The following is a 62,750-nucleotide window of genomic DNA, read 5'->3' on the forward strand; positions in this document are numbered from 1 at the left end:
TTGTATTCTATTTATTTAAGATTGAAGGAAATGGATTTAATAGTTGACATCTTCTGCAAGACTTCCGGCCTCGTTCGCAAGCACGGGATTTCTGCACTAGATTAAAGTAGGTATCAAGTAAAGGGTATCAAGGACCCAGCGGCCACATTTTCGCGTTAAGTGGCCTACTTGCTTCCACGTCGACGTACTAGAGCGCTGGAGTATGCTTGTTCTTTTAGTTCGTCTACGGATCCACCCATTTCTGATTTGATCTCGAATCGAAATCCCGAGCATAGCCTTTTCCACTGCACGTAGAGGGAATGTATTTTTGCCAATGAGTCCTGAAGTAAGAGACCACGTTTCACTACCTTTAATAACTGATAGCACACACTGGTCATACACCTTCGTCTTAAAGCACTGAGGAATATTGGACTAAAAAAATATCTACATAATACACATTTCATGATTAAATGTACAAAATAATTTATATCGCAACGAATGCTATAATTCTATAAGCGTATACACGGACCTTCAAAAATACGAAACGCGTTTTTTTTAACTGTCACAGTACTGTAACAATAAACATCGTTAAACACGGTGTTTTAACCGACACTCTAATCGCATTACAATTATTTCTGTGACTGCAAGTGATCAGCACATATGGTAGCGTATGTAATATAAAATCCAGTATGAAATTAAAAAAAATATATCAAAAATTCAGATAAGGAATTTTATGAATTCGTGGTACATAACCTTAAAAATAGGTTAATTTTTTTCATTGCTTTGTATACTGCCGTAGAAACTAAACTACTCAAGCAAAGAATATCATCATCAAGCTTGTTAAGGCCGATAAATTTTGATGCACAAGTTATTGACCTTATGCAGTTCAATAGAAAAACAATTAATAAAACGTATTTCAAAGCGATCTCTTTATGTTTTGATGTTTTGGTGTAATTTTTAATGAAAAAGGATTACTGAATCAATTTTACAATTTATAATGTTAGTTTTATATTTTATATCTTATGTATATATAACGAACTATTACTAAATTTAAAAACTGTGTCGATAGCTACAAGTTATTCGCGTACCGCAACATAATGAAGTGCCCAACCGATCGGTCACAGCCGTCAGTCACGTGCCTAGTCCAACGGAGAATGGACATGTTTTTACGTTAACATACGAGCCCACAGAAGCTACGGAAAAATTCCCAGTCGAACTATAGAAATTAAAGTTTTATAGTTGACTATAGGGACACATGCAAGGAATAGTTTAGTATCAGGTACACATTGTTCAACATCCAAGACAAGCTCTCCAACAATATATCAACTATGTATATTTATAACATAAGCCACCAGCTATACCAATCGTATATTAACGGAACTTTGTATGTAGTCGAAACAACAGCTCGGGTTCGTCTATATATCAGGGCGCCAGTTGTACACTATCTCTTTTCTATTAGTTTTTTATTTCCAGTAATGTTGTTCAACAGCGGTATAGCCAATAAATATAAATAAATTTTGGTCGCAGAAAATCGATATAGCTATCCAACCATGAGCCTATATTTATTTGTATTATCGGATGAACATAAATTACTATTATCCGTAGTTCCATTAGTATATATCAAATGTAATTAAAACTAATTTTAGTTAGTTAAATTTAAATAGTTAAAAATATTTCTTTAGATTTTCAATAAGACCTGTTCAAGTTATGGAGGTCCTGTGCTGCACATGTCGGTCTGTTATCTTAACTCCAGAACCTTAAAACCTTAGAGGTCGTCTGTTCTACGCGGTTTGTGGCCTACCGACCGCAACATGAACTTGCTAATTCCGTAGGTTAAATCGGTTACTTTCTTTCGTCTATCAATATGCAAACGCATAATTCGACGAGCTAGAGAAATTTCGAGCATAGTCTTCTCCGCAACTCGCTAAGCGATTGTAAGCCTACCAATGAGGCCCGATATAAGAGGCAATGTTTTTATAACAAACGATGAAAAACGTGAATGTTTGAGTCGAAAATATCTCGGTGTTAATATGACCACGGCGAAAAAGAAATGAGGAGAAAGGAGGTAAATTAATATGATATCAAAAGTAGAGCAAGAATTGACAAGAGAGAATTGAGGAAGAATGAAATTCAGCTTATATATTGAAATTGATATATTTCGGTTATTATTTAAAAAAAATCACTAAAACAGGCGTTTGCGTTAAAATAAACTAATCTATTGTGTAAAGAAATGAGAAACCCTGTTAGTTTATAAGTCGTATATTACTCCATTCTAAAATTGAACTTGAAATATAAAACGTAGAAAGGAATTAAAGCAAACAGTTGAAGGGCATCGTGTAATATCGTTATTACGTCTGTGAAGACGTTTTCTGATTTAAGATTTTCTTTCAAAGCAAGATATCTCCTGTGAAGCGGACTAAGCGCTCGCCTTCGGAGCGTAATGTACCGTCTCGTGGAAGCCCATCGAACGAGTATAATGCGGTACATTGAGGCAATCTTTACGTACACTGGTCACAAATAAAATGTTAAAGTTTTAGTTTGACGTATGCTTTCAGGCGTTTCACACTAGCATATTTAATCTCACCTTGGTTAATTGAATGTATTACCATTATGATAATAATTGAATGAAACCGACTTTACATTTATACTAATACTTTGAAGCAGGAATTAACACCATCATTTTAGCTATAGGACTTTTACAGGTGGATATTTCCAAAAGTGCGGATTAGAAGTCAGCTGCATCCACTACAGAACCTTAAATTCCCTTAACTTTCTAACCTGCAGGGCTATATAGTTAAATGTATATAAGGGATTAATTACATATATGTACTAATTAAAACCGAAACTACTCTATCTCTGAAACATTAAGGCTTAAAGATTAGAAATTTAAGAGAAAAATTTCTTTCGCTGAGTAGAAGACAACTGAGAACGGATTTTATGAAATTCCACCCGCAAGGGAGATTGTTACGAGTTCATTAAGTTCGCAAAACGGGTAGGAGATAGCTAGCTATTTATTTACATTTGTATATAATTTTTTTCATGGTTTCCAAAAATCTTTTAGAATAATTAAGGAGATATGGGAAGTATTCAAAGATAATATATAGTTGGATAACATCTATATTATTTATTAAAAAATATGTATATTTAATACGGGACATTTTAAGATAGCAACTAAAACGATCGGCTCGCTGAAAGGCTCGTAGAAGTTATATATTCATCTTCAAAAATTGTTCATTTCTTGGACAGTTTTCTCTCGGTATTAATCCTATATCAATCATCGTAAGCGAACGATTTACCACCAGGGGACTAAAACTGAAAATAAAAACAAAATTTTATTTATGGAGAAAAATTTTTAAAAAAGCGACAAGTTAATTACAGTATACAATGGATTTATTTTTCTGTAAGGAAACATGATTTTATTTTTTCATTCTATGCAAATATAAGTAAACAATATTTAATAATTTTAGTTATTAATTCATATATATTTTATTATTTTTAAAACGTTTACATGAAACAAGCGTTTTAAAAATCGTAACATAATAGTAAACGTGTTACTTACTCATTTCACAGAAAATCCGACAACTGGCTGGATTGTAAATTTATTATGCAGATGTACTGTCAGTCCGTAGACTAAATGTAATCCTTTTTTTTCTGATAGTTAATTCGATTTTGCTGTGACACTGATTCTTTCTTTCTCATTCTTCAATGGTGACATTTATTTTTTACAATCTTATTTCAGAATCCTGGTATAAGCCTCCATACAATAGTAGATAAACGTAAGTAACCGACGTAGTCTGCCAATTTAAGTAGAGAAGACAAAGGACAGGCCACATATTGCGAACAGCCGTTGAAGCTTTACAATTCTGGAGTGGTGAACAAAGATCGGCAATCGCAAAGCAGGATATGGACACAATAGGTGGATATACGACTATATATTCGTATGTAAACATCTGTAGAACACAATACAAAAATATCATAATCAGTAAACTAGACTACTGTTTCCTTCATAGAGCATATATTAGTAATGTATGGCACATTACTAATTAAAAACATACACAATCGCCAATATGGGATAGTATATAAAACGCACCTTACTCATAGATGAATAACCGGTGTCATATTCCTTAAAGAAGTTTCACAACAACGACGTCACAGACACTTCCTACACAGTTCGTACAAAAGGCATCTAGCGGTCAGGTAATGCGATGTACGGTGCGTTTAGTGGTTAACAATAAACATCTAGTTAAAAGCTTCCAGATACTATACACAGTGTCTACAGGGTTTTACTTAAAAGAGATAAAATGATAATGCTACATTTCTCTTTTATACAATGTGATAATCTTTACTTATTTTTTGTAAGAATAAATTCTTTTTATGTACGATGTTTGAAGGTTATGTGTTAATCCTATGGCGAGGGACGACAAAGAAGGTTTACGAACTGTTTTTTGGCGGTGCCCTTTCTCTATTTGTAAAGCAGGATAGAAATATTGTTATGAATCTAGGTTTAAAAAAGTAATTGTCATTTTACTTTATTTATAAGGAAATACGTAGATAAATTTACGTATAACTTCTTACTGTTCACGTTTTACAAAATGATTCTTTTAATCTAGATTTCTGTTTTGTATTCGTCGGCTTTTTTAAATGACATATCGTTTCCTACGCTGTGTTTTTAAACACTTATTCGCGTTTAAACACCGACTGGTCAACTGGCACCTGAAAAAAGCTCTTCGCAATAGAAACTGAAGTTGAAACTGAAAACAGGAAAACTATATTAAAAATGTAAGCCAAGTTCATTAAGCACGTAACTCCTGTTGCTACAAAGGTATACAGATCAAAAAAATATATGGTTGTCGTTAGTTTAATTATATTGTTTATTTTAGAGCAATTATAAAATTATATTATTTATCAATAAAGATATATTGTAAAAAGAAGTGTTTTTCTTTCCGTTTTTATTTGACTACGCTAAGACAGTAAACAAAATTGTTAATATTGTAAATTTGTTTTCGTAATGAGTTAAAGCCATAAAACTTTTTTATTGTTTAAACAATATCGAATAGACCAAAAGTAATATCTCATTTATTGTGATATATGAACAATAATAAAAACATCGTGATTAGTCGAATTTATTTACTATTTTATATGATTTAATTGATATGATTAATTTTAACGTTGTAGTCTGTAAGAATAGGCGTTTGCAATAGAAGAAATATATTAATTTTTCTAATGAAACCAATCTATGTTGACTGATACAAAATACCATTACAATTGCGTAAAAATATTGAATAAATAATGTGGTGGTAGTACAAACAAACACGATAAGACCAAACAAAATAAGCTCACCAGGAGCTTTGCGATATTAAGTTACAATAAAATGTATTTTTTCATATACACGATACGAAATTATTTATGAAGGAGTATAATATTTCATTTCTATAGCGATGAAGTCAGACGGTGTCACGGGCTCGGTAAGTGGAACTAAGCGACGAGCATTTTCTAATAAAAGCTAACGTATTAATGAAATGTCACTTGTTTTGTGTCGGGCCAGGCGCGCTTGTACGTCAAGTGTCAGAAGTGTCGCGACGAGTGCACTCCGCGTGGGCGCCCCCTCTACGGTAGAAAATTATCGAAAAAATACCGTACAAAGTACTCTGTCTTATGAACTTCAATATCAAGGAGATGAGGTTCATCCGAGCGAATATTTGTAGATATTTATAATTTTAGAATTGACGCATGATGATCTCAACTTGCATACAAAGCAAAATGTCTTTCATATAATTAATATCTAAAATTAATTTTATTAAGGTGAATCAATGAATAATTAGTAAACATTTTACTTGCAAATTTCACGTATCAAATGGTATATGGATATAACATCAAGTATTTACGACGCAATATAATGAAATATATTTATCCAATACAATATTACGTCAATTTTGATTAGAAAAATGTGAAAAGCGGGAAACATTCTTAACTTATGTCAAAATCAGAAATACCCGCTTTGGATGTAAAATACATTGAGTACTCTTCATCGTTCGATGTCAACAAACAATTTTACATGCGTCGGTAGCCTGAAAAAAATGTGCCTAAATCGCGCTATTAAAGTTCTGAAACTCACTATGCTATAAGCATTCGGTACAAAGTAGTCGGCGGAGAGTAATTACCCGCAGAAGTTACAATCGCGTAAATGGTGGTGGGTTAATAAGCCACGATTGAAAAAATAAAAAATAAAACAATGAAAAATCAACCATATTAACCAACTACCATAATATTAATTATAGCAGATCGGAGAAGGACGCGACTGTGACTACGGTGCTGAGGCAATCTACAGATTACTTCAGCACTAGAAAAAACTGTGTACAATTACTCTCTTTTTACAACAATCTGATTACCTAATACGGCCGTACCATTTCACCGACGTTGAGATGCACAGCGTGTTTTCGTCCAGTTATTGTGGACATTCCTAAGAAACAAAGCTTTTTTTACGAGCTAGTAACTTCCGGCGACCACAACTGACCTAGGCTGAGGTTTTATTGTCGTTAAATCGAAACTTTAACGTATTTTTAAATTTCTTTATGTTTATTTACGCCCACAGCAAACACCCTGACCATTTTTTAGAAAACGCTTTGATAATTCGACACAATATCCTTTCGAAAAACGTAAAAATTGAGTAAAATATGTTAATAATAATAATAATAGTATTGTGTATTTATTTTAATTTTGATTATATTCATTTTAGTTTTACATAAGTATCTACGTGATGATTTTTATACATTACTTAATTATCTTTTTTTGCATCAGTCAATATTGTTTTCAATATAAACTTAACTGAAATAGTCCAGCGGATTGGTAACATGAAGTGGAAGTGGACAGGCCGCATAGCACGCAGAACAGATAGCCGCTGAGGCCTTATCGTACTGGAGTGGAAATTTCGGAAGACGCCATCCTGAAGAAGATTTGGAATATTCTAGATGCAAGTCCTTTAAAAAATTTATGGGGGGGGGGTCTAACTACGCCATTCTTCGAGTGCAATTATGACGATAATAACGTTAAATATTTAGAAAAACATTTTTATCGCTTAATATAATACCAACAAGCAGTCGCATTACACGTGTAATTTGTATATTTTTTATTTATCTAAAGGTATTTTATCACTACAGGACAGGCGGTCGCTCTTGCAAAGCAATTGGATTTAATAATTATTTCCAACTATTTGCACTATACAAGCTTAAGTGGAATCACACCTAACGGTTGTATAATTTAACATTTTACATTACATTGTTTTGTCCAACTTTATCATGGCCACGTTCATTGTGTAAAAGTTTGTTTGATCAAGGCCGACATACACGGTGTCTTGCCGCATCCTTGTATAAGAGAACCTACGCAATTATTTTGGGCGAAATGGGATCCTTTTGTATATCACGATATCTCTAGCCCCGGCTTCGTCCGCACCATATTACTTTCATTGCCGAATTGGAGAGATAACGTTATATTTAATAATTTATTGTTAATGCGGAAAAATACAAATATTTATATTAAAAATAGAGACAGACACATGGCAATTACATGAAATAAAAAAGGTTCGGAACTCCTAAACTTCGTCTTTAAAAAATCAACAAATCTTTAATGGGTATGAGTGTACGCTTTTGTAATAAAGTTCCACAAGATATCATAGACGATTCTTTTCTTAGTTTTGCAAGAGTGAAGCGGAAGTTGTTGTTGTTGCGCATGTGTTTTTAAACTCTTAGGATAGAGTTAATAAGTGGGTTTTTTTACAGAGACAACACTTTTTGATCTAGACGAGGTTGGAGGATTGTAAAAAGCTCGCTCAGGATTCTGGAGAGGCGAAGTTTTCTTAGAGTAATGCTTTGGGGAATCTCCTGCCATTAGGATTGAATTTCTGAATAGTGAAAAGGTTGATATCAATATGGAGATCAATGTTACGTTGATTATATTGGGCACCATTTGTCATGCGGTTGAAGCGGCTCTGGAGATAAGGAGATGATTATCTTAGGGTGTGCATAGAGCTGTATTTAAACACTTGCGTAAGTGAAGAGGAATCTATAGCAAGTTCTGTAGAGGCGGACTTTGTAGCGAAGGGACAGCTTACAGCAGAGCCTAAAGCCGGTATGAGGTAAAATATTCTTTATTCCTGCGTGTGAATATGTTTTGATTAGAGGAGCTAGAAGTCAAAAGTTACTTCAAAGTATTTGATTGAATGACCAACTTTTTTAATTTTTTACAAATACTGTTAAATGACATGTTTTACTCAAACGTGTTTTTCAAGATTGTCGAGAAAAGAATGGCTTCGCTTTTGACAAGGTTCTCCATTTCTTAAACTACTAGACGAATGGTTGCCGATTGGAGCTGTCGTAATGAAAGGGATGGATATCACTTGGTTTTTCTTGCTTGCTTTTTCTCTGATGATTTTAGTGCTGTTAGCCCTAAAGCTTTTATAGCATTGTCGGTACTGAGTTCACTTAGCGGAAGGGTACGGTAAGGGTGAACTAGATTTAAAAACTAAAAACTAAAGCTGGTAGGGCGCCTACCAGTTGCACGGGGACGTTCGCACGTTGCTAAGGCTCTTCGCGGTAAAGAAAACGTGCATACTTTGCGAAGCCCCGCTGAAATATTAAAACTACTTTCGCGAACGTTGATCGCGTTAACGACGAACACTTTAGCCCGCGATCTTCCTGCCCAGCTGTAGACCGCGATTAACACTTTTAAAAATAATATTTAAATTCTTACATTGCAAGACTTTTAATCATGCTGCTATAGATAATACCACTGGATGCCACTGGTAGCTGCCAACGCAGGACCGGTCACCATCTTGGGGAGGTCTATGCTTTGCAGTGGACGTCCATCGTCCATGAAAAGAAGAAAATGTAATATAAATAAACCGTCTTCTATTGTTTTGATTCCAGTTAAATGTACAACAGCTACGAATAGGTGTTTTAATCGATTTTTTTCATAAAAAAATTATGTTGTCGTTTTCACTTATTTCTTTGCAATTTTTTATTTTTTTCCCACGCCTTCCGATTTAAAACTAAAATATATTTGTTCTAAAATAAGTAGTTAATAAAGATATTATTACAACTCTCTTATACTTGTAGCTCATATGTATAAGAGAGTTATAAATTAGAAGTAAATAAGAGAGCGTAGCTAATAAAGAGGTCTTAAAACGTACCTCTTCGTGTTGGTTTATAATCACGAATTTAAATTTTGTTTTAAAAAGCTGCTTTCTACACTGAACGAGAAACCTAATTTAAGTCAGACACCAGACGCACGAGACGACATGCAACAGGCTACCCTTTTCTATCCTGACCCAGGTGAAATACTTAACAGGTTTGTTTAAAGGCTTTTGGACTTTTATGTATAACGTTTAATCATGATAAAAGCTCATTCCTACAAACAGTTTAAAATGTCCATGCATGGAAATTTACAACAATATTCAACTTTCCTCTGAGGATGATGCGTTTAGTCAAGTAGAAACGATCTGTCGCTTAAGACGGTACATTGCCGAGATATTTTGCTAGTATTTTTTCACATGAATAAATCTTCAATGTCCTGCATAGCAAGTAGCAAGGATGTTAATGTCAATTCAATGTGCAGCCAACCTTGAAAACTTGTCCGTGTATTTGATATGCAGTTTTCCTCAGCATTACGAGTATCTAATATACCTTTAAATATGTTTAAATATATGTTTACAGTTTGTTTATGCTAACTGATATATTCTACGATTATAGATCTGCGATTTTTCTTTTTCGACGAACTAATTAATTGTCTCTGGATTTTTCATTTTTGAAAGATGATATCGACATCTTTGAGCAGTATATGAACGTTCATTACCATCATTCCAGCCGTCCACTACTGCACAGGGGCCTTTCCTGTAGATTATCAAAAGGACTGGTAGGAGGCGGTCATCATTCTGCATCTTCTGAAGGTCTAGTAAAATATACCATCAAGAGATAGATTAATACATTATATTTGAATATTTTGACTTTGAATAATTTAGAGCCCTCACATGTGTATGTCAATAGAACATGCAAGAAGATCCCAAGATACATGCTAAAATTAAAGTATGCATCAGTACAATAATACATTTCAACTTAAAATATTTGATTGTTGAGTTGGAAACTATTTATCTTTAAATTACTGATTAACAGAACAGAGGCCTTTTATATATTTTAGTAATAAAAAATTGACGAATTGAAATTGGCGAGGACCGCGCTGCCTTTAGTGGGTCTACTCTAGGTATATTTTGACAATAAAAAAATTCTGTCTTTGTTTTATACTTATAAGAGCCATAGTTTGAAAATATGTATTTTTCATGATAACGGGTCTTGTGCAACCCTGATCCAGAGACTTCCTGCAACCTTAACTATACCGTCGTTCCACTTATTAGAAGTCTACCCATGCCACGCTTACCGACTTGTGGTCGCGGCACGTGAAGCATTCGGCCCCAACAGCCATCTTTTGTACTGGCTACGTACCCTGCCCGCCGACACTTCATTCGATCAACTCTTCGATCTACGTCGGAGTCCTTGGCTCTTCTGCGGATCTCGTCATATCTAATTATATATGCAAGTGTAGTTTCATAAACATTAAAAAATATTTTAGCGTGTAACAGAGCATATAATTAATATCTAAAATTAATTTTATTAAGGTGAGTCAATGAACAATTAGTATACATTTTACTTGCAAATTTCACATATCAAATGGTATATGGATATAACATCAAGTATTTACGATGCAATATAATGAAATATACTTATCCAATACAACAGTACGCCAATGTTGATTAGAAAAATGTGAAAAGCATGAAACATTCTTAACTAATGTCAAAATCAGATATATCCGCTTAGATGTAAAATACATTGAGTGCTCTTCATCGTTCGATGTCAACAAACAATTTTTTACATGCGTCGGTAGCCTGAAAAAAATGTGCCTAAATCGCGCTATTAAAGTTCTGAAACTTACTATGCTATAAGCATTCGGTACAAAGTAGTCGGCGGAGAGTAATTACCCGCAGAAGTTACAATCGCGTAAATGGTGGTGGGTTAATAAGCTACGATTGAAAAAATAAAAAATAAAACAATGAAAAATCAACCATATTAACCTACTACCATAATATTAATTATAGCAGATCGGAGGAGAGCGCGGCTGTGACTACGGTGCTGAGGCAATCTACAGATTACTTCAGCACTAGAATAAACTGTTTACAATTACTCTCTTTTTACAACAATCTCATTACATAATACGGCCATACTATTTCAGTCACCGACGTTGAAACACACAGTGTGTATTCGTCCAGTTATTGTGGACACTCCTAAGGAACGAAGCTTCTTTTTAAGAGCTAGTAATGTCCGGCGACCACAACTGACCTAGGCTGAAGTTTTGTTGCCGTTAAATCGTAACGAAAATAAATATTAACTTATCTTTAAATTTCTTTATGTTTATTGACGCCCACAGTAAACATCCTGGCCATTTTTTAGGAAACGTTTTGTTAATACGACACAATATTCTTTCGAAAAACGTAAAAATTAAGTCGAATATATTAATAATAATAATAGTATTGTGTATTCATTTTAATTTTGATTATATTCATTTCCAGTTTAGTTTTACATAAATATCTACATGTTGATTTTTATACATTACTTAATTATCTTTTTTTACATCAGTCAATATTGTTTTTAATATAAACTTAACCGAAATAGTCCAGCGGATTGGTAAGAGGTAGTGGCAGTGGACAGGCCGCATAGTGCATTTTTTATGAAAATCCCTTTAGCGGATTGCGGTCTTATGATTCCAGAAATATCGTGTATATACTTATATTTTCATGGATAATAAAAACAAAAAAAAATACTTTATTACGGTAATGCAACAGAATAATTAGGCTTTACAATTGTGTCGAGTGAAGGAATTTCTCTTTTACCTGTTCCCCGAACGACGAAAATATCTATCGCGCTACTAAAATCAGTCGCAATATCCGCTAGAATAAGAGGTCAATTGCAGCAAGTGAGCAAAGCCATTTGGTCAAAAAATAATCGCGGAAGCAATTTCATTTCAACTCATTTTTTTTAAATTATTACAAATATGTATTTTCAATATCACTTTTTTATGTATACGGTGTGACTTTTAAAACATTAGTGTTTTTTTATTTGAGATAAATTCTCAATTATAGTCGTAATTTCAAAACCTACGTATACTAGAGTGGGGAAACCCATTATTGATGTATGGTAGTACCACGAGAAAGATGGGACACATCTCCCACACTCCCGACAGTGACAGCTATCGAGAAAGCTGTTCTCAAGAGGACATAATTTTACCCCTCTTCTCTTAAGATAAGGCACGCCGAAATAAACCTTCGGTGTCTTTGCAGACAGACTCCTCCGACTCCTCAGTTTTCGAAATTCTGGTTACTAATTATTAAAAATAATTATACGAGACCACACATAAGTACCTACAGATATTGTTCTATCGAAAGTTATTGTTCTGTTGAATTTTAAAGATTTAGAGTGACAGCTTTATACCGGAAGGTTAGAAAAAGGTATAAAACCTTTGAAGTTTTTCGCTGACAAATGAAATACACAATAACTCCTTCAAAGATTTTAAATATATAAACTACATATAAATGTTAACATGTAGAAACTGTTGATATTTTCTGTATATGCGCTATATTTGTATATACATGTTTTTAAAGTACTTGTAAAATGTTTGGCTAATTGAGCTGAGATCATAATTAGCTGATGTTTCGCGCAAACGGAAAACGCTTCGGGAGCAAACGGTTAATATACACGAGAGTATATATACAACTAAGTCAGTAAAAAATTTCAATCCAAATCCGCGTTAACAGAGAAAGTAAAACGTGGGAAACTTACCACTTACTTAGACTAACATGATAAATTTTTCGCCGTTTTAAAGATTAAAAAGATTCAAAAGTATCTCGCTGTGATAGTATAAGATAGTATCTTTGTGAAAAGAATTAAAAATATTGTCTATAAGCTGAATAGAATACGCTATTAATTAGAATTTGCTTTTACGAGACATCAAAGGGAAGCCATGTTTGTATTACCTTAGAAATATTAAATTAATTTCGAGAATTTAGTAAGTAAATGATTTGTGTTTCGATCTCCTATGACTTTATATAAATTACTTATATAACTTGAACTATTCACTTTTTACTAATAATATTCTTAACGTAACTTTTATTTTTAAGTCTTTTTTTATTTCTTTAATCTATCATTCTGTTATATTCAATGACTTTTAATTGCTGTTAAAACCAGTACATCAGTATTGCTTGTATATCACAATAAGTGCCGAAAAAGCGTGGGGGAAGACCGCATGGCGATCCCTACGGTACCCTAGGCTACCCCGCCAACTACAGGGGCTGCCCCAAAGCGTCTAAAAAAGCCGCACCGGCCGACCAAAGTCGCCGCCCGACCAACCTCCTCAGCTCCCGCGGAGAAAGTTTCGAAGTCCACTTCGTAACCTCTTCTCCCTCCTCCGCCCTCAGCCACTTCAGCCTGGGCGAAGCCACTCTACCCGAGAGACAAGCCCGCAACCCCCACCGCCCCATTGGTCGCTCACGAACAACCGAAACCCACCGAACCCCAAACCGGGTCCCCTACGCCTGCCGAGGAACTTATAGGCCTCGCACTATACCTCGCCAATTTAGACCTCGACGAGGTCTGCATCCTCTCCGCAAAACTCTGCAAAGCCTCCGATCCCTCGGAGCACTTTCTCTTTATTGCGGAGAACTCGGCCCTTCTCGCCGCCCTTAAAGCGTTATTTAAATAATATCAGCTCCCCCGTCTCAACGCCAGAACACACACCTCACATCGAGCCCCAGCGGGCTCGATGCACATTTCATGCACTACTCACTTACACACGACTCGGCGGCCGCGTCCGCCTAACCCGCGTTCAAGCGAGGGCGGTCCGTAGAGGCTCGTGTCTCTCCCGACCGCCGACTAGTCCTCGCTTCGTACTACATACACTACACCCCACTCACTACACTATACACCTACATGGGTATAGTTCTCCACATGTTGACGTCTTCGTCGTAACTTAGGTACGATCCCCAACGTAAAATTTTTAGTCCGTAGACCTCTGTCTCCACGGGCTCAATTTCGATGAAGCTGTACAAAGTCTAGACCGGCTAGCAGTATAACTTCTAATACATCAAATGCAAATGCAAAAAATGCATGTTACCGCTTCCGCATTTTTAAATATACACACCGCGATATTTTTTACCTGTTTTGACAGGATGGAAACTCACGACCGCTTCAATGACCTTTAATTAGATAAAACATTAAGCAAGTTTTCGGAAATGGAGGAAATGTCTTCTGAGGGGTTGATCAGCCCTGAAGGATGCCAGTGTAAACAGATTTACAGCTCGACTGTAACACGTGATTCCGACAGTGGCCACTATTGCATCGCTTTACCTTTTTGTCGCGATCCGTCCGGATTGCGATACCCTCGCTCTGTCGCACTTCGCCGATTGTCTTTATTGGAGCATAACCTGCAAGATCCAGATTCAAAAGCCAGTTACAATGAAAATATCCAAGAATATATAGATAATGATTCTTTCCCCAGTCCCTCCCAAAAGCGAAGATTACTTGCAAGGTTATTTTACACCGCATCACCGCGTAATTCGACGCGACAAAGAGACTTACAGCGCTCGTACCAAAATTAAAAATATATTTGCATTTTCAGATTCGAAAATCGCTGTCTCGTTGATTAATTACTCACCGCGTAGATGGGATATCTATGTCAGTAACCGCGTCGTGAAATGTCATGGTTGTGGGGTAAAAAATCCAAGTGAATTATAACTTATATTCTAAAATATACAAAAACTCTACCACGCAGCAACAAAATATCTGCCCCGCATCTTAATATCGCTGAAATGTATTTAATTTAATACGTTCAAAATATAATTTTTTTCAATTAACGCGTGATATAAAAACTAACAAAATCGTTTCTTTTCCTTTTAGGAAATTAGATTTGTTTATTGATGCACCAAAGATCATACGAGTAGGTGGTAGACTTTCAAATAGAAACTTACCATACGAAACTCAGCATTCCTCTCTCTTGCCAAAACATGACCATATGACTCACACATTAATTATTTTTACGGCTTACACACCGGTGCTAATATCTTAAGTTCAGTACTACGCCAAAAATAATGGATTATTTCCTTCCGCAATGTGATTAGGCAACGTATTCGTGTGTAACTTTTATTTAAAAAACTCACCATCATACCTTAATACTAAGATGACTGACGTACCGCCTTATCGGGTTCAGGAAACCAAAATATTCGTTCATACGGATGTAGATTACACTGGAGTACTGTGAGCTTATACTGAAGTACTATGAGAGTCTAATATTAAAAATATTAAACTTCATTTATACCGCTTCATAGGAAACCAATTACTCTCATATGAGGAACTTTTAACAGTTCTTACTAAAATCGAAACAATTTTAAATTCTCGTCATCTTTGTATTTTATATGAGTATCCTAAACTTGAACCGCTAACTTCCGCCCACTTTATTATGGCTTCTCCATTGACTTATTTACACACCACTCCTATTACTGGAGAAACAAAGTCTCTACGTCGTCGAAAAGAGCTGCTTGATCAAATGATTAATAGTTACTGAAAAAGATGGCGTTTGGAATATCTTAATTCCTTTCAAGTAAGACAGAAATGGCTTACTTATACAGATAGCGTTGAAAAAAACGGGACTATCGCTTTACGGTTTAACGGTTCTATCGCCAACAGGCATTATACAAGAGATTTATCCGGGTAGAGATGGTAGAGTCCGTGTTGCGTTAATCAAAACCGCGACTGGTTGGTTCAAACATCCAATCGTTAAACTTTGCCTGTTACCTTCCCAATAATTTATCTCGCATTTACTTGTGCTTTATTTAACTATAAACTTATTTCTTATTTTAGGCGCTTTCTTTGATAATACTACGTTATGTCAAGAGCGAGAGGATATTTAAGCCGTGATATATTTTTAAAATTAGAAACATTCGAAATTTATTACATAACTAATATAGCTATCAGTTTATAATTTCCTTTGTTCTTATCCTTTTCCAACTCAAGCATCAATACGCCGAGAGAACAAGATAAAAAATAATATATGTGCAGTAAAAATAATATATTTTCACAGAGGTCAATTATCATTTAACATTGCAATTTCAATGTTTTGGAAATCTATGGAGAAAGCCGATATCTAGCAAAGAACCTCTTCCTGCTAAAATAATAATAAATAATGTTAAACGTTATTACCTTCTTATGATATTATAATAGGACGTCTAGTGTTAAAATTCAACAAAAAAGATTTCAACTAGCGTTTTCTAACGATCTCAACTAGATCATGTGATTACCTTATGGGTAGACATACTACGATCTATTATCTCCAGAACTTTTAGGTCCTAATGGCCGGCTCTTTTGCACGCACGGCTTGCCTTCTGCCTCTTTAACTCACCGATCAGCTGAGCTATGTTAGTTATTTTCGTTCATCTACTGATCTACCCGTTCCTGATTTGATCTCGTAGAAAAGTCTTCAAGTATAGCCCACTTTATGGCACATTAAGCGACTGAAAGCTTACCGATGAGGCCTGAAATGAGTCTACGTTACAGTCCCGTAAATCACGCCCCAACGCAAAGAGACCATGTAAAAGTAAAACATATAACTAAAATTTAATTGAACATGTTTCTAGATTGTAATCTATACATAAATACAATCGAGGTATCATAAGCTCGATGAGCAAAACTAATTACGTATTACAATCGGCCGCAATGTACTCAAATAGCACTTAATAACGTACAAATTAACAACTATAGTACTCGCGTACCAGACGGCATTGTTTTGAACTAATTGGCGTCAAGTTAATCGCATTGAAACGTTCGTGAAATAGCAGATATTGAACAGTGCACATAATATGGGCTTAGATATATTAAAGATAATTGGTTATAGGTCTTATTAGAATTACTGCACAGGGGCGGCGTCTTATCAGTTGAATTTCAAATCCGGCACAGAAAATAATATGGAGCGGTCTCAGTCGAGAACCCTTGGCTCCGTCAGAAGCCGTGCTATCACCAAAAGTAGTCCAGTATTAGAGTCCTCTGCACTCTATCTTTAAGCCGGTCTTATTGCTTTTCTATCGAAAATATCTACACTGGAAATGTTATGTATATTTTTACCAATAGAATTTACCCTTATATGACCAAATATTAAATTTCATAAGGTACATGCACAATGTTTAAACGTAATCGTAACATATGTTACATTATCAAAATGTCACTTTATTCTTGTGTATGTCAGCCAAAGTCAGTATTTTATCAGGTTGCCCAAACAACAAGCATTGGTGGCCCTATGGTAGAACACTGTGACTAACAAGCGTAGGTCTTAAGTTCGAGTCCCGAGATACAAAATTAACAAAATTCACATTTTGCGCATTGATTATATACTTATTGGTACTGCGTACAAGCAAGATTCCAGCATCGGCAGCAGCGTCTACTACGTACCATAGTTCCAGACTGCAATCACGAATTCGACTGCCAAGCGTGGCGATTATGATATAAACCCTCTTTGAGGGTGGCCTATGACTTGCAGAGACAGAATTTTTTTATTTACATAACAAGTAAAATCAACCTCAGCAACATACAGTGTGAGTTACTATTGTTTGCCATAGAAAAGAAAGTAAAATATTTGAAATATGATAGGTGCTAGTAACAATTACAAAATTAAAGTTTTTTTTTTTACGATCGTAACAAATATTTAGTAAAAATATTTCTACGATCGTACCAAATATTTAGTAAAAATATTTGTTACGATCGTAACAAACATTTTTCCTAAATATTTGTTACGATTAATACTAAATGTTATTTTTTATCAAAATCATTTACGGGGACGAGGTGCCGGTTAACATTATAAAATGAGCAGATTAATTTTTCAACAAATTCTTAAAATTCTATTACGAAAACGGAGTTCATTCTACGTTGGTGACACAGAAATTTTAAGACCTTTTCAGATTAACAATATCATTAAAATAATACTAAGCCTTTTGATGTTTTACATCGTAGCCATTTACTTTTCAACATCATTGTAGATTTAAGAAGTACAAATTTTCGTTGTTTTGTTTTTTGCTATTTTCGACCCGGTATTAAACTTTAACAAAATCATTATAGATTACGGTTAGCTTTTCGTGAGTAAGCTGGCTCTCTGACCACCCTTTATATCTAAAAAAACGATTCCCTGATTTTACTAATCTCAGCGATGAAGTTAATTAAAGAAAGGTCAAAAAGCCGCGAAAAGTTAACGCGACTCACAGCTTCTCTCTATAGTTTTACTAAATGCAATAATGTATAGGTTGTCAAGAAGCTATTTTGAAAATCACTTATCATTTATAATTCGATACTCCGCTTCAGGTTTAGTATTCTGAGAACTTTATATACTTCCCAGAGTACAAATTCTTAGAAGTAAATTCTGTTGAAGTAATTCTAGTGAAATGTGATTTTGATAACATAGAACAAAATATCGTATTATTAAATGGTAAATTATATAAACATTTGGAGTGATTCGCTTTTACTTGTGTAGTACAAATAGTTGGATAAAATTATCAAAAACTATTTCATTGCATCGCGAGAGCCGCCGCTTGTCTTTCTGTAGTGAGATAGCAGCATCTTTAGATAAATTTAAAAGAAAAAAAATCCCTCTTTCATGTTATTACACGTGTAAAGCGACTGTTAGTAATTTTTAAAGCAAGCGTTGAAACTGTTTTTCTATATGTTTAACGTCATCATTATTGCACCTGTAGAACGTCCACTGCCTAATACAAATAGATCTCTCATATAGATTTAACTAGAATCGATTCTAAGCTGCCTGCATTTAGCATTTTAAAAATCTTCTTGAGGATGGACGTAATACGGGGTCTCCACTCCAGCGGCCATCTGTTCTGCGCGCTTTATTGCCTGCCACTTACTTTATCTTACCAATCTCTGGGCTTAATCGATTACGAATTTTATTGACTGTTATTATGTAAGCTCTAATAACTTATCATGTACGTGTTTATCTTTATTTTTAAACTGTCATTAGAATATTTTTGTTAAACCTTAACAACGACGAACGAAAATTGACTTACTTAAAAAATTTTCACTGCCACACGTTTGCAGATTCCGAGAATCCGATGTAGCAAGGCGGACAGGACGCCTAATCTAAGACCGCTTTTAAGAAGGCACGAGACCTCCCGGGGGAGCACCGGTACGGGCAGCTACGTACTTCAATTTAGACGGATGGGGAGGCCGTCGTGCTCTAGGATCGATAATACCCGTTAACATTTCTACTCAATGTTGCTCGAGAGGGCCGAACCTAGATACGATGGGTTGCTAATGCCTTTATAATACTACAACCACTTCGGAAAATGTTAGCGCTGGTTTTTTCCAATGGGAATTGGCAGAAGAAATTCCTGTAACGCTTTTTAGTTTGTTACAGGAATTTCTTCTCCCGACGTTTCAAATCACGGAAGTTAACGTCCCCTGTTATATACAATCCGTTCTACCTCCCTACGAGACCGGTTCGGTATCGAACGTCGCAAGTGCTTAATCACTAAATGAAAGGTTCGGCATACAATCTGCTGAAACTGTAAATGCCACTACAGCAAGCAATGTAATCAAGAGTAGTAACGTATTAATCAAGGGATGATTTCAGTAGTGTGTCGAACTGTGGGTAATGACTCTATTTTTTCAGTAATCGCATTTTCCAGTTCAGCTGTGTCTACTTTTTTAGAATTATATAAAATTTCATAGGATCCAAAATTATACAATTAGTAAAAATACATTCACATTTTATTTTCACGGCTATGCGAAAAACATTTAAAAATAACATATTTCAATTTTTATCACATGTTGTATTTGTAATAAAAATTGGACAAACATTTACAAACAAATATACGTTACACGAGTACTTAGTTACCTTTTACGCAATTGAAAAAAATCATAACTACGCATTTTTATTTTAATTGTTGGAAATTTTTGAAGATGAATTAATTAATAAATGAACTAGTATTTCTTTTAGCAAAATAATATAAGGTAGCGGGTTCGATCCTGGTCATAAGCTTTTAACGAATGTTGAAGAAAGCGTCGTAAGGTGACGGGTGAAGATCAACACATGATCCATATTACGTGCTACATGCCCATTCCATAAGTTTATTTCTAATCTTAAACCTACTAAGGGGAGTGTGTCTCAACTATGTAAACTTGTTTGTCCGGTTCTTGTTAATAAAGCATGATCTCCATTATCTTCACAGTGTTTATTTAAACTAGAGATTACTTTAACACTGTGTGTAAATATGGATAATTACCTTTCTTTTAACGGAAATTACATTACCTTGATCAGTTATTAGGACATTTTATTTATCAACAAAGACCGTAACTAAATGATACGTCTAAGAGACTAAAAATTCCATCCGGGCAATGGAAAGCTTCATAGAATTCTACGTAATTAAATCGTAACATGCTTATCCAAAAAAAAAAAAATTATTAGAACGCATTATTTATGTTATGTATTGTATTATCTATAAATTATGTTTTAATATCATATTAAAAACAATATCACAAAGAAAATGTGTTTTAAATAGGTTTTTATTTTTAAATTATATATATATTAACCTCGAAAAAATTATACAATCAAACATCAAAAGCCTGTCGAAGACCAATAAGAAAAAACAATTATTGTAACGTATTTCACAATAATGAAAATTTAGTTTAATTTTTCGATTTAGTAATTTAAATATCAACAGTGATTACTTAATAATAATATTATTTTTCTTACACAGCAAGAATTTTATAATAATGCGAATACATGTTCACTGCTTTCTTTATATTTACACTATATACTCTATTAATATTTCTCTTCGAGATTAAATCAGGAGTGGGAAGATCCATTAACAAACGACAACAACCGCAATAGACTAGCGGATTAGCAAGTTAAAGTGGTAATGGAAGGGCAACATGGTGCGCAGAACAGTTGGCCGCTGAGGTCTTAAAGTTCTGGAGTGAAGACCACGGATCGATAAAGGCACGAATTGTTAATTAATTATCTTCCAATCACTTTAGTATAAATGTGGGAATGGGGTTCAATTTGAGGCACAACACAATCTTTAACAACGGAAAATGCTTTGTTTTCTTCTTACAAATAACATGACATCTGTCCTTCATCACATCGCGCATACACCTCACCTGACGTACATCGTTTTTTGAGGCAGGGATACCACTCTCATAAAAATAAATCTAACTTATCTATTACAAAATAATGAACTATAAACTTAATAATTCCCACAAGGTATATGTACTATACATATATATACATACATATACATTACATATACATACATATACATTCTAAGTACTCCAGCAAAAATTTATATTAACCTATATCTTTACTTTTTAGTATCAACGTTCTGGCTCACGCGATATCAAAAATCAGTTGTCACCATAATCTAACAGATTCGTGATTTCTTATTTACCATTAAATATACATTATAGCAATAAATCATCTGCACATTATTACTTTAACTCAATAAAAATTTATTACAGTTGTTATAAAAGTTATATTATCTTCTCGAATCTCATTAAACTTCTTCTTCCCATGTTGTTATTTCAGCCTATAGGCGCCTACTGTAAGCTTAGATCTCCCGCAAAGATATCTATGGGGACATACCATAATCGCTACGCTTTGCTGGCGAGTTGGCAATCGCAGTTTGGTATTATGGTACGTAGAAGACGCTGCTACTCATCCATTGGAGACTTCTTTGTGAGCAGTGGCAAACTGATATAATTAATGCATAAAATGTATGTTATATAAGATTTTTCCCGGGAATTATAGCCGCGACCTAAGATCGTAAATCTCAGTCTTCTACCGAAAATCAATTCGACATCATACGAGTATATTTGACAATCCGGCTCTCCATTGTTATCCTCTTTTTGAAAACAATAATAATATAAAACATAAGTTATGAATAAAACTATCAACTTCATGAATTGACGTACACCTGTGTTTCATGATCATCATCTTCATTTTGAGCCGATGTGATGATCTTCAAAACATACAATCACTGTCGGGACTGTGGATGTTTCTGAGCTTTCCCGTGGTCCCACCATGCATCAATAATGGGGGAATATTATACTATGCTCTGAATTAGTAAGAACGACTATATTTGAGTATTGTTCTCAAATAAGTCAAAAAAGATTTACTATTGTTTTGTTAGATTGTGTATGTAAAATGAGTAATATTAAAACACATATTGTACTATTATACATTATATTAGTAGCGATTAATTTTTGATCAAATAGCTGTGCTCACTTGCTGCAGTTGACTTCGTAATCGAGCGGATATTGCGACTGATTTTAGTAGCGCCATGGACATTTCCTTTGTTCGGAAAACAGGTTAAAGACAAATTCCTTCACTCGGCACAATTGTAACGTTACATTATGGTGTTACGTGAACACAGTCACTATCTATTTTCATTACCGCTATACAATAATTTTTTTGTCATATAATCTCTAGAACAATCGGCCGCAATCTTCTAGGGGATCTTTAAAAAAAAGGTTATATAGGTATACCTATACCTAAAGTTATAACTTTAGGTATAGGTTTAAATATAAAAGTTTATTTATATACGGGATCACAATTTAATTTCAGCATATGCTGATAGATACCTTGATCAAGATAACCTACACATAATTGAAAGTGGAAAATAATTTTAATAAATAAACAAATAAGAGTGAAGACCACGGGCCGATAAACTCAGGACAGACGAACGGATAAAGTTGGTCGCAAGACACAGGAGTCAGGCCGCTTCCTTCCTTCCTTATATAATGCTCAGTGATGTGGATATTATCTTAGTGGAAAACACTAAGCACAAAAATCGTCACGTAACCTAACCGTCCACGCTCAGTAAACGGAAAAAAAAACATTGTAAGAAAAACATTATAGGGACACAAATTAGAATAGAAAAAAGGGGTTTAAGCATATTTAAAGGCAAACTATAAATACGTAATGCTGCATATTAAATATATGGATCGCTTTTCAAGATTTGCTGCACATTCGACACACGCTCTACGGCCATCGGTCAATCGCGAAGTTTCGTCGGGGATATTTTAGGTTAGCTTACGAAACTCGATTCCGCATATTTTTATTTATATTAGCTCTCCCCCGTCCGCTGTGCAAACTTAATGAACTCCCCCCTTAACCTTCCTCGTGGGTGGAATTTCATAAAATTCTTTGATGACTTTTACTGTGCGAAAATAAATATATATTGTTACCTAATTTCAAGCTTCTAAGTCATACGGTTTCCGATATATCGTGATGAAAAAGATATATCACAAAAAGAAATATCTAGTATATACAAAACACTTCATTACATATGTGAAAAAGCTTTAATTGGTGATGGATAGCTCATTTGCTGTCAACTAATATATCGTAGTCTATAGTACATCATATCCAAAAATCAATTGTTTAAACAATAATGAAGAATAAATGAATACATTGTACCGTTATTTAGAAAAATAATTAAAAATGAAAGGCAGAAGGCCTGGTCTGATTTTACACTCGTATCGCTCGGTACTCCCCTGATGGTAGTGGTAGGCAGCCGCACGATCTCCCAGGATTGGTCAGGCGGCAGCAGGTCGAGAGCATGGAGCGCCGCTAGTTGACTGGATGTGTTCGGTCCGGTGCGAGGTGACAAATTCAACCTCAATGACCGTAGGTTATTTTTAGTATAAAACTTGCAGAGCGCCAGTAGTTGACTGAATGTGTTCGGTCCAGTGCGGGGTGACAGATTCAATCTCAATGACCGTAGGTTATTTTTAGTATAAAACTTGCACCTGTGAATAAATGTCAGTTATAATATACATATATAAATATATGTACAATTTGCTCCGCTGACAGTAAACCCCAAGATGGCTTGCGATATGTATGGGACGTTAACATGCAACGTTACAACATATTGAAATTAATCTTTTTTCCCAAAAATTAATCTGTCCGTAAAGGCTTTCTACTGCAAGAAGTTATTGGCCTGTTGTAATGCAATAGGAAAACCAAATTAATATAATATTTTTCAGAAAGATCACTTTATACACGAAGATTGGAAATAATTGGCAAAGTTTTTACACCTATAACCAATCATATATACATATATTTACACATACACATATATATGTTAGAGTGTGGGTGTGCGCGCGTGTGTGTGTCTATATACGTATGTCTAATTGTCTGTGTAATGTCCTTTAAGTTTTAGTTTATTCAAGTTCTGTTTTACCTACCCATAAATAAAATTTTAATATAATTATAATTATCGTTTCTAACCCTTTTTTCCGTGAATAGAGTGATTCATTTCTGCGAGAATATAGTAAGCCCTTTTTCAGTTATCAGTTCAAAGAAAAACATAAAGGAACTAATATTGTATAGTCACTTATAATTGTGTGGTTCTAGTCATTATGGTCGCGTATTAAAGTTATGAAAATATCGATATGAAAAAAAATATATAGAAAAGTTTGAAAAATTTAACACAGTTATTTTAAACTTTGTTATGGTCACGGGGTGGCATGGGGTGGAAAACATCACGTGGGAGTTACAGCGTCGTTCAGATCGATACTGTAATTACAAATATCCTAGCCGCTTGCAAGGGTAATCAAATTGTTTACTCGGAGTTTAGGCAAAAAAACTCACGTGTCGCAGTAGTTTGACCTTTCCGACTAAATAAACATGGATATTTTATAAACTTATATTTTTGTTCTAGAATCTTGTTTCAACACGACGTCCACTGCTGGATATGTCACTTCTATAGATTATCAAAAAGATAATATACGATCTTAACAAGCTCATCTATCATCGTCTAGAGGGTGAATGTCCATCGCTGCACTTGCCGATTCGTAGTATCTTACTTCAGCTGCGTGACTACTGCTGCTTTAAAATTTAAAGCAGCAGTAGTCACTCAGCCTTCTCGCAATGTGGGCTGCCCATTACCACTTCAATTTGCCATTTCACTTCGATATGTCGGTACTTATGTTATATAACTTACGTTGGTCTGTGGATCTCCTTATTCCAGTTTCGATTGCCAATTGCCAATGAGGTTTCTTCGAGGTTTCAATCTAATAACAATTACACTCAGGATCACTCGCTTTTTTGGTTTAGGAATTCGCATAAAAATATATACCATTAACTTTTGTGAGCTGTTGCGGATTATAAAATACATAAAAATAGCACGACTTGCCAGGGAATGATTCGGTGACATAATCGTAACCATGTTCTTGACTATTGAACTACAAGGGTTTATTCGGTATATATTTATATTAGAATAAAAAAAATAGTTGTCTTTAATTTTTTTTTTCAATTTGTAATCTGCATCCCGTTATTAATTTTGACTTGCTATACTGTATAATTAAAAAAAAATTGTAATAATCGAGGATTAAGGTGGTAGAGAAAATACTTGAGAAATAGGCATATAGATAGTTATTCTCGATTTCTCTAGGAGATCGTCAGTAATGAAAAGATCTAAACGAAATTAATGAAAGTGACTAACAGGATACAAAGCACGCAGACAGGCAGGCACAGTCTAAGACATCCACCCACAAGGTGACCGTAAGGACGACCTTATTAAGGTTATCAGAAGACGTTGGATATTGTCCGCTTGCAACTGGTCGTATTATAAATCGCTGGTATAGGCTTATATTCAGTAGTGATGTTGAAGCTCGTAGTAAAATCGATCTTCAGCCTCTAATAAGTCGCTCGCTAATCTCGTTGAGTCTCAACACACAATTATCGAATTCCTTGCTTACGGTGAAGCCAGTTCTGTACAGCGCTATCAAGTCTAATATGTAGCTCTGAAGAATATTGGCTATTTGGATCATTTTACTTGCTTCAAACTAATCTTTTATCCTTTAATCCTTACCGAAGTCGTCGTGAATTAAGCGATATGGAAGTATTCGTTTTAGATTTTTCAACTGAGGTACTTTTTACCATGACGGGTGGTTTGCCCATCAATGAACCCTCCTCTTTTATCCGGGCTTGGGACCGGCAGTGCCACTGGACTAGTAGCACTGGCAGAGTTAAAATATATATGTATATATGTGTGTGTATATATATATATATATATATATATATATATATATATATATATTCTCTATTACTCATTTCTTTAAGAATTAGCTATTGCCTACGAGTAATTATAAATAAATGTGTATAATCTAATGTATAAATAAAATATGATAACATTCAATTTAGGAGCTTGCACTTAAACGCATCATATATTTTATTACACTACTATAAATAAATTAAAATAAATCAAAATTTAAAATATCTCTATTCAAATATACAATTACACACACTTTTGAATTTAAGCTAAGCTACCACCGGCTCAGAATGCTAATTTGCAGAGAAGAGTCAATCAGAAACTCAACAGTGACTCTTTTTAAATGAAATTTAACAATATTTGATGTACATATAACAACATAAACCATTAAAATGAATCAACAAACCAAGTGCCACAATCTTCGATCAACTAATAACTCGTGAATGCTATAAAAAGTTTTAATAACATTTTTATTTAAGATTAAGATATAAGAAAAAGAAGGTCTACAATATCTCAATGAACTTTATTATAAATGCCTACACTCAGACCAATGAAGGATTTATTTACTTTTGAAGACGAAATTTAGGCGTAACGAGTTTATTTTTATTTCTCTTTATTGTTCATGTGCTTTTTTAATTTATATATATAAGAATTTTAATTTTGGCGAATTATTAAAATATTATTAAATTATTAATAATGATATCTAAGTAACGTTCTTTAGTCCTGTAAAGAGTAAAGAAAGTTTTTGCCTTTCTACAATGTTGCCGGGGCATGGCTGAAACCACGATTATTTACTTCACTTAATATGTGAACCCTATTCATTAATTGTAGAGTGATCAATCGCCCTTTTTTCTAGAATTACGGCACAGGGGACAAAAGGAATGGGAGCAGCGCGAGAACAACACGTTATCAGTAGTCGAAATGCCAATCCGGTAATGAAAATAATATGGGGCGTTCGGAGTTGGGACTCTCGAGGGAACCCGTAGACTTTACTGTCAAAGCAGGTCTAAGCTAAGTGCCAAACGAAATCTGTAAATACCAGTAGAGCAACAGTGACATTATTAAGCAATGCGAAACAGAATATAATTTAGAAAAACAAGAGGCTAAAAAAGGGCGACAAATATATAACAAAGTGATACAGAGGTGGACAATAGGACCCTCTTTACCGAAAATAATTGCGTAGGTCACCTTGTTCAACGCTACAGCAAGTCATTGTGTAAGCCGACCTTGGATAAAACACTTAAATTATAAAGTGCCTATGATGAAATTGGCCAAAAAAAATAATATTATATTATACAAATATTACGAGTGATTCAATTTTAACTTGTGTAGTAAGTTGCACAATATTATTAAAAACAACATATTTAAATAAATTTGAAACAAAAAAATCATTATTCGAGTTATTTATACATATATTATATTAATCATGTAATGCGACCGCCGATAAGTTTCTTCTAAATCTTTAACATCTAGGACGTGCATCCTAATCTTTTGAGGGTGGAGTCCAGCGAGATCTCCATTCCAGGCCTCCCTAAGGCCCCAACATCATTTGTTCCACGCGTTATGTGGCCTGCCCGCTTTAGCTTACCGACCCACTGGACTATTTCAGTTAAGTTTGTTCATCTTCATGTATTGTGTAGTGTTTAATAGATCAAATAACAATTATCTATATTATTAAAACAGACTTTATTACTTCATTCTAAGTATACTAGTATCAATGTTATTGCTCAGCTAACATCCGACGGGGTACTGATTTCCTATTTTCTCATAAATTTACAACAATAATTCACCACCAGTTTATTACTTTTACGCAATAATATATCACTGGCATTATAAAAGAAATATTATCTTGTCAAACTTTTGCTAAAGATTCTCGAATCTCATTAAACTCCTATGATAAATTATTAAGTAATTTCGCCGTACTCTTTTATGTATACAGTAACATTTTAATTACATGTCGTAAGAAATAATGACACGTTTATGGTCTCTATGCGAAAATAATAAAAAGAAACCAATATGAACTTTATAAATCGATGTACGTATGTACGTATTAAATTTGTTAAAGTCTATACACTAAGTAATATTTAATGTACTAAAAAGGGTTGTAAATTTTGAATTCAAAAGTTGAATCGCTTAATTTAATGGCCAGCTACATTGTACGTGGCATACACATTACCCATGTAATAACTTAAAAAAGGAATTTGAATTGTTTATCTTTTAGAGTTATAATCATCTCAGCCGAAAAAGGCCCAGGGCAAGGCATAGGCCTCCCCGACCCGTTCACACGCAAAACGAATTAAACTTATGTTAGTATGTGCCGTGTTCAGTTAGAGTAAAAGTTAAATTATAACGAGAGGTGACAGCGAATTTTAGATATACTACATAGGTTTTCCCCAAAAATCAACTTCAAAATGAAATCGGGATAAGTTTGTTAATGAAAAGATTTTGAAACTTCATCGGACTAAAGGCTCGCAGGTCTAGAATTGAAATTGAAGAAATAACGAATTGGATATAATTTAGTCATGTTATTGTTATATTTTTAGTCTTATTTCATAACAATTGGAAACATAAAACGAGTGTCGAATCGGACAGTTACATTACATACTTCTGCGAATTAGCTGGTAGCATTTTTTATGTCGCATAAGCAAATGTATCTATATGGATTGACAAGGCTTCACTGGAAACTCATACCGTGCTTAACATTCTGATATGAAGATATTAACCCACGTATGACATGGAATCACGAGTGAAGGAAAATCTTTAGTTTTACTGTTAACGAAAATTTAAAAATCTGTTGAGTTACCATAAATTAAAGAAATATTTATTTATTTTACAACGTCATCTTGCGAAAAATTAAAACAACTTCTACTTTGTACGATCACATGGTGTATACAAGTTGCAAGTTTGCAAGCAATCTACCGAACATAGCACAGATGTCGCAATCGGTGCATTCAGCAAAGATTTACCGGTACGCCGGTTTAACCAACTGATTCCTCTATGAATGTCGGAAGAGATCACAGGGTTTTATAAACCTTCCCAGCCTACATATTAGCCTCTGCAAGATATATATGAAAATAAACAAAAGAATTCCTACCCCGTCCTACCCCGATTTAGGAAATCTCGACAATTGAATTAAGAAGACATCCTCCACTTTCGGGTGCATCTTCATATAACGTTGAGTAATGAGAAAACGCAGTCCACGCTCAGATTCTTTTAATCCGTGGAATATGTGAATGTCAATGGGTCAAAACCTTATTCTACTTGAATTATTTGTAACAGTAAGATTTTTAACAGAACAATACTATATATTTTAATTTTTTTAAGCCGTGTAGCATTCACGTAAATAGGCCTCGAAGCAATGCGCAAGTTAAATAATACTAAAGGAATTTACGGCCACAATTCTATTTTTTAAATCTTTCATTCGCGTTCAAATTTAAATTCGATTGCCATTTTAAATTTAATTGCCATTGGTAATGTAGTATTTGCTTGCTTTTGACAGCCGAATATGTGTGAAATCATATTTATTTCCGAAGATAAGTTTTTTTTTTGAGAAGATTGCTTAAAAAAGGAACCTAAAAAACAAGATGGTGAACAATTTGGTCTGTTTAAAAACGGTAACATTTTAAAAAAATCATAAAGCACTTGAATCTTTAAATCTCAAAAACTTTCGAATAGGATTTAAATATGTAACGGCTTAACATAACCGTGCAGATTGCAGATATTTATCATCATCATCGTTTCAGTCGTCAGAAGTCCAGCACTGGACATTGCCTACCCTAAAGATCTCTAGTAGGATCGCTTGGAGAACGGCGTCTAGCGACAATCTTGACTAAGTCGTTTGTCCCCCTTGTGGTCTTTCTTACGCTGCACAGGAGCGGCTCTAGCTCGTAGAGCGCCCGTGTGCAAAGAAACCCTAGCGCCCCCTACGTCTGACCCCACCCGACGAAGATATAACTTTTAACTTTGCCGTCGTAACAAGAATGTTTTTTTCATATTCCAACAAGCTATTTTATGAGTAGGTATGGCTTACAGTATGGTATTAGTTACGGCCTTTCTTCTTATGACGGCAAAATAACACTCATTGTTTTTATGCCTGTAGCACATCTCTGTTACGAAAATAAGCAGCGAAGCGCGATAGTTCATGTTTCGTCTTGTGTTTTAAGTTTTATGGACAGCGAAATAGAAGCGAAACGTATCGAATTTTTGTTTCGCTGCCCATAGAACTTACAACACAAGGCGTAACTCTAGCGTGGTTTTGCTCCTCCAGTTCCGCAGCGGAGCGCCGCGGGGCCCCCAGAGACGGAGGCACCCGCGTGCGTTGCACTATAGGTAGGGGTACGGAAATTTCGTATTTACGAAATAGATGCGAATAAATGCGAAAATTATAAATAAATGCGAATAAATGCGAAATGTATGGTAGTGTTCGTATTGATTATTAAATTATTATCGTATCGACTGAGTCGCGACTCGCGTCAATTGCAGTTTTATATCTTAATGATTATTTGTATAACATACTTGACTTTTTTGATGAAGTGGAGAATCCAAATTCTAGTATTCTATTATTTAAAGAATGTTACGTTGATATAACTTTTAAGCGAAAACTAAAAATTCAAATAACCTATATCTCTGAGTTCTGCCCCAAAACAATGAAATAGATTGATGAGTTAGAAGGGACAAGTGATCCAATTGCACACCTGTTATGGAAAAAATAAGAGGATTTTAAATCATCGCCTGAACGGCAACGTCGAGATTATTTTGATGAAAAGACGTCACTATGTCTTAAGGACTATAAAGAAATTGACGAGACAATAAAAACTATGTTGAAATCAGCAAGCGACAAAAGTTTCAGTAAGCTTTCTCTTGACATGAAATTAAATAAGACGAACGATGCTTTCTTTCACATTGGCCAATTGTTTTCTCCACTTGTGGCTGCAAGTTCAACCACATTAAATATAAACATATTACTGGAAAGCTTTTCGAAAATTCCTTTCTTCCAAGGATTTCCTCAAAATGAGCTAATTGATGGGTATGCGCACTTTCATAGGTTAATTCTTCGGCCTATTAATACAAATGAAAACTCCAATGTAAGGGACATATTGTTGGCTGTCAAATGCAACTTCCCATCCTTTGCTGAAGCAGCATTACAGAGTATTTAGAATCCAACCAACAGCGTGGACGCTGAACGCTTCTTCAGCATATACAATGTCGTCGTAACGGACCGAAGAACGACGCTTAAGGAGTCAAATGTTAAATTTCTACAATGTTATCTTTTAATTATTTAAAATTGTTTAATGTTAAGTAAGACTTGTACTTTGAAATTTTGTATTTTTTTAAACTTTGCTTTCATATTTAGTAATAAAATTACTAAACAAGTATTTTTGTTTAATAAATACCTAATCTACACAAATATTATAATTTCAAAAATATAAATGCGAAATTTATACGAAATTTTCATATTTTGAAAAATATGAATGCGAAATTGATGATTTTTATTTGCGAATTTTCCGTACCTCTAACTATAGGTTAAGCCGCCCCTGACGCCGTACTTGCTGTCCGTCGTCTACGATCTAGTCACCTTCAGAACTATTATATAGATTGCCTCGTAATGAATACATAAACCTGAAGTGCCTAAAACTATCAAGCGCACCAAAATATGTTAAAAAATTGCAATCGAAGTCGAAATATGATTTTTTTACAAAAAAAAACTCTTTATGGGTTGTATACTTTGTTGTATACCACGGTGGCAAATTAAAGAAATATGTTGCATTTTTATTACAATCGTAATCTTTTTAGAATTAAGACCTGCATCAGTTGGTTGTAGATAATACGAACACCTACTATAGTATAAACATTGATTTATGCACCTAATGGCCATATATTACGTACGTCTTTAAGAAATATTGTCTTAAAGATATAATTATTTTAAACTTGATTAGCAATTATTTCAAATTTAAGGCATATGAAAATTATATTTTTATCATATCATTTTGTAAACTTTATTAACTGCACATGAGTTAGCCACTTAGGTTTACACATATTTTCTCCACCAATGGCCCTCAAACTTTGTCTTTACATATTTTTTTAAACAAATTTCATTATGAAATTTGAGGTTAGTATTTTTTTTCAATAAATTACGGTTAATTTTAATTATATATACTCACACTATTTACAGACTTTGTATTAAGAATGTATGGGTTTAAGATAACACCAAAAATACATTAAAAAAACGTTTTTTTTTTTAAGAAACTCCATATTTTGGACACCAATTATATTTTTATAGCTGAATTGTAAGACACTCCAGGGTTATTAATTTATTACGGAACATTCCGAATGTTTAAAATACCATAATTGCTTAAATTGAGGTGACTGCGTATTTCGCCACTTTTTTTAAAGATCCTACTTCGCTGCCCATTTGCATGGCATTTGCAGATTCCGCGGATTCGAGGCGCTTAACCAAGACCTCTGTTAAAGTAGCCAAGTTCGAGTGCCCAGGCTGTAATATACAACTATTCCAACGAATTGGGAGTTCGCCTAGCTCTTAGATCACGACAGCAGTCGTTCTGTGGCGCAACTAGACCCCGGCTTGAGTTGTCACAGGTTGATAATAACAACTGTTAAGCATTCAGACACAGCGGCCAGGGTTGAACCTCGACTCGGTTGGTCGCTATTGCCTTTTTAATAACATTACACAACTTGGCAAGCTTTAGCGCTGGGATGTGGCTGGAGAAAGTATAAAAATTTTGTAATTGACGTTACACAGCTTTAAAAGGCTTAGAATAACATAAAAGTCGTTATTTCAACACTTGTTTATTCTATGATTATAAAAAATATAAAATTTGGCAAATGCTCAACAATGCAAAATCTAATAAGCAGGCTTTTTCATTAAAATATCTTTGATATCTCTCAAACGATAGAATTTTGGATAGGATTAACCATACGAAAATTGACAGTAAATGAGCTATAAATTCACCCTTTTAAAGCTTTTTCATCTATTTCCAATCATGCTGCATAACATATTTAAATATTCATTCATTAAATAAATAAATAAAACGACAAAACACTTCTGAATCAACTTTATTTTACAACTGATTTAAGGTTTTCGTTTAATATATATGTGGTAAAGGAAACAATTAACATAAACTCCGTAACTTCATGGGACAAAACAACGCTGTCTTGGTGTTGACGACAAATCACTTCATGTCACCGTGTCAATCATTATTTACACTTTCCTTAATCTAATATGGAAATTGACGACAAACTAAATACTATACAACTATTTATTTTTTCTCTAGATCCGTCTAAATGACGGACAAGGTTTTAGGTATTAATTTACAATATTTCTTAATGTTTACAATAAATAGTGATAATACATTTCTAACACCGAGAGCGTTTCAATTTAAACTTTTAAACACTGAATATGATGTTAAATATCAGGGGAAGCAGCGCTGCCGAGAATGGGAGATATTTTCAAACTATTATCGTAAATTTAAACATTAATTTCATAATTCTTGTAATCTATTCTACAACTTAAATCTACAAATTCAATATCTGAAACAGCAACAACAAAATCACATAGTGTAAAAGATGATTACATAGTTCAATATGACAAACATGATTTCTACTTGTTAATACATCGACAACATTGATTAATAAGCAGCTACAATGATTAACAACAACGTCATGAATCTAAATAATTTACGTTTCGAAACAAATATTCGCAACATTCAGATTTAATCGTAAAATCTCACACGCATGTATATACTCCAACTGAGTTCTACTTTAGAGTTCAGACTAATCAATTAATCTAAACACTGAGCAAAATCGGTTAAATTTTCTTAGATTTATTAATTTGGCTGCACTGTTCCCCTTTAACGTTTCCGCCTTTTAACCCTTTATTCAAATTTAGCGACAATCATTTAAACTAACTTTATGTTAGAAGACAGAGTGTGATAAAATTAAGAAGAAAATCTTACTTCATTTCTGATTTCTTCTAAACTAAATCAATTATATTAACAAAAACTAATCAAACTTTTATTTTTAAGGTAGAGTAGTAATAGTTAAAGACATGATTTACCCCATATTCATACAATCTTAATAGGTCGGCCGAACATGATCAACTTTTTGAAATAAGCATGCTTGCATCAATATATAAACTATGACTTTGCAAGCTTCGCAAGCTAAATGGAATTTTTTGGAAACTTATCCTCTTAACAGCGCCGATTAAAGCTAAAATCACAATGAATACTTTAACGAAAGACATCTACTTTACTAAATTATAAAGTTTTAATATCAACAGTTATTTGTGAATTGCATTCACAACTAATGACATTTTATTTGTACATACGCATGCAGACTAACTTAGAATTTTTTAACAACTCTTAAAATAGAAACATATTTCAGGGTTCTATTTTTGTCAAAAACAAAAAAAATAAGTAAATATGCAAATACAAAAATATCGAGCAGTCTTTTAAGTAAACACCTAACAATCAAACTTGTTACAAAGTAACAAAGTCTCATTTGACTATATATATCCCAATGCATTCTCTTAAAAAGAGTTGTGCTAGAAATTTTTCTTAATCAAATTTGACTTCAAAGATTTTAGGCGACGGGCATAAGGTTTCGAAAAATATATACTACTCAAACATGCAGAGAAAAATACAAACTATAGACAATTAATTTAACAGTTTTTTTATTTATTCCTGGGGCCTAACACTCGTCGTTGCCGCCTCTCTGTTCTTGCTCGGGTTCCTCCTGATTCTGGCTAGATTCCTGCTCGTCGTGGGAGCTGTTTAAAAAAAAGCGGAATCATAGTGTAACTGTAATAAAATGTTTACGCATCACATTGTGCTTGCAAGTGTGCGCCGTATTCGTATGGCTGCGTGTGATTCATGAACGTGTACATAAAAAGTTAAATGTGTATGCACCTTGTTCGGAAGAAGTGTTCCGCATTCGAGAGCCTCTGCGGTTGGAAATCCTCAGAACCATCAGCTCGGCTCCGCCCGAGGTCCCGTATATGTTCACGGACTGCGGTACGTAACGTAGTCTCCTCAGGCCTGACAACGTCGTTGTTCGCCGCCTCTCCGTAACTCTCTGAAATTTTTTTAACCAAATCAAACAATAAAAACTGCAAGATATAGGCTTCCCCCAAAGATCGCCACAAAGACCGCGCCTTACGCCACCAACTTCCAACGACTTCCCACGATCTTGGCGTCGGTTCTTCCGGCTCGTGGTCGCCACTTGAGAACCTTTCGGCCCCAACAGCCGTCGGTTGCAAGTTAGTGAAAGGAAATAGACAACTAGATAATGCCACGTACTCACCGTTAATAAATCCGTCAAGATTGGTTGGCGGCCTCGAGCTCCTGACACGCCGGCGTTTATGCGACGGCATATTCGAAAGATATGCGTCACTGTATGGCGACTGTCTTCCTCGCTGTGTTGTCTGGTCCAACGAGAACATCGGTACATAGTCGTCGCCCCAGTGCTCGACAATGAGCCGCTGTTGGTAGTGCAGCAACGTATATGTATTATAATTCACACTATTTTAAACCGAAAACATTGCCGGCTTGAGGACTTACAAAATCTGACAAAAAAATTTTGCACGGTACGTAGGTATTTCAATTTCATAATTTGAAGACAAAATTACAAATTTACACAATTTTATTTTGTGAAATAAACAACAAGCTGAAATCGAGTGTATGCTAGCCGCAAATTATTAATTAAAATTAACAGTGTTTTTTTTAACACATGTGCGGATAAAGGTCGTTAATATGTTATTAATTCGAGCGAGTAGTGTCTGTAAGATGTATTTCCTAATTTTATGGTGCAAGCCTCCGTGTCTAGTGAGCGAACCAGCTTATAGAACACACGCCTGTCCGACGGAAAGGCCCTTATAACCTTGGCGGTTTCGCCCTCCGAATAGCGCCTCAGATCGATGCCCAGAGTTCCATGTTTGAGTCGGCCCTGGACGTGTGAGAGGCACCCCATCCAAAACCGGTTTGGATCTTTACAGCTCCCTGCCAACCTATTCATTCCCCTCTAGAACTACATATGCCTTTTCCCTTTACCTGGGAAAGCTGTTGGCTTTGAAAGTAACAACTTTCCCAAGTCGTACTGCCGCAGTCAGTGATGCCGTTATGTCGAAGGCTATTGAAACACAGGGGTGACACGACGACCGATCCCTCGGCAGCTCAAACAAAGATCTGAAGTCACTAAGGATCTCCGATAACCTTCAAGCTGGCACAAAAATTCGCCTGAAAGACGGACCAGTAATCCCTACGCCTGAGTTTTCTATCGCCGATTTTCAGCCCCACCAGCAAGAGACCCCCGCGCCATCTCTACCTTGGATCTTGCTCCCGTCGTCATGTTAACAGATGGTCGTCATCTTGATGCTGACTACCCGTTTCCTCGTAGTCGAGACAGTAAAAACACCACCTGCGAGGATGCGGCGGAATAGGATGCCTCCAGAAAGCTGATCCGTTCTTCCAACTTCCTATACCCATGTCCTTTTAATGATATAATTTGGCGAATGAATGCTGCATGCAGGCTGACTGAGCGGTATGACTTGGTAATCTTCCTTGCAAAGCCTCTTTGTATCGTGTCCAGCATTTTGCGTATTTTGAGTTTATTTACAAGAGTTGAATGTAGGTGGCAGGCGCTTTGACGCTAAGGCAAACGACCCAAAAGGCAGTTTCGTCTACCGCAGCTAAATATTAAAAAAATAACGTAAAAAAAAAACAAAAAACGGAACAAAACATGAGGCGTCAGTGAGCAAATTAATCCATCACCATAACTGTGGCTTCGATTCTATTTTTAAGCTAGGCGTCTCTTACCGGTTCAAAAACAGAAGAAGTATCGGCGGCGGTTTGTGTCGATTCCAATTTTGGAGCGCTGGAGGTCCTGAGATAGAAAATTAAATCAATAAAAAGAAGACTTTATGAAACCAAAAAGTAGAGCTCTATGAATAACATGGTGTAGATCTGTTTCGCGTACAAACATGCAAATAATAAAAATAAAAAGAAATAAATTGGTTTAATGTTTACTCGGCGATAAGAAAACATTCTCACTCTTTATGGACATTTTAGGATAAAACCATGCGGGTCATCTGCCTTTTGCTTCGTTGATGGTAACTTATATCGAAAAATATAAATATTGTTGCCTACTTTATTAATATTGCCTTTTGCGTGTATCTACTTTTTCTTCACCCATTTACTGGTATTTTCGTAAAACTTTTTTTAATTCAAACTAAGTAGTAATAATAAAAGCCGTGGTAACCCAGAGGTACAGGACTGAGGCTTGCGATCGTAAGGTTGCGGGTTAGATTCCCGCCATACAATCTTATATAATTTAAACTTCGTGCTTATTTAGGGATCGTGCAGATTTTGAGAATAAAATAGTAAGTTATACAATAAATTAATTAAAAGTGTATAAATCAATACTTGTCGTATTAAAGTATTTAAATTTATAATACTTGTCGCATTATTACATGTTACGAATTTCATCATCAGATTCAATAATTTTGACAGAAAGTGAAACAATGAAAGTGGCGAAAAAAATTTTCATTTCATGATTCTTTTTTAAATTATCACCTTATTAATTTCATCGAAAACGGCCAAATGTGAATTAAAAATTTTCCCCCGATTATAATTATAATATGATGATGCAAAATATGCTTTAATTAGACTAATAATCTTGCCTTGGCTGCTGCCTGACTCTCCTAAGGTGAGTGGGAGTCAGCAGTGCTTCGTGGTCTGTGTTGGTTCCTACGGTCGCGGTGTCACCAGCCGGCGGCGTGGTATGCGGAACCGGACCCGAAGAGATCACTACCGGATCTGTCATAGTCTCCACGGTGACTGTGGTGGGTCTGGAAGGTGGCGGCGGCTGGGACTGCGGCTGCGGCTGGGGCTGAGGCTGAGGCCGAGGCTGGGGCTGAGGCTGGGGCTGAGGCTGGAGCTGGGGCCGGTGCTGTGGCCGGATCTGTGGCCGGATTTGTGATCGGGTCTGTGACCGGGCCTGTGGCCGAGATCTTGGCCGCGGCGTATTCGGCGGTACACTCGGCGCAGTGTTCTCCGGTTCGCCATTTCTGTAGAATGCGGCACTACGACGTTCCTATGTGCAAAATTATTACTTAATGTGAGCAATTATGACAATACTGTATTATAAATAAATGTAATAATAATTTTAAATATTGTGCAAAAATAACTGTACTATAACTGTGCCAATCTGTTCTTAGAAAAAATAGTAACTAAAGAAAGGGGGGAAAATCCTGTTTTCAATTGTTGAAAAGAGTCATTTGAATATTAGCAAATGAGCTTATCTCCACTATTATCACATATATACTCACAACCACCGGGCCAGGAAACAAGATGACATGGGACCGGATGTTGTCCACACTGTTTTCGACGAACGGTTGGATGTGATCGAAGAGCGTTTGACTGAAATAACGCAGGTACTGGTCAACTGCAACGTCGCCGGTCTCCGCCACGTGCCCCTGATTCATACAAGGTTTATATTAAATCATGTACTGCAACTACAAAATCAACGAACAGCATTATTAAAATTCATTGTACCATGAACATCGTGTAAATCAGACGTGTTCCGAAATCATCTTCGGCGCAACTCCGTATGAATGCAACCATGTCTATGAACAGCCTGCCGAAGATAGAATAGAATCTAGAAGGGTATATCTCCGAAGTGCTATCAGACGTTAACATCGCGATGATGGCTGGCAGCCGGCTCCTCAGCAAGCTCGTGATTGACGACACGACGTCCACATCCAAGCGCAGATGTACAAGAGGTGGCTGTAAAATTATTTAATTATAATAACTTATCTTTTTTTCATTAAGCATTGCCTCATTGATGTTTTACTAACCTGTATAACTATGAAATACACGAAATTAGTAATTATATATAGCATTTGTGTTTTAATTTTAATAACTTACATTATTAGTTTAAAAAAAAACTTACGTTAACAACGAGCCTGCTAATGAACTGGCTTGACGAAGCCATTAAGTAGTTTGCTACGTCTAAATTGGCGTTCGCGGATTCGTCAGCACCAGACGCCTCGAGTAGATAGTGCACGTAGGAACGGAGTAGTGAACGCACCGCCGGGAATTCATTCGGCACCAGAGGTGTTTCACCAGCGACGTTTTGCATTAACTCCGGCGAGTACAACTGTCGGGCCTGCAGCAGTGCACACAAATATTATTAACCAGTGATTAGGTTTTATAATTACATACTAGTTACAACACAGCGACATTTTGGAACTTACCACAGCTACGAGGAAGGCATTGAGCCAAGACGCAGCCGACGGCGGGTAGTCGAGCATCCTCTCCAATAACGCCAATTGATCCTACAAACAACAATCTAACAGAGGAACCGAAAAATTATAACTATATAAAAGCACATCATTGCCAAAAACTTTTTATTTTCTTTTCTGCATAACCATGAAGAGTTTTAATTTAAAAAAATGTGGAGTTCTAGATGCATCTATATGAATAATTTGAAAGCATATTTTCATCTACATGTGCAAGTTTCCACAACAGTAGCATCACCCACATCATGTCAGCCGATAGACGTCCACTGCCAGTGCGTCTTGCACATCCCACAGACAATGACTACCTTTTAACTTGACTATCAGTCAACCACTATGTATAACGGGCCTAGTACGTATCTACCGACTCTAAGGAGCCACTCAAGAACCTAAACATAAATGTTTCTCAAGTGAACAACACAACCTCCTTCCCAAAGGAGAAGAAAAGGTATTGGTGTTTGATTGAAGATGGTGTGTTATTACTCACGTCACTGAGACTGCTACCACGCAGCCGAATGTTCCTGATATTCATGGCAGACACACGTTCAGCACGCAGGCGCAACACTGCATTGATCTCATGCTGCTGTTCTTCCCTAAAAACCATTCAGAATTAACAAAGGGTTTACACTCATAACAAAAATATATTTCTATCTACTAAAGAGGTTTTAAATTATTATGACCCCAATAGTTGTGGCAGCTAGCATGAATAAATTATATTTATTTACTGAATAAGTTAAAATAGACTATAATAAATGAATTAGTATCATGCCGATTTTCACATGATAAATAGTCACCTATTTCAGAAAGAAATAATTATAAAAAAGTATTATGCCCAATTATTACTACCAAATGAACAAAATTTGGATTAGTGCTATGTATGAATACATGTTTAAGTGTACATTATTATTAATATCTTGAAATTGCGACTTTGAAATTTAAAAACAAAAAACCTTTAAAAAAAGATTAGTGATTTGGCGTTATATCATTCAATAAAAGATGCCCCCGCCCGATCGCTATTCATTAAGTAAATACGTGTTTTGTTTCTGCAGTCTAATAATACAATTTCACGGTGGGTACCTGCGGCGTTGCAGCCGGCAGCGTGAGTGCATATTGTCACAGGGTAAAAACCGGTCATACACAGTGCTGCTTAGCGCAGCCAGTGCTTGCGCGCGGCTCTGCGCCGGCAGCCGATGCAGGCGTATATTAGGAGCTAAAATTACACAATGTTCAATTTCTTAACAAAACCAAAAAAAAAGAATCAATGAAATCAATAATAATAGTTAAGGTCTTAAACACTCACAATATCGGGATTGATTTATAACAGTCTGATGCATTGGCCTTGAGTTCATATCGCTGTCGCCAGCCTGTCGTTCACTGCTTGCTTGAGTTGGATGGCTCCTGGCAAGGTTCTTAAATGCGCTAGGTGTTTCTAAAGTCGAAACAGGCGGCGCATCATCGTCTGAAGCTTGTGTGGCTGTGGAAACCATCGGAATTGTAGCGGTACTTTTATCGACCAAAGTTGGGCCTGCATTTGGTTTCCCAGCTTGCTCTTCTTCTGGTGCTGACGGATATGGATAGTTCGGCGGAGGTGAAGGCGAATCTAAAGAGATCGGCGCAGGTGACGGCGAATCTAAGGAAATCGGCGCAGGTGAAGGCGAAACTAAAGATATCACCGGATTTGCCGGCGCATCTACAGCGCTCGCTGTGGCTGTGGTTGAATTTGTTGCAGTTGCTGTGAATGATGTCTGTTCTGAGGTCGATTGCACAGATTCTCGTTCCACATTAACTTCCGACGAGTTCCTGCCAAACAATGGGCCAAAACTGATAGGGATTTCCACGGGCACTTGTAGACCCTCTGGCGTCCTTATTTGGGGGTTGTTCAAATCAGGCAACTGCTGCATTATGGACTGCACCATTTCCTGTATAAGCTCAGCGTTTTGTGGGCTGCACCATGGGATTTCATCGAAGACCACTGTAAACAAAGTTTTTTTCCCATTAATTTTTTTTGAAAACTAATTAACTATACACTGCTAATTGCAACTGCTTGCAGTGTATAGTCATTACCTTCTGCTTCCCCATCTTGTTGGTTCTGATTGCCGGCAATATTGTGTTCGTTCTGGCCGGGGCCAACATTGTTTTCGTTCTGGCCGTGGGCAACATTCTGCTGGTTCTGGCGGAAGGCAAGGTTGTGTTCGTTCTGGCTGAGGGCAATTTCAGCCAGACTTTCCAGTGCTTGGCTCTGAGGAATTTCTCCCGCGTTCATGACAACTTCTACATTAGTCGGTTGACTAACGCCGCGCAAGATATGTCCAAGATCTATAAATAAATACATATTGTGTAATAACAATTAAAGAACTACAAGCAATTAATAAATAAAATATAGAGATGGAGTGTTATTAAAACGTCTACCTAAGTAGAACTGGTGACGAGTCGGGTCACGGCGATATACCAATTCCCGCGGCGAGTTTGGGTCCTGTGGGTTTTGTCTGCGCTGCACAATCGTTGCAATTTCTACACGACACCTGAAGTTGCGGCCGTTTGGATTATATTGATTTTGGGGGGGTCCCGGGTGTGCTGCACCGGCCGAGCTCGTGGAAGCTTCGTTGGCGGGAACTCCGCCGAATGATGACGCTCTGGTATCCATTTCACGAGACTGGTCGTCGCCTTGGTAATCATCCTCCACCTCCTCCTGCATTAAGAAACGGTTGAATTGCACCACGCTCATGATTTTAAACATAATTTTTTAAAAGCATAAAGTCTTTTTATGTTTGTTTTATATAATCTATATGCAATAAACAAATAAAAAAGGTTACTAAGTTTAGTGTATACAAATTATGTCAATTGCTAACAAATACTTATCAGCAGTACAATCTTTAGATAACATTAATTGGACTTTTCTAGTCTGCCAAATACCTGGGCCAAATATAGTTCCATGAAATGGAAGGATAAGAAATTAAAAGTATTATCTATTCTATTTACCTCCAAAAAATTTTGGTCTCCCAAAACAGCCATCTCGGAGAATAGCCGCGGAGATGGCTGCGATATCTGGTATGTAATGTCACTGATTGCATGATAAGCATGTGAGAAGCTATGTAAAATATCGCAAGTAAGATCGACCGTTCGTTGTCTGGTAGCTCTCTCTGCGTCCGTATATACCCGCTGGAAAAAATAATAAAAATGAAATTTTAATAAATCTTTAGTAGTGATGAATATATTTTAAATTTTATACTTGAAATTAGGTAAAAGAATAGATTACCGGTCTCGTCCCTGATAACAAATTCATATAAGCCACTCTATGAGGTGTAAACCGCATATGTAGCACCTCCAATTCCTCGAACAATCCGGCCAGGTCGCGAGGGCAGTCACGACGAGAACGAAGATTCCGCAGTGCTCTGCATAAAATATACATTTTCATGAATTACATAATTTAATTTGCTTTGTTAAATGAAGCGTCGGTTAAGATTTTATTCTAGGGGTTCAATATTTTCAATCAAGTGTCAAACACTGTCCTACAGGCATCTAAACTAATGTCCTGATTTTCTATTCTAGAGTCATAACATCATCAGTTCTCATAGATTTTAAAACAAAATATGAGGAAACTATTGTCAGTAACACTGAAACTAACCTGCGGCGCAAATTTGTTGTCCTTGCAGCTGGATCATTTATGTCGTCACCGAACTCATCTAACAGAGGCTGGTCCTACAAAACAAAGGCAATCCTTTTCTAGTACACATATATATTTAAAAATAATTTGTAAACCCTTTTGTATGTATAAATTCTTTTTATTTAAAAATGTGCAACCTAAAAAGCAATCGGAAATTTAAAATAAACAAATATTGTTGAAGCAAAAAAGCGCATGAAATTATTAAAAATAATTAACGGCTTTTACAAAAAATATAGGGATGGTGATAAAAACAAAATCGCAAAAAATTTGAAACACGAAAGAACAAGGAATCAAATTAAAATATACAACATTGAACATTTATGTTGCGAAGCGTTCAATTTCGGCCATATAATTAAAAAATATTAGTAGTAAGTTATCCAAAGATTCTTTTCCTGCAGCATTCTCCATATTTCTTGTATTTCCGCCTTTCTATTCTGTGTTTTCAAAAAAATATTTAAGTAACATGCATTACCTGTGGTGCTGCATTGTTGCTGGCCTCTTGCTCAGCAGATTCAACCACGGATTCTTGGCCGTTAGGTGACATGACTGTGCATCCCTATAGTTTCACATTAAAGTAACTAACTACATAATGCTAATATATTTACTACTAACAATTTGCATATATTTGACATCATCAGAAGGTTCTTTACCTCTTAACTTCATTAATAAATAGTTTCAATTAATAACACATCATTTATAAAAAGAGATCTCATGCAAATTTAACAAAATGTTAATTCAATGCCATGTGAAAATGATCAGGACTTGTTAAATCTCTAAGTGAACAAATCTGATGTTTCCAAAAGAGCCATCATATCCATAAAAAAAATTACGGATCTTTATTATAGTATCAAATTACTTAAATTACCTAAAGCAATTCAGCTAACTGAGTGCAAGTTCAATTAACCAGATTTATTAAATTTCTCTTTTTGTGTCTGTCTGCATCTAACCACTTCATCCAAAAATTTGGACAATTAATTTATGCTGAAAGAAGCTATTCATATCAATTCACTATCAACAAGGAAATCAATGTTTAATACTTCATTGCCGTGACATGGCAGTGGGATGATGACAGAAATAGTTAATATCTATTCAGTACAGATGTCTCAGATTTTTAATTTTCAAATATATCTGCAAATTGTTACAAAAGAATCATGCATGAACACAGAAAGAATAATTCATGCATCATTTGAGCCGTTTATTTTGAAAGTGGCATGAGTCACTCTGTTTTTAAGTCGAAATATTTAAGAGTATGCATTTTACCACGTTTAAAAATATGGATGCTAACTTTCGAGATGATTTACTAGTATTTGTTATCTCATGATAATTATATTTTTCTCTGTATAAATAATTTCGTATAAACATTAAAAAATCACCACTTTTCATTACGGTAAAGCGACTTAAGCCACTTTCAAAATAGTTTCGAAATATGACTGACTTATATTAATTTTGTCAGACGTATTTTACTGAAGTGATGTTTTGAAAGGGCAGCGATATAAAATTTTTGAATAAATCACATATATAATAATTCATACCATCAACATATTTAATACAAAGGTTTGATTTAAGTATTGTTTTAATATTCATAAAATACAAAAATAATAAGTTCATTCAGAAACATATTATGTAAGTATAAGTAATTTATATGAAAATATATCAGCTCAATTTAATTTTCGTCATCAATAGGAGTGATTAAGTTCTCGGAAATCGTGTTTGTTTCAAATTTTTAAAAGAACTGTGGTATATTGGCGGTATATAACTAAGCAAGTCCATCATGTCTTTGTATGTTGCTGAAGAAACGGGACGAGATCCAGCGTATAACGGATCCATCTTTATTTGTGAATAACGCCCAGGTCTTCCTCTTTTTGGTAACAAATCCAAACTTAGAAATTCATCTTTTTCATCTAAAGTTAGTTTATAAAACATTTTATTGGGAATATCATGGTAAAATCGTATCCATTGAATTTTTAGCCAATTCACTTTGTTTTGGTCTGTATTTACTTTTCTTTTTGAAACAGAATTTCCCAATAATTGTGTTGAAATAAAATCTTTTCCCTCCATGTTGTGTACTGTGAAGGATTTTTTTTCGGCAGGCGGCTATCACGCTATAATAATCTTTAGGAATGTATAAAACATTTGTTTTTTTCAAGGCCGTTTCTATTACACCAAAGTCACGATCATTTGGTAAGTATAAATGACCCGAAATGAAAAAGTTATGATCCAGAATTTCAACATCATTTTCTGAAGACTGAACAATTTTCATCCAAGTATTAACTTGGCATTAGCCAGTTTTAAGTTACGATTTTGTCCTGTACATGAGTCACTATATGCAATAATATGCTTTTGAGTTGTAACACTCTTCAGATGTTTTATACAACACGAAGCAACTTCCTGAGAACCTCTTGATGCTATTGTTTCATCCTAAAGGTATATGTCAATATAATTGGTTTTAAAAATTATGGAATCCCAAATTTGAAAACGTACATATTCCTTTTGTAATATGATATGAAAGTCGCAAGTTTAGGAAAAGGCATTGCTTTTTGTAAGTCAAATAAAAATCCAAAATATTCATCTGGATTTTCAGCTGCTTTTTTTTTTGATCTTCTTGTAGACACTTTCTGGCCATTTCTGCCGACCTCAAATGTAAATCGTGTTGAAGGTTTAATTGTATTTTTTAACCTCCATCCTCACAAGTTTGAATCGTACAGATTTAAAAAGTTTAAAAGATAGCATTTTTGACAGGTGTCTTTTCTAGGTTGATGAAAGTGTAAATTAAAGTCTTTTTTGAAGGATTTCCTGTACGTCCACTCGTTAACGTGTTGTTGTTTATCATTTTTACACTTTTCAAGATAGAGATTTTACATTTTTCTAATATTTAGATCTGGACTTAGATATTTTCTATGGGGATTATGACTCCTTGTGTAATGGCTACTAAAGGCAGGGAAGCTTTGAATGTGCTCTTATACCGCAATTATGAGAGATTATTCATTTTTTCTTCTGGAATTTGAAGATTTTCCACGCAAATCTTCTCCAGGAACATCCTTTTTAAGACCACGAGCCAGACGTCCTTCTGAGATGTTGAAAGTATACAGAAAGAATGTTTTACAAACCAACACACTTACATTTTCATGTGTCAAATAATATTTATATTGACATTGTCTTGGCTTTGAATTGTAGTTCCTTGGTCTTCTCTTTTTGGGTATATCTTGTTTAACTATACTATGTAAAAACAAATTTTGTTTCGTAAAGTTTGCTAACTTCCAAAATTTATTAAAGATCAGTTGTCGATTAAAAGAACTTATTTTTTCTATAAAATTTTGTAAACAACAAGGTTTAACTGCAATTCTTTTGGTAAAAATAATTTTGGTGTTCGCTGTTACATATTTATCACCACTATTTCTTTTGTCCTTAAGAAGGTTTTGATTATATTCTTTTACATTCTTGCATCGACTTTTTCGTTCACGATGAGTTTCTGTTCCTTCCGTTATGCTGTTTTCCTTTTCTGATGACTCCATAAAAGTTGATTCTTCATCTGATGAATTTACTCTCATATGTCTCGTTCGGGGGTTAACGCTTTTTCTCATTTTAGAAAATATTTCTATAAAATAATAATGCACATTGAATAAAAATGCTAATTATGTGTGCTATATTAGATGTCATTATATAGTTTACAAAACTGCACTATTTATTCGCACTTATAAAAATAAGTCCAATGATCACAACTTCTTTAACAATACTGAAAATAGTTTAAAAAAAATACTTCACATACACTTATCACATGTTTCTATTTCTTTCACACTAAGCCCCATAATTAATTTCCCTAGTACAGCGACTTACGCCACTTTCAAAATAAACATGTTTGTTATACCGTTAATTACCAAAACTTCTCTGGAACAAATCTCAATAGTTCTCAACTTATTGAGTGCAAATTTTTTTTAAATAAAAAGATACCGTTCAATAGTATTAAGTGTTGCCATTAACTCGATTTTTTTGAAAATGTAACTTATGCACACACTTTTAAAATAAACGGCTTATTTATAAAACATTTTGGTGTTTACAAAAACACTAGGATCTGTTTGTCATATGTGTGTCACAAATAAAGTATATTTTCAATTTACTGACAATATTTTCTGCCACCAAAGTAGTAACATCATTTTATGTTTGTGTAAACTCATGAAGATTACCATTATTAATAAATGCAGAGATCTAAACTACAAACATAGAAAATTTTACATTTTTTGGTAGCGAGCTGTCATCTAACAAGGTTGTAACAGATTCATTCACATTTTGGTATAGACAGAAAATTATTGCAAGCATTGAAGCATTACATCAATAGACGTCATAGGTGAAAAGGAATTTAATTTACTTAAATTTTACTTTGCCCTTTGCCTATTTCTTATAATTTAGGCATTACATTGTGGACGAAAAATGACAATTTTTCTAATCTATCGTGCTTGGAAATATTACAGTAAAAAGCTTAAAAGCAACAAGATAAACTCAAAAAAAAATACACATTGAAAGCTTAATCATCAATTTGTTACATCAAATACTGGAAAAATTTAAAACAAGTTTCACAATTTCATATTTGTAAGAATGTTCGACAATTTTTTTGCCATCAACTTTACCAAATTGAACAAACCCTAGTTTAAGAATTATTGAATTTGTACTGACTTTTGCTTGAAATCGGCAATACAGTAATTTATAGTCAAACATTTATTACAAACATGACATAATATGTATGATGAGAGCTGCTAACTAAATTCCTATTCTTACCGACTGTTCTATGTGAGCACGCAGCTGTATGATTCCTGTTTTTATATCTGTGATAGCTCGACGTATCATTTCCAGGCGACCAGCTGTTGGCGATAGAGTGAGTGCTTGCTGTTCTTCAGTCATGATGGACTCAGGTGAAGACAAAGCCTGTGTTACAGCATCTTATATTAGATTAAGAATTACTTAACTCATACAATGAACAATTTATGTACATGTGCACTCCTCTAGTGAATTTTGATTCGAATAAGAGATGAAAGTAACCAGGGAAAACATCGATTATGACCATAGGATGCACTGATATGGTGCCAAAATTTTTGTTTACATCTTTCATTTGAATGGTGCAGATGAGGTCTCTTGTTCTGTTACTTTAAAACTGTTTTATCTGCTATTTTTGTGTCACACTATACATAATGAAATGAAAAATGATATTTTTTCTACAATCTTAGGACAAAATGGGCATCAAATCTGTCAGTAGAGCCAGTAATGAATGCCACAATGATAACAACAAACTTTGTGAAATGTATGTTATTACTGTCTCATTTATAGGTTAACAATGTTTTTCTAATTCTTTTATAATCTATATACATTGTACACCTAAAAATTACTCATTTAAAAGCATGTGTACACATTTCTTTCAATTGCCGGTAAAATTAAGTTGTAAGGGCCATAGGCACAATATACTGTAATATCTGTGTCAATTAGTCGCTTTAATAGTAACTCTTGAAATATAAAAGGTTTTTAAAACTACTTTATGGTAACCACCTTTACTTTAACGTTAAGCCTTTAGCAAAAACATTCATTTGCACCCATATTGGTTTCGATGTGAGATTACATTTTAGCTCATTATTATATTCAAATTTCTATTAATCAATCCCTTTAAAAAGGTAGGTAATACATTACTCCTGTAAGCCGTGTGAATAAGTTAACAAAACGAAAATGCGCACTTTTCACGGCAGCCATACGTTTTATCTGTAAGTTCTGGTTTAAATTATTTTTTTTTCTTTAGCAGAATACAATTTTTTAAAGAATATTTAACGGTTTCACTGTACTTTATTTTACTGCTTGTCCAACAATGATAATTGTGTGGTATGGTATTATATTTATGGATATGACTTCTGCCCACCATTAGTTCGCGTATCTGCTCTTGAGTGTCGTTTTCTGATTCATCGAATTGACGATATGTACGGTTGGTGGTGCTGTCGAAAGCATAATCGGAGCTGGAACTGCCGCCCGGCGACATTATCGACGGCACATACTGGCGCGTATCTCGAGAAGGCGGTTCTCGCTGCACCAAATGCATAACCATCCCATCTACGCCTGCGAAACACGAGAATACCTTTCCTCATTTTACGAATAAACCCTTTTTTTAATAATTGTAATAAACGAGTTCTTCTTTTCCAAAGTATTATAGCGGTCATCTAATCTGATGTGGATAAAAAATGTATTGCTTTCTTTTCACTTAAGACATCTAGATTATCATGGCAAGCTTACATACATGTTTATTGAGTTTTGTAATGTGCGACAACGCAAGTACGTCGTACAACAAACTTCATTTGCATAAAGTAGTTGTATAAATTTAAAAATTATTCATGTTTGTCATATATTTATTTAGTTTTAAACAGGAACCAGGACCTGACCTTCCAGAACTGTACAAAAATATTTCATTGATCTTGTTGCAAATAATGTATGTATTAGCAATAATATCTATGAAGGGTTTGATGTAAGTTAAAGGTAATTAGCTTGCCCATGTTACTAATGATTTTATCATTTACTACGTGATACCGTCGATTGACTAATAAACAGAGGCTAAAGGAAGATTAGTATTGCCTAACAAAACCAAATATATTCTTAATTATATGTATGATGAGTAGGAAATAAAATTGTAAATAAAATACCAAGTAATTTAAAAAAAATTTCGAAAGAAAATTAATGGCTAGAATATTGAGTAAAAATTTCAAGTGTATTCTATAAGTTGCATTTACAATTTTATTATACAATAATAACAAATCAATGAATAATCTGAGATGAAATAAATGTAATTTGAAAGATTTATTTCTTTAAACGTTGATACATACCATAATCAGTTAATTTGTTTTCATCTTGCAGCACTTTTCCATGAAAAATTAGCCGCAAGGTATTTACTTCTAGGCTCATTCGTTCGCTTATTAATTCTTTTAGCTGTTGGACTGTGGTCTGTAGAAATACAGAAATACAGATAAAAAACGAAACTTTGAAGGATATTTCAACATAGAATAATTCCACAATGACATTAACATTAGCTTTTATCCATGCATACCTTATAAACATTTCATTGCCTATTATTTATTAATCATCATCATCATTTCATCTATAGGATTGAAATAAAAGTGGACATAAGCCTCCCCATACATTTCTTTTAGTATAGTTATAATTTGATAACGAAAAACATGTGTTAACGTAATAACGCCGCCAAAGCGTTAGATTAGTTTGGATTTTTTTTGAAATGGTATTTTGAATTTTTAATCGCTTTTTTAATTTTAAAAAATATATTTTTTAATTTCACCAATAATTTTTTATTAAGTTAAATTTAAACAAACCTAATCTACTACTGTGTTAGTATTCATACGTAAGCACCGAAAGAAGTTCAAGGTTGAACAAATAATATCCTCTGAAAACTAGGGTCCTGTTCTAGGTCATCTATAGGTCAAATGCAGTTGTGGACGCGCATGTGCAACTACGTAAATCGATAACCTTTCTGCGCTCAATTTCAACTGGCCAATCAATATATCCAGGACGAGTTGCCCGCTTTCGGTCATGCGTAGTTTTGACAAACAAATCCACTACGCTATATTATTTTACAGTGCACTGTTATAAACTGGTCCGAAAAATTATTCGCAACTCTTTAATAAAAATCGTTGATTGCACATTTACTACCAAAAAACCACGGGAACACCATTTATTCATTCTCATTATTTCAGCCACTGAGAACGTCCACTGCTGGACATAAGCATCACAAATTTACAATAGGACGGGTTAGAAATTATCTGCTTATTTATTTACTGTTATTAGTTACTTATACATTCATATTGTTATTCTTCACTTTCGATCATTAATAGTAATCACTTGAGTAAGTATGTAGAAAAATGTTATTTAAGCTTTAGAATAGCTTATATAGTGTTTACATCACAGCCAGGAAATTAAAAATTGTTCTTACTCGAAAATGTATTTACGAATTTTCCACATCTATTATTTAATTCGCTATTGCGGAACCTGTCTAGTGGTAGATGTAGTGCATTATCAAATACTAATTTTCATTTTTCAATTTTGATTTACTTTTTTTTTAAATTGTATATACCTGATGGTTGGTTACTAGTGTAAAAGAGGTGAATGTAAAGCTCATCTGGCAGCAAAAACAGCAAATGATCTATGAATTCTCCCCTTTTAAGCTTTTACTTCTATAACCAATTATTCTATTTAAAAAGGGCATTAAAAGTTAAGAACATATTACATAATTTTATGGTATGCCACAAAAACCCATAAATACCTAACTTTAAAATAGGACTTTGTTATACATACATATAAATACTCGTAAGAGATATTAAGCATTGAAATATATGCATCACCAAAACATGTCGCATCGCAGTTTTAACCAACCCCTACACAAGAAAACATGGCACAGGCGGTAAGCAATCATTATTCTCACACAAAATTATTAAGTTATTCATATTTATATATTAATGTAGTTTTTATGAGCCATTAAAACACATTTAAAATACCACTTCATTGTATGCAGAAGGCTTTTTTTGAAGTTCTCATATCAAATGTTGCATTTTTACCTAATAAAAATAAAAATATTGAAGTAAAAAAAATTAAAATTACTTGTAACAAAAACCTTTGGTGTTAATCTTTTTTTATTTTGATTGAGATGTGACAGGAACCATTGTTATAATTAACAATCATTCAAATAAACTCAATTTAAAATATAGTATACAACTTAAACACACAAATAAAAATTAAATAGAAAAATCTATGCCTTACTGTATCATAAAATAGTAAAATTCAAGAGATAAATTACTTGTATATGCAAAATTTAAGTTGCTTACAAAATTAGTATACAAAAAACATGAAATTAATGAAATAGTTTTTCAATCTCAATTTTATTCTTTGAATATTTTGAAGGTTGAAATAACTTTAAGGGAACTATTTATTTATTAATAAAACTATAACATAGATAAACTGCATGCTTAAATAAATTCTTTATTAAAAAAAAAAAAAAAACATTTAAAAAAATTACTGTAAAGCAACCAGGGGCAGCTTAACCTATAGTGCAAGGTGTGCAATGCACACGGGCGCCACCATCTCAAGGGGGGTCATTTAAAGTTTAGAATCGATCAGTCAGCGCGGCGCCGGTGTCAAAGGCAAGCGGTTCTTTTTTCGACCCTTTTTTTCAACTTAAAATCAACCTTGTGTGACGTAATTAAAGTTTATACTCGCATAAGGCGGCAATGCTATCAAAAGCACGTGCCGACGGGTGTCGGCTTGATCAACAAGCCGACATTCATTGCGAATTCGGCTTTATTACAATGCAATAATGTTAAAAATTTCAATTGCAATTGACACATTACACAACCCAGAGCCGCCCCTGAAAGCAACTACAAATTATAGCATAAACATAAACAAATTTAAGTCTAGAAAATACAAAAATATCAGATAAAAAATCTAAAAATATAATGGGATCTAAATGGTAGCGAAGTGTCTTCCCAATCGATAACAAAGTCGCTTTTAAAGTAAGAGGTAATTTATTTGATTGATTCTGATTTATATAGAGATTTATTTGCTTAACCCAAAGCAACTTCTTGCGTACTTGGTCAAGTAACCTAGTCAGTTTCAAAGACAGCCATCGCATTTACACTAAAATTAAACTGAAAAAGCGCAATAGAAACAAGCTTGCTTAGATTCATTCGCAGGGCAAAATATTATGTATTACGAAATAAAAATATTCGAATACCGATAATGTTTACAAGACAATAATAATACTATACATACGCCATCTTCCACTGCGAAATGATGATTTTGTGAATCTAACGTCTTTACGTCAAACTCAATCATTGTGCACGTGGATGCATGTAGAAAACAACCGTAGAACCAAAATATACACCTTTCTCCTGCGAAATAAACACTTATTTTCAAAATAGACTAATAAAGACACTATAAAGCAACTTTAAAATCAACTAATAAAGAAATTTTCCACAATTTTTAGAATATCTTACCAATCCGTGTACTCGCAAGTCGCTTGGAAAAGAAAGACCGTAGTCATGGTGTTGTCAACCTAGCCGGAAAATTTCCCATTAATGAGGTTTCTTATCTACACTTATGGGTAATATTTCACTAAATCATATGTTATTATGGAGCAAAACATAATCATCATAACATTACGTTTTGCGCCATCATAACATAATACAATTTTTAAACTTTCTATAGTCTTTGTATCGATTTTAAAAGTATAAAATAATTTCGTGTAAATAGGGTTTTTAACTATATCAGGAGATTTTTACCTTCGGCATTGTAACCCTGAGATCAATACTAAATTTAAGCCTATGTACACAATAAATTGTAGACTTATAAAGCAGCGAATGCATGATGAGTAAATAAAATTCTATTTTTTTTTAAATAAATACCTGTAACATTTCATTATCAATTTTATCTTTCCCATTGTAAACTTTCTTGTTTTTTGTGCATGGTATTTCATATTACTCTTCAAATATTTTTCAGATTACAACAGCAAATTGTTAACAAATGGCTGTCGTGTATAATTCGATTGAATTAGGGACTCATTGACCAATTGAGCCTGCTATATATTTCTTAAGATTTATCTGATTTTCAAAAGACGGGGACAATGAATAAAATGTAGCGGTTCTACTGACTAGGAAATTAATTTTAATCATGAAAGTTTAGTAACCAGAATTTGTATCGAGATCTATATTAATCGGTATAATCTGTGCTTTAGAAAGCAATGTAACGATTTTCGTACTGACCTGCGCAACTAGTTGCTATCGATTTTAGCTACCAAGATTTTATTTTTTCATTTTGGTCAGGCAGTAGCTTATTGTGTCTTTAGTTTCTTTTAATTGGTTAAATATTGTGTTATTGCCTGAAAAATGGCGTCACCTCAAGAAGAACCACTACCGGAAGGATGGGAGGCACGCAAAAGCAGAAGCACTGGTGAGATTTTAATAAAATATGTTTAACGGTTTCATATAATTCAGCTAGTATTGATCGCCTTTGTGAAATGGATAATTTCTTATAAAATCTTCATGCATAACTATCTTTCAATGGGTAAAACCACACAACCATTAACTGCATAACCACACTTATACTACATATTCTCTAAATATTTTAACTTTTAACATATTCAGGAATATTTTTATATAAATTCATATTAATAAATGATATAAATATAATAAATTAAACAACAAGATTAAACGTTTGATGTGGTGAAAACCACTCCGAAATATTAAGACTTCTGGCACTAATCACATAATAAATCACTAGTTAGTCTAAAATGGAGAGCAATGTATATCTTAATTCAAAACGTTATTTGTGTGGGACATTTTCAAATATCTGAACAAAATAAGAATTATCACAAATTTATCATAGGTTTGACCTCAATATTTCTTTGAAGACATGTTCACTTTCAGCGAACATTGTCAAAGGTGATTTTCACTTAAGGCGATAAAATATTTTTATACTTGTTGGCCTGAAGCTTCAATCTGTCAAAAATTTACTGGATAACTTAAATCAAAATACACCTATCCCCCGATTTAGACGGTAGATACATTCTTGAGAAAAACGTGTAAATCGAAAATTAAACATTTTCAAGTCAAAACCGAGTAAATGAAAAGCTTATAGAAAATGCTTAATTTTGCTATTTAACAGTTGTGATTTTTTTCAATATTTTTTGGTGTACACAGAAATAAAAATAAAATACAGAAAAAAATGCTGTCAGAAATTATTCTCACTCTTTTTTTCGGAATCGAATCTTTTTTTCGGAATCAATGTTTGAAACAGAAATATTTACATTATGAGAGATGGCAATAAAATCAGTTATTAACAATTGCTTCGACTTTATTGTAAGATCTTTGTAAACTTCTTCATATTGAGCCAAGCAGTGATTTATGTCACGTTGGAATCGTAAAGCTCTTTCAACATTTGTGTCATTTTGTATAAAATGATTACCCAGCTTTGTTCCCAATGCGAGTCCTTCGCGGATGACTTTAGCAGTGAATGTTACTGGTACTAATTCCTCTTCATCAGATTTGTCAGTATAATAATCTAAATTATGCACTCGCTACTAATTTACGAATATGGAAAATTAAATCTTTCTGAAACTGTGAAACTTTCACTCAAATACAATTTTCCGTAGATAAAACTTTAGTTTTATGCAAAGAAATACAGACACGGTGTGCATGTGCAGTCAGCATATGAGCTCGGAATTCCCCATGAAATGTGTACACAGCACACGTGGTCAATCACAGTAGCATTTAGTAGAGTGCGATAGGAAAAAAAACTTATTTGGAAAACCGTGTAAAAGCGAAAACATGTAAAACAAGTACCGTGTAAATCAGGGGATAGGTGTAATTTAAATTCAAAATACCTTTATTCAACTTGGGATTTTTATGCACTTTTGTACTGTTAATAATTTTGAACACTATTAAAAGAGTTCATGTTATCAGTCCTCATGTAAGCTGCCACTGAATTGGAATGCTGATATGTTGAGAATTGCCAGCCAAAAAAATTGATTTTTGTTCTTTTTAAATGAAACTTAGCAATGTTTTATGTATACATTATAATTTCAATCCATGTAAGGAGTCAAAAAACCAAATTCCACACATTAATCCACTAAGAAGCCATACATGCTGTGATAACATTTATTTAATAACATATTACTAATTTTAGATTTATAAGAAAAAAAAACTAGGCCTAATATAACTTGTGGAAATTTATTATGTATGAACATATTTGAAGTAACATGATCTGTTAATTTTTTAAAGTGAAATATAGACATTAACACACATTGGTCATTGTGGTGATTTTTGGGGGAGTCTTGCAGTGGGCATCTATCAGCTGAAAAGAAGAAAATAGACATTAGATTTTATTTTGATTTCTTGTGTTCATCATATGCCTGTCATAATTTTTTATATAAGTATTTAACTTTTGTTATATTATTAATATGTTATTAACTATGTATATATACCAAGAAGTATTAACCCTTTGTGCTGAAAGCCTTTTTTGCTTGCTCTAACCCACAACTAAAAATGGTGTTGGCCAAATTCAGATAACACTTTATAAACATTTATAATTAAATTTTATCAGTTCATACATTTGTACGTTGAAAACTTCTAACTTTATTACATATTACAATCTGTAATTAGTTTTGGTGTGAAATTTTATGAAACAATTTCCTAGGTGCATCCAAGGTTTGTCAGGGAACATATCGCAGTAATATGTGATTTCTCGCCGACCTCCGGGCATGCTATGTTCAGAACAAACTTTGCATTCCCTTTTTGGCCCTTTGAACACTATATGGAGCTTTCTGTTAAGCTGATTTCATCTGAATGTAACATAATGTTAATAGGCCGTACGGATGTGAGGCCTGGACCATAAAGGAAGACCTTCATAAGCGTATAGGGGCTTTCGAAATGTGGACATATAGACGCATGCTGTCCATAAGCTGGACTCAGAAGGTGACCAACGTCGAAGTTCTGAAACGAATCGGCCATATACGCGCACTAATGCTCACAGTAAAACGAAGGAAAATCACTTACTTGGGACACGTTCTTCGACACCAACAATACAATCTCCTTCAACTTATCATGATGGGAAAAGTCGCTGGTAAAAAGAAGGTTGGTAGGAGAAAGAAGTCGTGGCTTCGTAACATTAGAGAGTGGACCGGAATCGCCAGCGTTGCTGAGCTATTACGCAGAACTAAAAATAAGGAAGAGAGCAGGAAGCTGATAGCCAACCTCCACTAGTTGGAGAGGCACTTTAAGAAGAAGAAGAAGTTAATAGGCCAAGCGCCGAATTGCCGCTGCTCGAGTGCAGTGTTAAATTTGTATATCATAGTTATCTATATATATTACTTTTTTTTAACTAATAATAAAGTATGACATACAAAAAATGTTTTCTTTACGTATATAAAAACCTGGTTTTCGGTTTTAATGTGCATTGTAGGATTTTTTTAATTTTTTCTTTGCATTATCTTCCTTTCTTCACTCTATATCAACCATACCCATACCATATATTAATAAAAATACTTAGATATATTATGATTTTGAATTAATTTCTACATTTAAAATTTTATTGTTGTTCTCCTCATTCTTTTTACTTCTTTTATTCAAAATTGATTATGCATATTCATATTTCAGGTATGACTTATTATTTGAATTGCCACACCAAGAAGTCTCAGTGGGAGAAACCTGATGGACCAGCGCCATTGGAGGATGAAGATGAAGAAAGCTCTCCAACTGAAGTTCAGTGTAGTCATATTCTGGTAAAACATGCGGGTAGCCGAAGACCATCTTCATGGCGAGAAGAAAAGATTACACGATCTAAAGATGATGCGTTTCACGCAATACAAGGTGATTGTCAAGAAAGATGTTTGCAAACACTAGGATACTAACATCCATCATCATCATTACTATATGGAATTTTAAATCTGTAGAAAAGTCTCTTACAATTATCTCAAATTGTAAAAGCTTGTATAATGCCAATGTAAAATTTTCTCTCCTAAATCATTAAATCAAACTCCAAATGTTTTACTATATTGCTAATTGATTATTTTATATTATTTTCAGAATTTCGTCGGCGAATTATTAACAGGGAGTCATTGTTCCATGAACTTGCCCGCGAGTATTCTGACTGTTCATCAGCAAAACGTGATGGGGATCTTGGACGATTTAAGCGTGGTCAAATGCAAAAACCTTTTGAGGATGTAGCATTCTCTTTGAAAGTTGGTCAGCTCAGTCATGCTGTAGATACTGACTCTGGCATTCATATTATTTTACGCACTGCTTAAGTTAATCCATATAATTCTATCTAAAATATAAAATTTTTGGGTACCTTCATATTAATGCCATTGCTATACACCAAAATTTTTGAGACAAATTTAAGATTTGTCAAAAGAATAAAACACTATCGGAATAAAAAACACTATTTAAAAAAAAACTAAATAACCCTAAACTTATCTTGAGAGTAAATCCTCGCATGCGGTGGCATTAATACGTAAGTACAAACTTTTTTATAACTAAGTTTACATTAATATCTGAATAATATTTCAGTTATCTTTTCCGCGACCTTGATTATGTCGTTGGAAGTAATTAATTTTATTATTATATAGATTTATTATTAATTAGCTCAGATTAATCTGGTTTTACTGATACTTTATGATTTTTTTATTTTTGTTTAATTATATTTTGTGTACAAGTATATATATTTTAAACCAATGCCACAGATTGAGATTTAGTTATAAATAAGAATGATGTATGAATTTGTTACTTTTTTAATGCCAATTTAACTGGCTGCTGATTTAAAAGATTTCATGTCTTTCTGTAAACCATTTTGTAATTCCATTGGTCTACATAGTCTGATTTGATTTTAAAAAAAAAGATATAGTGTTTAAGAAAGGTCCTATTTAAAAATAATTTTGGCAATGAATTTATTACCTTTTGTTTTAGTTTCATTGTATTTTTTCTTTTTATTTACCATATATATTTTGTCTTTAATTTAAGTAGGTATGGTTGAAGAAATGTGCATTCAAAAATCCTGTTTCACTCTTTGTTGTCTTTCGATTTAATTGCATATTTGGAAGAAGCTACTTTACTGCTATTTTACAATTAGCAGGATCTTAGACGTGTTTTAAGCTCATCTAGTACATTTCAATCCTAATTACTGACGTTTAACTAATACAGAGCTTATTTTTGTGATTCCAATAGGAACAAGAGATTTGGATAGTATAATTCAAAAGACAGCATCACATTGATGTCTTAGAAGAATGGGGAAATTCTTTGAAGTATAGTTGAAAATAATTTAATTTTTGAGTTTCCAGTTCCTTCATAGATACTTGACATAGCAATGGAATCGATGTCCTTGCCTATACTTTAAGCTCCACTATAAGTCAGAGGCACTCTGCCACAAGACATTCACTTTGCGTTTTACCTTTCTCTAGCACTTGTTCTTCCTTAATTGTAACACAGTCTGAAACAAGTTATAGGCGGTTGGGGCATTGTCTGGTTCTATCATTTAGTTATTGGATTAGTCTTTTGACCTTCTTTGAGTTATATTTTCTAAGACAGTCAGATTTTTTCAAGTCTTCTCTTTATAATTTTTGTAATATTGTATTCAGAGAATACATTTATTAATACCTGTTTCTTACATATTGATTTTTTGGACTAGATAATGTTTTTTAAGACAATTCTGTTTAATAATTTTTAATATCTCTGACTTCATCTGAAGTTATCTTATGTTATGAAAGTTTCCAAAATACTTTTATTTTAGTTTATTTATTTCAATTACTTTATTAATAAATAATTTCAAAGGAAATAATTCTGTTTATTTGTTATAGAGATTGAAATCATTGTTAATGTTCTAAATTTCAATAATTGCGCACATTAAAAATTATTTCACTCTGTTATTCAATTTCAATGGAATCCTTTGTTTAGTTATATTTCTTCTCTTTTTTATTAATGTTTTGAATTAGATTAAGAATTATTTCTTACCAAGTTGTATTCCAACTTGCTTGGTGTTTTTGAATATCTTGATGTTGTCATAGCTGTCTATATATTAAAAGGCATTTAATAATAAAGGCAGTTTTTGTGTTTTATTGAAATGATTTCCTTGAATATGCTTCATTTTAAATAATTATACAGTTAAAATTCCATAGTTAATACATTGAAAATCAAGTCTTCCAAGCAATTACTTCTGGTATTATATCTGTAATATTAGAACACCTCCATAATTGCTAAATTCACTCTTGTAGAATTATATCGTTCTACAATGTGATACTTAAACACAAATAGCATTAAGTCTATACTTATAAAGCATAATTAATTTTAAAATGTAGTAATTCGAAGTTTGTAAAGACTTCTTACTATATTATCATTACATTGTTTATTATTACTGAAGCTATTGATTTTTACATCAGGTGTACCATATATCAAATGAGAGTAAGAACCATATATTCACCTTATTAAAGTTTTTCTATCCATAAACAATTACCATGTAAAACAAAGAATATATTGCAGATTTAAGATGCTTGTTCGATGCACCACTTTAAAATAAAGCTGTGACTACTTGAACATTGACAATATATCCTAGGTACGTAAAATAAGGGAACTATTTTTAAAGTTAATGGCTAATTCACGTTCTTTCCACTGTTATTACTTTGGTTTTGTTGAGATTAATATTGAGGCCATATTTTGTAGTGAGATACACCTTGGTTAATAGTTTTTTAAGATCTTCAAAAGTAGCAACTAGCGGAAATATTTCATCTGCATGATGTATGTTACGTAAGAACATTGTATATAAAAAGTCAGTTAACATTAATGCCATAGATTTTTCTAGAACTACCTACAATATTGCATCTGCATATGTATTAAAAAGCAGCGATTACTGAATAGTCTTGAACTGTTCGTGTAATATTTATTTCCAAAGTTCTCTTTGATGAGCACATTAGTTTTTGTTGCCAATAGAGAATTGATAATTTAAAGGTCTTTAAAATCTAGTTCGTCGTGAAGAATTTAATTGTTGTCATAACAGTAACGATGTATACTTAATATCCTTGATACCCTCCACACTTCACAACAATTATACTAAAATAATATTTTTAGTAATTTAATTAGTAAACAATGAAATATAGACCAAAATTTCGAGATATCGGCAATTTTGTCTGTGTGTGCCTTTAATTGAAAATATGAAGATTTCATTGTTTTTCATGAAAGACGTTTAGCCGGGGAAAAGTATTTTCGCCAATAGCATGTACAAACCTTTAATAATATATATTTGTGTATGGCCGAATTTGAAGATATTAAGTTAAAAAAAAATGAATCATTTGAAATAAGTATGTAAAATTTTGTTTCAAGCTCTTTTCCATTATTTTCCTTCCTGCCAAAATAGGTTAATCTAATGAAAAACTTCGACAAATTTCAGATTTTTACTTCTACAAAGTAACACACGCAATGTAACCGCGGAAAAGAATTATGGCATTTATAGACCTTTAATGGATCGTCAGTAAAAGTTGCACAAAGTTTGTCTAAGCGTTCTTAAACCTAGAAATTTTAATTTCAAAGACATATTTTTGGCCCCTGCCCATTTACGGTTAAATTGGATATTATATTTGAAAGAGAGGATCAAGATCGGTTTATCATTAGCTGGGCGTAACTGAAAAATTATAATTGTACATAAAACAGTTATATTCCATCTGGAATACGTACAGAATAAAAAGAGCCCGATATTTGGACACCACATGTATCCACTGAAAAAAAAACCCAATGTACCGTGTACTCATTTGTGATATTTGAGACGTAATAAAATCTTTAAAAAAGTGGAGCTTGAAGAATAGTCTGGCTTCTCAAACTATGGCAAAATCTGAGTTACTCGCCATAATGGAAGGAAAAGGAGGAAATGCGGCGTGTATCGTGGTATTGGATCGGCATTGTTTAAAATGAAAAAAAAAAAACAATTAAGTTCATAATAATGAGCCTTTACCAATCGGCAAAATCATCAGTTGATATCAATCATTCACAATCAGATCATCAGAATAAAAATAGAAGAGTTAAATAATTAAGGGTTGGTATGCCAAGAGGTGAGGGAGGACATGAGGGACCTAAGAAAACCTGGTGATCACCGTCAAGATACTTTAAAGTCGATTTTATAATTTAAAATACCTATATTTAAGAAACCCTTGGAAATTTGAATATTCAAGAAATTGTTATTTTTTAGTTATTTCTATTTATTTTAGATATTAATTAGTTAATTTAAATTTGCTATTGTGAAAAAAAAGGAAAGCATTTTATATGATTATCCATAACTTCAGGGGGAATTGTAAGGTCTAGTTTGATGTAATATTTCCAGTAAGAGTCTCAGGAAGCCTATCGTGCTGTGAGGAGTTGGGACGGGGTTTAAAAATGAAATATCAGGTGAAGTTATTTATAAATATTGTCATTTAGAGGTTTCGCATGAAATATGTTTGAAATATAAATATATGAAACTCGTTTTTCGCTAAAAGTTGTTGCTAAAAGTTAACATTATAATTTTGTTATTTTTAAAATCCACTCTAAAATGTTTATAGTGAAAACGGTGGTCCTTCATAACCCTCTTATGTTACCGCCATCATGAATTGCACAAGCCCCCAATAGAGGGCGGTATCGTCTCCGTCGGGAACGCACGATTAGGCCCATCAATTACACTTACAGTTTAATGTGCGCTTTACTATTGCTTGTATTGAAAATTGGCTTTGAATTGGCACTCTCATAAAACCTGAGAAAGATTGTAAAATTTTGTTAAAACCTTATTGACAGCAATTTATTATTATATCATCATAATCATCATCATTTCCGCCGCAGGGTGTAAACTACTAGGTATAGGGCTCTTTCTTAGATTTTTAATAGGACTAGTCAGAGGCGGTCAACGTCCAGCGTCTTCTAATGACCCTAATGAAATAGTTTGTCTGTGGACGTCGTAAGCTGCGCTTGCGGGTCCTAGGTTTCCTTCCAGAACCTTAAGGGTCTCAGCCGCCACTTGTTCTAATCGTTATGTGCCATGCCAATATAATAAAGTAATTTTAGGTAGTCTATCCGCTGAGGTATATTACTTATGTGCATCTACGGACCTCCTCATTCCTAAATCAAATCATAGGACAT

The 62,750-nt window shown here is 34.1% G+C and overlaps 2 protein-coding genes and 1 pseudogene across 2 annotated transcripts; 1 reads left to right on the forward strand and 2 right to left on the reverse strand.

Annotated features, from left to right (window-relative positions):
• Window positions 1-33,171: 33,171 nt before the first annotated feature.
• Window positions 33,172-53,135, reverse strand: LOC137921623 (uncharacterized). The gene is made up of 23 exons (XM_068764425.1): window positions 53,106-53,135; window positions 52,882-53,000; window positions 49,932-50,049; window positions 48,980-49,173; window positions 47,857-48,003; window positions 43,559-43,642; window positions 43,048-43,121; window positions 42,679-42,814; window positions 42,402-42,581; window positions 41,832-42,111; window positions 41,487-41,738; window positions 40,723-41,394; window positions 40,500-40,632; window positions 39,910-40,015; window positions 39,381-39,461; window positions 39,077-39,292; window positions 38,680-38,910; window positions 38,454-38,600; window positions 37,806-38,218; window positions 36,943-37,009; window positions 35,432-35,609; window positions 35,038-35,203; window positions 33,172-34,898 (listed from the first exon to the last, which is right to left on the reverse strand). Exons 2-23 carry the CDS (start codon window positions 52,942-52,944, stop codon window positions 34,820-34,822), a joined length of 4,017 nt encoding a protein of 1,338 aa, XP_068620526.1. The 5' UTR covers window positions 52,945-53,000; window positions 53,106-53,135; the 3' UTR covers window positions 33,172-34,819.
• On the reverse strand, window positions 44,726-46,667 carry LOC137921295 (uncharacterized; annotated as a pseudogene).
• A 725-nt stretch (window positions 53,136-53,860) lies between the features above and the next one.
• Window positions 53,861-59,648, forward strand: LOC137933385 (putative peptidyl-prolyl cis-trans isomerase dodo). The gene is made up of 3 exons (XM_068777332.1): window positions 53,861-54,057; window positions 57,261-57,473; window positions 57,690-59,648. Exons 1-3 carry the CDS (start codon window positions 53,994-53,996, stop codon window positions 57,908-57,910), a joined length of 498 nt encoding a protein of 165 aa, XP_068633433.1. The 5' UTR covers window positions 53,861-53,993; the 3' UTR covers window positions 57,911-59,648.
• The last annotated feature ends 3,102 nt before the right edge of the window (window positions 59,649-62,750 follow it).

This window comes from Battus philenor, unplaced genomic scaffold, assembly GCF_028537555.1.
Source record: "Battus philenor isolate CCGP_79_NKW_IND1 unplaced genomic scaffold, ilBatPhil1.0.hap1 SCAF_1, whole genome shotgun sequence".
Lineage (NCBI taxonomy): Eukaryota > Metazoa > Arthropoda > Insecta > Lepidoptera > Papilionidae > Battus > Battus philenor.

Bases quoted from the DNA above. Each gene is read 5' to 3' on its own strand.
- LOC137921623 (XM_068764425.1), bottom strand. From the start codon at position 52,944: ATGATTGAGTTTGACGTAAAGACGTTAGATTCACAAAATCATCATTTC. The intron at 49,174-49,931 runs GTATGTATCAAC...CGTGTTTCGCAG, and splicing joins AAACAAATTAACTGATTATG to GCGTAGATGGGATGGTTATG. The intron at 37,010-37,805 runs GCAAGATTATTA...TTTCTATCTCAG, and splicing joins AGAGTCAGGCAGCAGCCAAG to GACCTCCAGCGCTCCAAAAT.
- LOC137933385 (XM_068777332.1), top strand. From the start codon at position 53,994: ATGGCGTCACCTCAAGAAGAACCACTACCGGAAGGATGGGAGGCACGC. The intron at 54,058-57,260 runs GTGAGATTTTAA...TTCATATTTCAG, and splicing joins ACGCAAAAGCAGAAGCACTG to GTATGACTTATTATTTGAAT. The intron at 57,474-57,689 runs GTGATTGTCAAG...TATTATTTTCAG, and splicing joins TGCGTTTCACGCAATACAAG to AATTTCGTCGGCGAATTATT.